Genomic DNA, 72,089 nt, shown 5'->3' on the forward strand with positions numbered 1-72,089 from the left:
AGCCCCATCATAGACCTTTCTTAGTTGATATGAGAAATTGTCTTTAAAAAGAAAAAACATAGAGCTGGAAAAAATCACATCCGTGTAGCTTTTTATAAGACATTTTTTCTTGTAAAAGGAATTGGTATAGGTTGTGCTGCTGGGAGTGGGGCAATACAGCAATATAGGTAGCACAATTCATTGCTGCGCCTCGGCCTACATGAATACAGAAAGTTAACTATTACAATATACTGCCTTGCTTTTTCAGTTGTACTCTGTCTTGAGTTATCTTGAAGTTTGGTTGCAGTTTATAAAAAGCGTCTCACTTTTCTTGTTTAAGAAATTGCACTGCGAGCTAACGGTCTTATCCTTTCTTGTGATTCAAGTGCGAAGCTCATTTCCCGGGCAAAGCCCCTGAACCTGATTTAGATTCAGCCATGCAGAGCCTGAATAGGGCCGCTGAGAAAATGCATTGTCGGGGTTTCTTCAGTTCCGCCCCGCAACATGCATAACGATGTGTCGGCCAGTGAGAGCGGAGCGCTGTGGTAGAGGTTGTTTATGTGGAGTGCTGGGTTAGGGTTCCGCCCACCGAGGTATCTCTGATCGCAGGGCAGACAGGCAGAGTGTAAAATGGCGCACAGCTGTCGGTGGCGGTTCCCCGCTCGGCCCGGAGGGAGCAGCAACTCCGGTACCGGGAGGAGAGCGGGCCGAATCAGGGTTACTGCCTCTCTGCGGAGTGTCTCGGGAGCCCACCCCAACGCAGCTGGGCTCGGACCCGGGTTTGATGCTGCACTACAGGTCTCCTCGGTTATCGGGAGCAACCTGCAGAAATTTCGGGATGTTTTGGGGGAATCGAGCGACTCGAGCAGCGGGGAGGTAAGCACAGGACAGGACAGGAGCAGTCTGACGGTAGCCCGGGAGCATCGTCTGGACCGCTGCAGGGCTCGGTTCTCTCAGAGAGCCGTTTCTCACGTTCCAAATTAAGAGCTAACGGTTACTCTCTGCCCAGCCGTTGACCATCTTTTCCTCTCCCTAACGCTCAGTGGGGCTGTGAGCAAACTTGTCATTGCCAGGATGCTCAGTTAACTTTGAGTTGGTTGTGTGGCCTTAAAGTCCACAGTGACGCGTTATAACGCTAACTTTAGTTAGAAACAACACAAACGCCTGATGGTTATCAGATTTATGGTCTCAATAGTTCTACTGGACAGAAAGTTTGCTCCTCAGTGGAGTGTGAGAGGACGGGCTACATCCACACAGTTTGGATGAACTGGTGCTAACGTTAGTCTGCTAGCCCGACCAAAACACTAGAGAAATCCTGGCGTTGTCTTGGTAATTATAACACACCGCACAGATAACACACAGCACATACAATGGCATATTTAGTGACTAACCGTAGCCTGTGTATCTAAGCCGTTACAACTGGTTTACTAGTTAGCTACTTGACACTAGCTTGATATGAAGCCTTCAAATTTACGTTACATCAACGCACAGCAAAAGTTATCGTCCCGTATTAGCGTTAATATGATTATTGTACAGTACAATAGTATGTAACCATCTGCGTGTATCATAACGATGTGTCCTCGCAGTGTAATAACCCGGGACATTCAAGATAGCGTGTAATGTGTTTGAAAACAAGACATGTCAACTTGAAGGAGCCGAGAGTACACAATTGTGGTATGTAACTAGCTAACGTGAACTTAGCGTCCGTCTGCATCGTCTCTGAGAAAAGGGCTGTTCATTATTTACGTCACTTGCTTCTAAAACTCTATTAGATGATCTTTGCAAGCTAAATAACTTACTATTTACAACATGAGCTCAGGGGCTGACTGTTAGCAGTGAGGTGTCAACCTTCCAGCCAGGCTCGGCTAACATAGCTGATTGGTTAGCTCGCAGGCTAGCTGTCTACACCTCACAGCTAAAACTACACCATTATCTCTCCCGTCGTAAGAGGTGTTAAAGTTGCAGGTTTACTCGGGAGGTTGTTATGTTCACCTCCGGCCAGCATATTGCCAGGCAGCGGGTTAAAGCATTGTAGCTAAAGTTGGCAGAGCTCACACACAAAACTAAATAATTTCAATTGCTGTTTTAGTGTTAAGCTAGGGCAGCTACCATGCTACGCACTACGCCACGCTAGCCACTGGGGCTATTGCTGATGCATAGGAAAATGGGAGGTGGACATGTTTTCCCCTTCTCTACACAGCCACTACGTAGCTAGTACCAAAATAATATCGGGTTTATAATGCTCGGAGATGAAGTCCAGGGCAGAACTAGACGTTCAAAATCTCTCTCTTCAGTTTTGAAGTGCTATGAAGAGTATATCGATGGGGTTTGTTGTCTAAATTCGTTTGGTTTTATCAGGGAAATGGGACTTGCTAGTGACAGTGCGCATGCAGGGCTGGCTACAATAACAACGAGCCCCTTCTTGACGGACCGTGTGATGTGGGGGTGTGTTCGCCTTAGCGAACTACCATCTTCCTTCTTCATGATGAGCAGCATGCGTTCATTGCAGTGGGAGTACACTGTGTGGGGATGTTTACCACTTGCTCTAGTGCTTCTAGTCTTATTTGGTTGAAGCACAGCGGCATTTGCATATATACTATTTAGGCTTTTAGCTATGGTTTTTTTTAGCGAACTCGTAATATGCTTGGATTTTTACACACAATATTGATGATGTTTGGGAGATTGTAAAAGCTATTATTATAGTATGGCAGTCAGAATTTGTAGAATATTGGAAAAATATTAACTGATTTACATGATATCCTGAAGATATGTGAATTTTATTTGAAATAACATCTTTGTGAGCAAATTGTTTCTAAAAGAACTTGGAGTCCTTCTTACCCCTTAGTCCTAAAGTCTGACAATAATTGAGGGTGTAGCAGGGTTTGGATTTGTAGAGACAGACTGGACCATGAAATACCTGTGGAAATTAAATTATAAGGAAGATTTGTTCAAAGCATGATGATTTAATTGATTTTTGCACTTTAAACCAATGCCAATGTGACTTCAAATATAATTTTCATGTTCAAATGGCTTTTTAAGCTTTTTGAGCTCCCCCACCCCTACTCTGATAGACTGACAATGGTGAGAGTATAATAGTGGGATGTGTAGAGGCAGACTGGACCATAAAATCCTAGTGCAACTTAAATTATATAAAAATTGCAGACACAGCATAGTGATTGTGACATTTGTGCTTTACATCACAGCTTATGATATTCTGGAGAAACATTTATTTTATGTGTAATGTCATCCTTATAAGCCAATGGTGTTAGAAGTAATAAGGAGCCCCTTCTTTCCTTATTCCAGTGAATGAGAGTATAGCAGTATTTGGGATGTGTGGAGACAGGCTGGACCATTAAATCCCCATGGAATCTGAAACCTATGGAAGATGCAGACACAGCATGGTGATTTCAATGAGAAACAGTATAGTGTCTGTCGGGTCAGACCTGGGCAGGATTGTTCAGGCTCACTGCAGCCTGCTGAGCTCACAAGGGCGACCCTGAACAGAGTGCCAGCCGGACACTTGGCCACCCCTCCTTCCTCCATCCAGGCAGAAAAAACCCAAATCCACTTCAGACACACACAACCCCGTCTGAGAGGCAGAGCAACTTTTCTTCTGACAGCTGCCACTTTGGAATGGATTATTGGGGTGGCTCAAAAGGGTGCTTGTCGGCTGTTGCTGTCCAAATGAAGGCATTTGTTAGCTTTTTGTGTGTAGGGAATTCATTTTCTTGATCCAGCCAAATTGCCGTTTCTTGTTTTGGTGCTGAGTGCAGTCAATGTTGACTTTTTTGTAATTGTGTGACCTTATCACCCTCACCCCCTCAACCTCAACCCCACTGTCCACCTAAGCGTGCATCATTTTCGCTTTTGTTCTTGGTCCATTATATCTTGCCTTCTGCTGCATCTATTCCACTCACATATTATTACCAATGTTTAATCATTCATACAAAAGTGCAGCTGAATAGATGTATCAACCCAAATGTCCCTTTGCCTCAGTGGTTTGAGAGAAATGGTGTGCTTGAGCGGAAGGGGTTGCAGTCCAGCAGGTGTTTGGCCTATTTAAATGGAAGATAACCCCCCCCACACCCTCCACCACCCCCCACCCGCTTACCCATCCCCGAGACAGCGTGTGGATTGGAGCAGGAAGCTTTGTGTCTGCTTTTATTCTAGCTCTCACAAAGTGCGCGCGGCTGAAAGAGCGCAGGCAGGGATATCAAAGAGTGTGGGGCGACCCCCCTCCTCTCAATGGGACAACGCTGGGAGGAGAATTAGTCACAGACCCTCCCATCCATGGCTTTATTCTGCTACAGCAGGCGGGCAAGGAGCTTTCACCTCTGCTTTAGGAGTTGCCTGACTGGGAGAAAGGCGGCAATTGTGTCGTCTTTCTTGCTCTTTGTGTGTGTGGTGGTAGGGGTAGGGGTGTCCCTCATACTTTATGTCCCTTATTGCACTCAGGAGTAGGCGTGTCTTCTTTGTCTTTATTTTGATTAGAACTTCAATTCACGCTGCCTGCTTTGGTGGGTAGGAGGGGGTGCGTGTCTGTCGGTGCCTGCCAGCCTGTTTGAGTGTTAATGTGTGTGTGTGTGTGTATGTGTTCGTTAGAGCAAGAGAGACACCATGCACACGTGCCAATCAGTCTGTTTGTCTTTGTCCATTGGCTGTCTTCATCTCCTTACGTGTGAGTTGTAGGAAGAGGAGGCATCTTGTCCTGGAAAGTGTTTGGTTTGAGTTGTTGTCGAGCAAATGTGAAACAGTTGCACTTAGTGTTTGGACACTTGAAAAAACAAATGTCCACCTTTTGCTTGGGGCTGACAGGGGTCACAAAACAGTACCACCACAGTGCAATTCACTTTGGTGAAGGAAATGCTGTAAGCAGTGACTAAGAGTATATCTTAAACTTAAATGTACTCTGATATTATTCATATTTGCTACTTTTTATAATTAATAATATCTGTCGGCACAATTATTTGAATTCCTCTGTGGCCTTGTAGAAGAGATGTGTCATCAGAAGGGCATATAGGAGTATAAGCCCATCACCAATTTACATTCCAGGAAGGGATGAGGCATAGTGACTGTACAGTAAATCCAAGAGCTTCCTGGAATGTGTCAAGAAAATGTTTTTTTTTTTCTTTTTTTCTCAGAATAGTAGGGAGAGATGACTTCTTAAGAGCATCAAAGTGACTGAGAGTCTTAACCTGTAAAATTAAACATCTATTTGACATCCTTCCCCTCAGTCTGAACCACATTCTTATCCTTCTCTTTACTCATTCTGCTGTTTTCCTATTTTAAAGTGGATAACTTCTGACTTTAAACTTGTGTTACTTGGGTGTCAAACAATGATTGCCTGGTCACTATGGCTCTAATACTTGTATTTGTAAGCAGGTGTGCTTTTAATGTTGATGATTAACAGATTTAAGCTTATTACCAGCCTTGACTGTGTGTGTGTGTGTGTGTGTGTGTGTGTGTGTCTGTGAGTGTCTGTGTGTGTCTGTGTGTGTGTGAGATCATGGCACAATGTGGTCCTGGAGACAACTACTATAGTGGGAACTACCACAGAGGCGGTTTTGAGTACTTCTGCAGGTGTTTACTAGTCTGTCTGACTGTGGATAGATTTCTGTCAGAGATAGCATCACAACAATGCAACGTGCAGTCACAAATCTTTATAGGTGTGTAGATGAGATCAAAATGAAGGCCAAATTCATAAGCACTGAGTACTTTTAATGACTACTGAGTAGTCATGTAGTAATGTAGTAAAAATGTAGTAATGACCACTGAGTACTCATGGTTCAGAACATCAACATGTTGATGGGCATTGGATCACATCAGGGCTTGTGTGATCCCTGATGGTCTCTAGTTTTAATGTTTCACTCATCTAAGTATGTAAGAGAGTAATGTGTAACGGTGTGAGACAATTAGGTAGCTGAGATGAGGATCTTGCCACATACCAGCAGTATCTGGGGTTTCAATCAAGCTTGGCACGTTACCACTTTGTGGTAATGTCCTTTGTATCTGTCTTAAGAAAAACTAAATGGTCATAAAAAATATATATATACTGCACTTTGTTATCCACTGTCTTCCCTAGTTAAATGCAAAATTCAACTGCATTTCTTTCAACTGTGTTCTTTGCTTTCCCCCAGCATAAACTTAGGGAGTATGAATGTTTATTTTAACACTGAATCATGAAAATGGTTGTCAAATCAACACATAAACATCGTTTTGTATGAAGTGGTAAGTGTCAAAGGGTTCAACTGTATTATATTACCACTTGCAACATGCGTTTGGTTAAATGGTTACAACTTCAGCTTAACATGTAGAGTGAAAAGTAATACCTTTCAGTGTCAGTGTCAGCTGTAGTGGTAATGCAGAAGTATGCAAAAGTTGGACCATTTTGAAAAAACATAATGTATTAGAACCTGAGTACCTATGTCTTCATATGTCTAAAATCACTTCTTATAGGTTAGGGAAAAGAATGTTTTACAACTGTTAGAACTAGCTTCTACTTTGAGCTTTTGTACACCCCTCCCAACATACACACCCTCACTTTTTGCAGTGCTATTAATGTGAATATAAATAGCTATTTCAAATAGCATATCAAGTAAAGATAATTTATAGGGGATCGGTCGACTGACCACAATAAGAATTTTGAAATGTTATGGGCTTCTTGTGATGCAATACAGCTTTTATAAGCACCTGCATGCTAAAGCTGCGTGCACAACTCTAAGTAATGAAGGCTAACCTAGGTAGCTAACATCAATCTATGTTTGACATAGTCTGGGATTTCATAGTCAAGGAAATACTTTTCTAGATTAAAGCCTGCTTTATACTATGCCCAGGAAACTGGTCCCTAATCTACATCTAAACCCATTGTCTGGAATCATTGTGATTTCTCCTAAATGCTGTCTTGAAAGACAGTAAAAGTCCCATTAGCTTTCTCAGTCTGAGAAGTATAACTCAAACCAAATTAACATCCGTCTCATAACTGTCAGGGACTGTCCCCTGCCCCTCCTGAAAATAATAATGTTGCTTCCGCAATGATACATATCAGTTTTCTTTTCTCTATCCAGTGATTTCATAACAAGTCATTTGTGTGTTGATCATTTACATGAGATGTGACAGACCAGCAGGAAGTCAAACTGCTCAGGATTTCATGGTGACAGCGATAGAAGAAGCCAGCAAAGATGAAAAACTTGAACAGTTGTGTTCAAAAACGTTCTTGTGCACTCTTCAGCTGAGGAGATAAAATGGAAAGAGAAAAAGGAAACTCTTTTTAGTAACCTTTTCATCCCTTGCATGTTGCAAGGCAAGGCAATACATGAACCTCACCTCGCTAGTCTACTACAGTGTTTGTTTACTTCTTGAAGTTACCTCCCTGTGCCTGCCCTACTATTGCGCTCATGGTGAGCCTTGTGTTTGACACGCTGCTGCTCGGTGCTCGGCAGCCAGTGGGCGGGAAGCGAGTGAGCGAGCAGTGAGTGAGTGACTGAATATGTGTTTGGGAGCATGGCAGAGAGCAGGAATAAGGGGGAGGAAAGGGGTGCCTTGTCGTGTGTGGGAGGCCTGTTTAGATTGGGATTTGGCAAGCTTCTGCATGAGCATGTTGAAACCCCAAACCTCTTTCATCCTCTGCTCCCAGGAGACGGCTGCGCTCCCTCTGTTGTTGATGGTGCATGTGGTCAAGATGCTGCTTCCTTGTCTCTTTTTTCTCTCCTCCTCTCCCTCCTCCCACAGCCCTCCTCCTTTCTTCACTCTGGTGTGCTTTCTTGCCTTGCCCGTGCTCCCCTCCCCCGCAACCTCACTTCTGTGTTCTGCTTGTTTACATCTTGCTGTGCAGTTCACGCGCAGGGGGTGTGTTTTTTTCTCTCTCTATAAATGTGTCCATGTGTGAGGTGTTTGTGTGGCTTTCAAAATCAGGAGGTACGTGTGCACATGAACGAGTGTGCATGTGCATCATGAACCTCTATGCACTTGCCTCTACAAAAGCGTGCTGTGATGTCATTGACTGCTACTTGCACTATCACAGCGAGTCAGAGCCATCCGTTGGTACTCCGCCCCCCTCAGCTCTGCAACAACACCAACCTAGAGCAGCAGCTTGCACAGAGAGGAGAGGATGCTGGTTTTACTGTGAGGAGACAGACTGAAAATGGAGAGAGAAGCGTACACAGAAAAAGATGCTCGAATACACTATGAGGAGTGAAGGATGCCCACATTAGTATTGCCTGCCAGGATAAACAGCAGTATTGACTGTCTGTTATTGTTGTTTGTTTATATGTGGAACAGATGAAAGAGAGTTTTGTAGTATATGTTCCTGGTTTTGAAATCTTTTAATTAGATTTCACAGTGGGTGTGTTTCAGACACATTTAGGTATCAGTTATTCACATTGTGATGTGTGTAACTCTTGGCTGGTGCAAATCAGTTTGCATGTAGTCGTGTGCACACACTTGGACTACACTTGGATAGCAGCTGCTCTACAAACTGGGCCAACAAGACCTCAACTGCATCCCTGCACGCTGCTATAAATAAACATGATGAAATGACATACTCACCTCCACTCTTAACCACACACACTGATTGCAAGAAGTAGTGGCACACACAGGATCCTGAAGATGTTAATCATCCTCTGATGATTTTGCCGTTGCACATCTCAAGGCTCTACTGAGGCATGAGAGGAAAGATTAATGTCTGTTCTTACAGTGTATTACATTTGCCTTTCTGAAACCACCACCATCAAAATTAAGTCATGGAGAAGATTAAAACACATTTAACTAAGTGATTCAGGAAGTGAAATATCAAATTCAACTTGCAATAAATTTGCTTGCATTTGTTCCTGGAATATAGTATGTTTTTGTTGGACAAGAACACAGCACTTCATCCATTATAGTCTGTTTGATCTATCAGATTATGTTTTCAAAAGCTTTTCAATACATCTTTAGACCAAGTGTCTTGCAAATAGGTAAGGAGTCTTTGTTGGTATCCCTTCAATATGTGTTATCACACTTGCTCTAAGGTAATAACACCTAAGTGGCCATTTACATAGAGACATATTCAGGAGGAAAACCTTGAACTCCATGTATTTCAATGGAAGAATAGGACTCAACAGGAAGGTACATTGTGAGATGTGGAAAAATTCAATACTTTAATTATTGGTCTAGCATATCCAGTCAAAAATGTCTTTTCTTAATACTTTGCCAACTATTTGATGAATGAATTAGATGAAATGTCTTTGATGCCTTTTAATGTAGAGCCGTGTCTGATAAGCTCTATCTGAGATGTTCTGAAATGGTCATCCTTTACATTTAGGTAACAGCATGGCCTTTTCTCTGGTGCGCCTATCAAGTCACACTACCCGACTCTCATGTGTAAAGAATGGAAGCTGTGTAATGTACATTACAGCCTCACAGGGCTGCTTGCATGGCTATAGCCCCTTTTTTTTTTAGTGTGTCTTTGTCCTGGCTGTCTCTCCAGCTGTATATGTATGACAAACCACCTTAGAATTTTAAAGTTGCTTCAAGGAGCAGGAACTTAGTGCAATGTGTTAGTTACCCTGTAGGATTTGGATGTTTGCAATGCAAACTGTCTGTGGTGGTTTGAGCCTTCTCCAACTGCAGGCATGTCCTCCCAAAACTCAGAGAAACATGAGAGGACCACAGCAAGCCAGCAGGCGAAAGTGAGATTGAGCACTTCATTATAGCCTTGAAGCCCTGGTCTTCATCTGAGTCAAACTTCAACACTGACTCAAGTGTTGCGCATCTAGGCCAGCTGACAATTATGTAGCATGATGGATGCTGTAAATTTGACCTGTTAACCAACCATTGCTTCTTTGCTGTATTTTAGCATTACATAAATTGTACGGTCACAAAAGATTTATTTGTTTTTTGTTTTTTTTTTTGTAGGAAGAAGCATTTGGAGGATTTGGAACCGTTGTTGAGCCGAAAAGAGTACAGAGCCCTTCAACAACCTCTTCAGGTAAAGTAACTCACTACTGGCCGGGCAGGGCCCTTACAGTTGTCTCGAGACTCCTATGCCTATACAGGTTATCCATATCTGATACTATACCATGCTAACTAAATGTCCTCTGTTTTGTTCGCTGGTTTTCAGTGGGCCCACCCATACAGGAGAAGAAGCCCAGAGGCCGACCCCCACGGGCCCTTACTGCCCAGAAAGCTGCTGCAAGTCTACCTTCCCCCTCCACAATTCCCTCTCCCACACAGGCGAAACCTGAGGGCCCGGAAAGGCCAGCTGAGAAGGTGAAAAGGCTGCCTGGGAGGCCACCTGGCACCGGGGAAAAGAGAAGAGGTCGACCCCCATCTTCAACTAGCAAGAAAGCCTGGAGTACAGGCAGCCATACAGCAGGAGATGACAGTAGGCAGGTCGGGTCTGAGTTGGGCATAGACACAGAAGAGGATAAGGATAGAAAGGGCGCCAAGAGGACGCCACTGGGCTCTGCTCAGCCTCATGAGAGTGAGGCTAAGCTTCCCAAAGGTGGGCGGGGTGAATCCAAAGTTGCCAACCTGAAGAGGCTGAGAGAGACTAAACTCACCCCTCTCAAGTCACGGCTCAAGACTTTGCCTGGTGTACCCCGACGCAGACGTGGGCGACCGCCCTCAGCTGAGCGGCTTAAAGCTGAGGCAGCAGCTGCTGCTGCACAGCTGTCTACCTCCATTGAATGTGGGGAAGGGAAACACAAGGCCTTTAGGAGCAGAGGGGGGGACCGAGGCACAGAACCACACATTCCCCAGCAGTCCATGCTGAGGAATGTGGATGGAGCTGAGGACCAGGACTCTTCCAATCCACCTGCCTCCCCATCTCCCTCCAAGCCAGGCAGGACAGTAGGCCTCAGAAAAAGCCCTCGCCATAGAAAGCCTGTTAGAATTGTCCCCCCTTCTAAACGCACTGATGCAACCATCGCTAAACAGCTGCTGCAGCGTGCTAAGAAAGGAGCGCAGAAGCGAATGGAGAAAGAAGCTGTAGCCATTGGGAGTAGTGGGGCAGGAACCATTGAAGCTGGCATCAGGAAGACCCAACTGAAGAACATCAGGCAGTTCATCATGCCTGTGGTCAGCACTGTCTCCCTTCGCATCATCAAAACCCCCAAGCGATTCATTGAAGATGAGGGAAGCTTTGGACCCCCGCCACCCCATATGAAGATGCCACGGTTAGAAACAACCCCCTCATCTGTCTCTACATCTGCCCAACTCACCTCTACCACCTCTTCCCCCTCTCCTGTGCTGGTTTCCTCTACTGCTGCAGTTACTAGCACTGGTACCACTGCTCCAATTGACTCCCTCCCCCCACCTCCACCTCCTGCCCCTATCCCAACTGTTCCATCAACAGCTGCCAGTCTGCTCAACAGCAACACCAACAATGCCACCAACGGGCGATTTAGCAGTAGCGCAGCCTCTTGCGGCTCAAGTGCTGTGTCGCAGCATTCCTCCTCTGCAGAGTCTTCCAGGTCGAGCAGCCCAAGCTTGGATGACTCATCATGTGACTCCCAGGCTTCTGAGGCCACACAGGCTTTGTCAGAGCCAGAGGATCACTCTCCGTCCTCGCAAGGAGAGAGGGAGGGCAACCTGTTGCACAGCTCGCGGCCTCCTTCCCCTCCTTCTGAGCCAGAGCCTGAGCATGTCTTGGCAGAGAGGAGTCGACGCGGCCGGAGAGGACAGGGGGTCGGCCGGGGAAGTCAGAGCCAGAGGGTGAGAGAGACTCTCAACACTGGGCCTAAAAAGCCTATCATCAGCCCACCAACAGGAGTGCTAATGTCCTCGTCTACACACGTAAATTCCCAGCAAGCTTCATCTACAGCTTCCTCCTCTTCTTCACCTCCCCCTCCCCCTCTCCTCACACCTCCACAGCCTCCCCAGTCAGCCTCCTCCAATACAGCTGCTATCAGTGAACACCACCCGCAGTCACCCTGGATGCCTCATCCCATCCCTCAATTTCTGTCTGGATCGTCAGTGCTGTCTAGCTTGTCAGACAAACGAAGCCGCTCAATTCTAAGAGAGCCCACCTTCCGCTGGACGTCTTTGTCCCACCCTGAGCAGCAGCAGTACTTTTCCTCTGCTAAATATGCCAAGGAGGGCCTCATCCGTAAGCCCATATTTGACAACTTCCGTCCTCCCCCCCTCACAGCTGAAGATGTGGGGCTGTTGCCCCAAAGTGTTAGCGGAGCAGGGGGAGCGGCTCCTGTGGCATTCCCTGCACCAGGTAGTGGAGCAGGAACAGGAACTCGTCTATTTGCCCCTCTTCATCCACATACCCACCACCAACATCCCTCTTCATCCCGTTTTGATGCACCACTCCAGAAGCGAAGCCCATTGCTTCGTGCTCCACGCTTTACACCCAGCGAGGCCCACTCTCGGATATTTGAGTCTGTTACCCTGCAGTCATCTTCTGGGAGCGCCCCCGGCTCTCTTTCCCCACACCAGACATCCTCTAGCTCCAGCAGAATATCGCGGCGCAGGAAACGACTGATCGCTGGAACACTACGTGGCCATCCACGGTCTCCTTCCCACTCAATGACCAGACGCAGCAGCCAAATTGGAGGCCAGATATCTGTGGGGAAAGGCTCCTCTGAGATGTCTGTGCTGACAGGCTCTGTCTCCAGTAGTAACCCCAGCTCTTTGCCAGGGGTCTCTGCAAGTCCACTAGCCACTAGTGCCTTAACTCCTGCTTCTTTCAGCACCTTCTCCATGGGTCTGGCCTCACAAGGGACACCTGAAAGCAGGAGAGGGGCTGCTGTAAACCCACCTCCTATGTCAACCACATCATCCACTTCTTCCCCACTTTTCCCTCTCTTTCCTTCCAGTGCCCAGGACACAGGGCGAGGAGCTGGGAAAGGAGGTAAAGAAAAAAGCTTACCAGCTCCCCAGGAACCTGCTGCAAAGGAAAAAGAAAGAGATTCAGAGAAAAACCGAGAGAAAGAGAAGGAGAATAAGAAGGAAGGGAGGAAGGACGGGAGGGACTCAGAAGATGCTCTTTCTCTTGCTCCTAAAAAGGCTCCAGGGAGAAAAAAATCAACCTCGGTTGACATGGTTTCTGACACTGCCTCCTCAGAGGTGCGTGGGCTCCATTCCACTATTCCCATGTCCATTGCTAAAGGACGTTTACCTAAGAAAGGCAGACCCTCTGAGAAAGGAGCAGAGATGGAGGATGGGGAAAAGGAGAAGGAGAAACAAAGTGCTCCAGGCCAGCAGACAGCAAGCCTTCAAGGACAGCCAGGCAGACAACAACTCCCTGTCTCTTCTCTTGGATCAATGTTGGCACAAGCAGAGAAACAGCCAGTAACTGACAAGCGGGTAGTGGGACTACTGAAAAAGGCCAAAGCCCAGCTCTTTGAGATAAAGAAGAGTAAGCTGAAGCCTGCGGACCAGACCAAGGTCCAGGTCAGTTTTTCTGTTCGTCGCCTTCATAGTTATTGTGTCTCTTGAACAAAAAGCTTCTCTGTTTTTCTCATTCTCATTATATAGCCACAAGCAAGTGAGTTTGACATGATGCAAGTAATATTTGCTATAAATAGAAAATCTGTGTTTGTACTCAAACTGAAACTTGATAATAGGAAAGTCCCACAGAGGATGTTACTTAAGGGGAATTCTGTTCGCTTCATACATTATGCAGAATGCTGCACTGACTTTGCTTTTGAAAGTATTACCCTCTGAACAGAATATACTCATCTGTTCTTCCACTGTTAATCTAAAGATTAGATGGTTATAGGCAGTCATTGCACATTTTCAACCGTTCCAGCTGAACTCAACCCAAACCCCCCTCCTCTACCACCTCATCATCACCATCTTCATCATTATTGTACATTGCTCATAGATAAGAGTTTTGTTTGGTTCACTGAAACATTCACAACAAATGAAATGTTACATCCTAAGGACATAGGTAACATATTAAAATGCCAGCATTTTTGCATTGTAGTGGTGGTGTATGATTGTCTGTGTATTTTTCATTACTATGAAGCTTTTCAAATATATGTTTCACTTTGTGTGGTGTGACCATGTGTGCTTGTGAGCAGGGTCAAGAGAGTGACTCATCAGAGACCTCAGTCCGGGGTCCACGCATCAAGCATGTGTGTCGTCGTGCAGCTGTGGCTCTTGGCCGTAATCGGGCAGTGTTCCCTGATGATATGCCCACACTTAGTGCCTTGCCCTGGGAGGAGAGAGAGAAGATCCTATCTTCCATGGGGAATGACGGTGAGGCACGCTCAACAAAACTGTCATTGACTCACTTGTGGATCACTTGCTGTTTTTTTGCTATTTATTATTATTCAGTTCAAAATTCTATGTAAAACACACTGACTGACTAATAGTCAGAGTTGAGCGTTTCTTATTTATAACACAACATCTGTGTGAGTCCTGGAAAAGTTCTGCAGCATGCAGTGATGACAGACTAATCACAAGCACAGACAAATCCACAGTGAAGTGGTGATGGAACAAGAGTTTGGCTGCCCTGTTCCTGTTATTTTGACTGGTTTCATGTCATGTTCCAACATGTGGATTTTTGTGAGGCTAGAGAACCTGATGTCAGTGATGTATCAAGAGTTTGCAGTATAATCTCAGTTATTTGTTTGCCTGGTCATTTAATCTGCACATCTGTCTAAGACAAGCTCCTGGACATCTGGCATTTTATGTGTGAGGATTTATTGGAATCTATTTGAAATGACTGTGTTTCTTTCTATTCAAACACAACCTGAGGACTATTGTTCACAGAGCTAAGAGATACCATAAAAAGACCTGGTTTAATTTGTTTAGTTTAGATTTAGCCAAATCCTGAGCAGTTAATTGTGCAATGGAAAGAGTGCATCCTAGAAGCACTTGTTAAATAATATGTTGTATAGACACTGAAGTGCTGTCATTTTAATGCAATAGATGTCATTCTTTTAAAAAGCTACTTAGTCAAATTTTTTATATTTCCTAAATTATTGGCTGAATCAGCTGAGTTTTTTGTGTCCTTAAGTGTGCTTAGCAACAGTATGCGTTTTTGCTGTGCTTTTTCTGACCATGGCTAAAAGATTTTCAATGTCTTAACCCCTTGTGAGTCAAATCAATGCTGTACTGCAGTGTGCCAGTAATCATGACAGCTATGATGTTACCTCCTCTTACAGACAAGTCATCAGTAGCAGGCTCCGAGGAGGCAGAGCCTCAATCCCCTCCCATAAAGCCACGGGAGACACGGCAAAAGGCCGTTCAAGAAGCTCCTCCGAAGAAGGGGCGTCGATCACGACGCTGTGGCCAATGCTCAGGCTGCCAGGTTCCGGAAGATTGTGGTGTCTGTACCAACTGTCTCGACAAGCCCAAGTTTGGAGGGCGAAACATTAAAAAGCAATGTTGCAAGTAAGTCTCAGCTGATGAGCTATTTGTTATGACAGATTATTATAAATCTCAAGAACGTCTCAAATAACATTTTATTAGAAATTGATTTTTATGGAATATTTAAGAAACTCAGTGTTGAACTTTGTATGTGTCGCTTTCTCCAGGATGAGGAAGTGTCAGAACTTGCAGTGGATGCCCTCAAAGATGTTTCTTCAAAAGCAAGGCAAAAGCAAGAAGGACAAGAAAAAGAACAAGTTGTCTGAGAAGAGGGAGGGTCTCAATCCGGTTAAAGGACCAAACTCAGAGTCTGGCCCTAAACCTTCTCCTGTACCACCAAAGGAGGAGCCTCCCCGCAAAAAGAGTGAAACTCCTCCTCTAAAGGTGGGAGAAGAGAAATCAAGACAGCAGCCATCATCAAAGCAATCATCTCCAGCCCTCACATCGTCCCCTGCCCCAGTCGAACCCCCTCAGGCCCCTGGCACAGTCACAGCCCAGGCTCAGTCTCCAGCCCTGACACCAGACCCTAAACAGCTCTCAGTCACGAGCGGTGTCACCAGCAAGAAAGGACACAAACTACAGCAGCCTGCTACAACATCCTCCTCCTCCTCATCCTCCTCCTCCACTTCATCGTCTTCTTCATCCTCATCCTCTTCCTCCTCGTCATCATCAGCCCAGAATTCCCCCTCTCAGTCTACGCAATCTCATCAAGCGTCTCAACAGCAGCAACGGCCTCTTATGAGTCAGGCACCTCCCAAAAAAGATTCCTCACCCAAGATTCCTCTGAGTGAGTCCAAGAAGAAGCCCCAGCAGCACTCATCCCAACAGCAGAGCTCAACAAATATTTCAGATACAGGTTTCATTTTTTCCTCTATGTTAAAGTTTTGATAAAAATATATAGTTTGTAATGAACTCCATTCTTATTTGAATGTCTTGTCTTTTTTTCAGTTGAATCAAAACAGTTGAAGAAGACAACTTCTCGTGCTGTTCCTCCATCTCCCAAACAGAGACCAAAAGACAAGGTAAGAGGAAGTCACTTTGAGCTTTTTAATTTTTTTCTATTTCTACATAATTCACATCAAAACTGTGAATGCTCGCTGTATCAGCCACATATAGTCCCCAATATTCACCCTTCCTCTGTCTCTCCTCTTGTATGATAATCACGTGAAGCCGCTGACCACTAAACCCCCAAGCAGTAGTACTTTAAACTGGCTGAGCACTCCCTCGACTAGGGGCCAGGTGAAGTCCAGAGCGCCCTGCGACGGAGTGCATCGTATCAGAGTGGATTTCAAGAGGGACCATGATGTGGAGAAGGTGTGGGAGGCTGGTGGCCTCAGCCTGCTCACCTCTGTGCCTGTCACACCCAGGGTGCTCTGCTTTTTATGTGCAAGCAGTGGAAATGTTGAGGTAAAAACAGGATGGTCATTGTCTTGAAAACTTGAAATCTAGTGTTTTTAAACTCCTTGTCTGTAATACATCAACTTATGTTCTATATTTCTTTTTCTGTTTCTCTCTGTGTTTAGTTTGTCTTCTGCCAGGTATGCTGTGAACCGTTTCATCTCTTTTGCCTGGGGGAGTCAGAGCGCCCTCTCCAGGAGCAGTTTGAGAACTGGTGTTGTCGACGATGCCGGTTCTGCCAGGTCTGTGGGCGCCAGCACCAGAAAACTAAAGTAAGCTATTCAGTTCAGTTCTGTTCATTTTAAAGCTGTTCACAAAAGAAGCTTAGTTTAGAGTGACAGAGTGTAAAGACTGAAGAATCTTCTCTAGAAAGAAGCTTGCTAGCCTTGCCAACAGACAGCACTTAATCAGCTTCTTGGATTCCTGCCATGATTTTATTATTTAACTCATGGTGTGAGCTTTATGGTTGTCATTTTAGAATTATGTATAAACATATTTGCTATTCACAACACAATCTAGCGCCTCTGGCCTGTGGGTACATGTCAGTGTAGTTATATGAACTTGTTGGTTATTGGTCATTTAGTGGTCTGCATCAGAAGATGTGAATGCTAAGGATTCATTGCAGCTAGTTCTTTGAAACAAATCTCCACCCAAAGAGCATTAAGCAATTTATTACTTTGATTGGCTTTTATCTCTAACCAACTTACCAGCAGCAGGTCTCTGGCACTCTCTGGCTCCACAACAGAGTGTAGCTTAAAAACCTGAAATCTTAGCTCATGGTGAGGCTACTGGTATGTCAAAGGCTGCAGATATATCATACAACAGATATTCTGTGCTGCATGATCATAACATTTTTACATATTGCACCTACCAGACAAATATTGACTGGAAGCCGCATGAAAGAGTTGTTAACTTGTCCATTACATTTTATTTTTTAGTATTTATGAATGGCAGAATTGCCCATAGTTTGGAATAGGAAAAAGATGCTGAGGCATACTAACTGTGTGTCGTAAAGTCTTTACTTGGACTAATTGTGTTGACCCAAAGCCACAGGAAAAACTTGACAGCAGTTTCCACTTAAGTGGCTGTCTACAAACCCTACCAAGCACTGCTCTATACAGCACACACTGCAGCTGAATCGTAATGCCTTTGATAATGATGTTCATCCATCCATGGAGGCCGCTACGGATATGACTCTCAGTAAACTCTACTGCACTGTTACATTTCTGCATAAAATCTTAAATACACTGATCTACTTTTGAAAAATCTGTAATGCTCCACCTACCTTGATGGTTCATTTATTTCCAAACAACACCAATTGGCTAAGGTGAATAATTTTATCACTGTTCAAAACCAGGTGACATATTTGTTACTAATTTGCTGTGAACAGAACTGTGTTTTTTGTTGGGCATTAAAATCAAATGTTGCTCCTTAAGTAATCCCATCTCACTTTTGGTTTTTGTCACTGTAGCAGCAGCTGCTAGAGTGTGATAAGTGCCGTAACAGCTATCACCCGGAGTGCCTGGGTCCCAACCATCCTACCAGACCCACCAAGAAGAAGAGAGTCTGGGTATGGACACACACTACTCTTCCCTCAGAAATCCTCTATCCTCTCACCGTTATGTAGATATCACAGTTGCACAACTGCCTGACTAAACTTTAGCATTATGCTCACACATTTTTCTCTTAACCTCTCCTTTTGTTCACACATTTTTCCAGCTTCTCACGATTGTGCTATTTACATTCATGGGACCCTCTCACAGGCAGTGTCTATGAAAACATTTTACTCCTCTCACAGTGTCACTTTCACACCATCTCTACTCTTCAAACAACTGCTCGCAAGTTTGTGCCATGTAGTCACCACCTCGCTTAGATGTTCTTTCTTTTCAGGTTTGCACCAAGTGTGTGCGCTGTAAAAGTTGTGGAGCCACTAAACCTGGGAAGTCCTGGGATGCCCAATGGTCACATGACTTCTCCATGTGTCATGACTGTGCCAAACTCTTTGCTAAAGGTGAGTGACAAGCAGGTAGTAAAATGCTGTTCACTGTTAAGGATGAGTATAAATACACCACTGGTATTCTTTCAAAGGTTTTCGTAAAAATCTGAATTTTATTTTGAGGTGACATTAAAAGGACATTTGAACCCAATCCATATTGGAGTAGTTTAATCTGACAGTACCTGTTGCCATCTTCCCTCTCAGGGAACTTCTGCCCACTGTGTGATAAGTGCTACGATGATGATGACTACGACAGCAAGATGATGGAGTGTGGTCGTTGCAACCATTGGGTTCATGCCAAGTGTGAGAATCTGACAGGTTAGTAGGCCCCATAAAAGCCAGGTAGAAAATCCTTTTAAAACACACATTTACTGTATGTTCCTCAGAAGTAGAGCTCTGTATTTAATATTTTGCAGCACTTGTTGCACTTAATTTGTCTTGTCAGCTGTCAGTGTCTGTGCAGCTGACTGACAGGCCGCCCTGGGAGTGCTGTCATGTTGATGAAATTCTGAAAGACGATAAACTTAATAATGGGCGCAATAATGACCTGCCGTCTCTTGCTGTCCCCCAGATGAAATGTACGAGCTGCTGTCAAAGCTGCCAGAGAGTGTTGCCTACACTTGTACCAAATGTACTGAACGCCACCCAGCTGAGTGGAGGACAGCGTTGGAGAGGGAGCTTCAGGGCTGCATTCGCCATGTCCTCACTGCACTGCTCAACTCACGCACATCCACACACCTGTTGCGCTACAGACAGGTTAGATGCATATACTCTCATGTGATTTCAGCACAAATTGCTATGTTGCTTTGTCAGTGTTAATTAAAATAATTTCATTGAAACATGATTATTTTTAAAAGTTTGAAATGATAGCATCATTTGATATTCAGTCATTCTTTTAGTAGTGGTGTACCTTACTGTATTATAGCGCTGCAGTCATGAATACCGAATAAATATTGATGACTACACAGACATATTGAGTTAGAAACAGCTGAAGCAGCAACTGCAGCTTAATGAACATAATGGTGGTATTTGTACTCAGTGTGTAACTCCCTGGTTTTGGGGCAGGCGGTGAAGCCTCCAGAGCTGAACCCAGAGACGGAGGAGAGTCTTCCATCCCGTCGTTCACCGGAGGGTCCCGATCCTCCAGTCCTGACAGAAGTCACCCCCACACCTCCCAGTGACTCCCCTCCAGACCTGGAGTCTGTTGAGAAAAAGATGGTTCAAGGCCGTTACAATTCAGTGGTAAGTATGTTATCTTCTCCTTGTGTTTTCTATTGTCTCTACATTTTAGTCAAAAGCAGGCATGTGTGTATGTTTGCTGTACATTTACTAGAACATGGGAAGGATTTACCCAGGCAAACCATGTGTCAACATTTTCTAAACATTTGAGAAAGTCTGTTTTCCTAATGATTTGATACAGGGTTGGAATATTGAGGTTTGGGTTAGGGACAGACACCATCTTGCAAAGCGGTTTGTATCTAAAACAGTCACAGCTTTAAAGCATTTTTTGTTGAAGATTTAAAAAATGTATGTGTCCTGGTCTCTTGATGGTCAGGAACATAGATAGCTATGTTAATTACTTTTCCACTAATGTTTATCAGCAATTCACTGTTTTAACAATTACTCTCTGCATGTGTGTCTGTTCACCATTTCTCTCCCAGCTGGACTTTAGTGACGACATAGTGCGGATCATTCAGACAGCCATCAACAGTGACGGTGGTCAGCCTGAGAGCAGGAAAGCCAACAGCATGGTCAAGTCTTTCTTTATTCGGGTAAGAACCTCAAATCAGCTCGTGATCATATGGATTATATTAGTCCCGTCAACAACCATGAAAACACAACATTGCAGAGCAGTTAACAGATTCTCACAAATTCCACATTCTCAGTAGGGCACATTATGGGGCAGTTTATCTGTTTTTATGAATTTATATAATACCATATTCTTTTTTGACACAGATTTATATACATGCTGACAAACTCATTTCATGTTTTTGAAAATTAAAAGATATATATATTTTCTTCATCCTCTGATTGGGGTGCCCCTGCAGCAAGTATAGGTTAAGTGTATTAGTCAAGTATGGCAACATCAAGCTATGGCCCTTCTGTTCAGCTACAGTATGACTAACCACCATCTTGCCCCAGATGGTGGTTAGTCTGTGCAAGTGCTTATGCGGTCTGTTATGCAAACTTCATCGCATGTTTTCTGTTTCAGCAAATGGACCGAATCTTCCCGTGGTTCAAAGCGAAAGAGTCCAGGTTCTGGGAAAGGCAAAAAGTCTCTGCCAAGTGAGTGTCTATCGCACCGTAGTCAATGCAGGAGGTTGTACCAATTACACAGTGTTCAGTGTGCAGTATCCAACTGTTCTGACTAACTCATTAGAGTTACGTAAGACATCTCTTATATTTACCAGTTGGTTCTAGATTACTTTCACAGAGATATGATGTAATTATTTGAAAATATGTTTGAAAATTAAGTGGATTTATGTATTTAGTGTAGCACTTTGCTTAACATTTACAAGTACACCTATAAAATCAGGTAACAGTACTAGATAAGAAAGTAAAAGGAAATCAAATCAAACTAAAATGATTTATCTGAAAGTCAGTATTGAAATAATGCCTCCTAGCAGGCAGTGCTCTCAATCTTAATAGTATTGTAAAGTGTGTGATGTGCTGTTATTTTATAAACTTGTAGTGCGAGTTATGTATGTAATTACAGAGGAGAAAATTTGTTTTTAATACTCCTGTAATGTGAACCCGTCCAAAAACCCTGGGAGAAGAACTGCAGTTTTCAAGAACTGTAGGTCTGTAATTATTGAAATGAGGAGTAAGATGTGGTTTCTCTGGGAGAAGCTATACCATCATCTGTGAATAGGAGGGAACCAGAAAACAGTGAACTAATATTTCTAGAATGTGAGGGCTGACTGTACCAACAACCCTGAGGAAATAAGAGCCAAGTGGCAAGATCAGGATTTCATATGATCGTCACATTATCTTTTCGAGTGGTTAAGGAAAGTTGTGTGATGTTCAGTTTTCTGAGTCACAACTAAAACACGGCCATGTCAACTCGGCCATAACATTAAAAACCAAAAGAGACTCTTTAAACAACTCAAGAAATGAGTGAAGTGGTTTTCTTTCCACATACCTTAACTCAGGACAATGGCATTACAGGTCCCAGTCAAGACTTAAAACTGTAGTAATGAAATTTATTCCACAGTTTCTCTGATTTAGTGTACCCACTTGGCAGCTGAGTGGGGAGTGTAAGTGGGTAATAGATGATTGGAGGTCCATACACTCAAAATAACATCAATTGATGTGATTATTTATGATCTACTGAAAAGATAAAGTCAGCATCTATGGTCAGAGTACAGGATCAATGAAGTCAACTTCCCAGAGCTGTAGTTATATATATTATACATTGATTAGTGCATATGCCTTTACATCAGTGATTAATAATGAAATGATCATATTGAATATTTGATGCTGTTTACAGAGATGACATGCTTATCATTTGGCATTATTAGACGAAATATCTCACAATTATAACCACTGAATCTTTCCCTTTGTAAAAGAACAGTATGGTTTTACAGTCCTGCATATTGGAATTTTACCTTACAGACTCATTCACACTCCCTCATTCATCAACTCACTCGCTTACTTGAATTTAGCTATCAGCTTTCCCCGACCATTTATTCTGCTTCGCCTCCAGGCATTGTGGGAGGCAAACCGTAACAGTGTCACATTTCACTCTAAGGCTCTTTGATACATATTTGTGGTCTAATTGTGGTTTACTTGTCAGTTTGGTCTACTGCGTTATGTATCGGTGCTTCAGTCCAGGATCCCGTGGATCCTGTGGCCATCATTGGATGGATGCCTGTTTAGATGCCTCTACTAGCTTATTAAGTATGAGACTTCGTATCACACCAGTTACCCAGCCTTGACTGAATTGGCAAAACCTGGCAAAGCTCCTTTCATGTGGTCATTTGTTACTGGTGTCACTGTTAACTTATTACTCAGAGAAATTTTTACATCTTCTTGGGGAAGAATAATCTGAGATCCTCATCGCAATCTGCATGATAGTATTGAGGGATTAAACACCCTGTCAGTGCTTTCCAGTATATCTCATGATTTTCTTTAATAAATAACACTTGTCATACAATTTAGAAAGGTTTGGAATGCATTATACTGTATAAAGGTAGCATCCTGTTTTATATAGATTTACATATTTGTTAGATTAGATTTTTCAGTATCACTTCTAGTCTGTCATGAAAATTTAAACATCACAGTAGTTCAGTGGAATTTTATTTTTATGCTTAGTTTAATAAGACTACAGAATAAATAATGTGATTTCATTCAGGCATGAGAATATAGATTTGCATCATCACAGTCCTTGCTGTTTGTTTGTACATGAGTTAAGCTGAGTAGATCTAACCAAGAGCAAGATCTACTTTTTTTAGGTGGGATGTATCAAGATTTAACTTACCTCACTCACCATGAAAAGGAAATCTCCTTTATCTAAAATGATGTTCTTAACTTGTTGCAATGTCACTGCAAACTTACTTGGAAAAAGCTAAGACAGAGTTTATTTGGGGAAAACTTCACCCTTGGAGCTGCATAATACCATTGATTAATCTCAGGCTTGACTAGTGATGATTGCTGTTTTGATGTAAAAACAATCCCTAACACTCACACATTCAACCCTGAATTATGCTCTTGGAGTCTTCTTCATGTCCTTAGGCGTCACTGAAGTTGCAAATGCACATAATGACTCATGTGGTTATTTTGGAGTTCTTTGGGATTGTTCTATTGCTTACAGCAGGGCTTTGGCAGTAAAATAATCACAACTTCAGGTTTGACCCAATCACTGTCAGTACTAATAGTCCTAAGGTCCTTGACTAATGACTAATGTTCTTGTCTCTGTATGCCATCGCTCTCCAGCAGTGGGCTCCTTCCGAATGCTGTGCTGCCTCCATCCCTGGATCACAACTACGCCCAGTGGCAGGAGAGACTGGAGCTTTCCCGCGCTGAGCACCCACACCTCATGAAAAAGATCATCCCAGCTCCCCGGCCCAAGACCCCCGGTGAACCAGATTCTCCAGCCTCTCCACCATCACTCCCTCCCTCTCTTCCCCCACCACCCCCACTCCTAGCTGGTAAGACAAACCACAAAAAGGTGTACAAATACTTACATGTACACTGTTTCTCACATCTTGTCATTTACAGCTTTTTTTTTTATAAATTCAGACTTTATAAAATTTACAAAATTTATAAAAAGAAACTCTCTCTTCAGATCGTGAAGACAGCCCAGAGCTCCCTCCGCCGCCAGGTGTTAGTGATAACAGGCAATGTGTTCTGTGTCTGAAGTATGGAGATGAGAACACTAACGTGAGTCAAAAATCAGCTTGAGCTCACTTTAGCGCACATAAGGGTGAATCTATGTCACTTGCAACATTTTCTGTATGTTTCAGGAGGGGGGCAGGCTGTTGTACATTGGTCAGAACGAGTGGACCCATGTAAACTGTGCCCTGTGGTCTGCCGAGGTGTTTGAGGACGACGACGGCTCACTGAAAAATGTTCATATGGCTGTTCTCAGGGGAAAACAGTTGGTAAGATGGGACAGAGATCTATCACACTACCATTTTCAGTGTATATTTACTGGACCAACAGTGACAACCTGTCATGCTTTCCATTCAGCGCTGTGAGAAGTGTCAAAAGCCAGGGGCCACAGTTGGCTGCTGCCTCACCTCTTGCACCAGTAACTACCACTTCATGTGTGCTCGTCAGTGCCACTGCGTCTTCCTGGAGGACAAAAAAGTCTACTGTCCAAAGCACAGGGACCTCATAAAGGGAGAAGTAAGGAAATGTCATTATTTACTATATAATCAAAAGCTGATTAATACATCTATATTGCAGCCACCTTAAAAGTAGGTTCAAGTGTTTGAAACTTAGTTACTCAGTAAATCTTGTATAGGTCTCTTTAAGTAGATGAATCATGTCAGGCTAGGAACTGTGACTTGACATTCTTAATTTTTCCTTCACCTATCCTATGTTTGTGTGTTTTTTCACAAGGTGGTGTCTGGGTTTGAGGTGACCCGCAGGATCCTGGTGGACCTGGAGGGCATTAGTCTCAGGAGGAAGTGGCTTGCAGGACTGGAGCCTGAAAATGTCCACATGATGATAGGTAGGTCGACTGCTTGTAAATCTGTTGTGCCATTTCCTCGACTTACTCCCAATGTCTCTTGATTGCTGATTTAAACATCATCATTGTAGGCTCCATGACCATTGATTGTTTGGGGATACTGACTGAACTCTCAGACTGCAAACGTAAACTCTTCCCTGTAGGATACCAGTAAGTGTTGTTTTTATTTATCTGAAAGTCTTCTCTTCCTATTTTAAGTGCCACCATTACTATTTTCTCTACAAGTAAATTAAGTCTGCTGGAGGAAATTGAAGTTGCCATGGTAATTGAGTGAAACTAAATAACTTCTAATTTCTCCAGATGTTCAAGGGTGTACTGGAGTACTTTGGATGCTCGAAAGCGCTGTGTGTACACCTGTAGGATCCTAGTTTGTCGACCTCCAGTGGTAGAGTCTGACCTGAAGAGCATGATTGCTTCTGAGGAGAATTGTACAATAGCACACAGCCCACCTCCCATAGCAGGTAACCTACAGACAATTTATATAGTTCAGGTTTCAGTGTGTACTATGTTTGAGACTACAATATGTTAAACTTAAATACATTTTGGGTCAATCTCTCTTTTTTTCATATTTAGACTTTCCTGATCCATTTGAATCCCCAAGACGCTCTGACACGCTTTCCCCCACCAACACCCCCAAGCTCAGGGTTTACACCAGGAACCGGCATCCCAGCTACCCCCCTTGTCAGCGCTCACTAGGTCCCAGGCCCATGCCCTCTCCAGGTATAAATAGGCATTGTTTTTTTATTTGTTTTTTTCATTTTGAACCTTTTTTAAAAAAAAATAATAATAATTTTGTCATAGAATCACAGAACATTTTGATATTCCTTGTAAAAATTAATTTCAAAGTAATTCCATGTGTGCATTAAATTGAAGTTTCAACAATGCCTATTACTCAATTTCCACTTTCTTTTATTTTGTAGGAGGTACCTCTCAGCCCCAAAGCCATGAGATTGTGACAGTAGGAGACTCCCTGGTGAACCCCGGCATGCGGAATATTGACTCGCGTCGCCACAGCTCCCCTTCTCTCTCTCCTCCTCCTCACCAGCTGAACAGACAGAGAGTGCACACCTCCCAAGCTCAGATTTTGTCACGACCCCTTACCTCACCCCCTCCCCTCATCCCCTCCCCTGCCAGAGATCCAGAAAAGTCCAAACACCTCAGCAAAGACTCAGCAAAGAGTCCCATCCAGAGAGATGATGAAAGAGGTAGACTGTTCTCCACAGACAGAAACAGACAGCAAGCATCCAGAGACCAAGGGATGAGAGATCCTGACAAGGGGAGACTGTCAAGTCGAGACCAAGCTGCTAAGGATTCTGAGAGGAACAGATCATCCCGAGAGCTTGGGCAAAAAGACTCTGACAAGGGTGAACAACCAGCCAAAGAGCCAGAAAAGAGGAGACCGTTGAGTAAAGACTCAGGTCTGAAAGAATCGGAGAGGGGAAGACCTCTCAGTAGAGATCCCTTAAGAGATTCTGAAAAGGGGAGACAAGTAAACAGAGACTCTGACAAGGGAAGACAAGCAAACAGGGAGTCAAGCAATAGAGAAATAGAAAAGAGCAAATCATCCTCTAGAGATCCCAGCTATAAGGATATGGAAAAAGCTAAGTCACTCAGTAGAGATACAGGGTTTAGGGACCCTGAGAAGCATAGACAATATAGCAGGGAAACGGGAAAAGACTCAGGACAAGGTAAAGACAGACCTTCTAGCAGAGACTCTGACAAGGGTAGACCTCCCTCTAGAGATTCCAGTTATAGAAGCACAGAGAGAAACAAAGAATCTGGCTCAGGGAAAGATAGTAACCCTGGCAGTCAGTCCAAACAGGCTGGAGGTGAGAGTAAGAGTCCTAGACTGGCACCTGCAAGTTCAGGCCAGTCCTCCCCTCCTGTGGGCACTGCTGTTCTCACAGGTCAGCAGAGAGGTGGCAGCACCAAGCAGACAGAAAAGCAAGGGAAACACACAGGCAAAGACCAGGATCTTTCTGCAAGCCTCAGTTTGTTGCCTCGTCACCGGTCCACCCCCACCTCTAACATAATCCAGTCTAAGGACAAGCCCAGCTCAGGGAAGGAGAGTAGTAGTGGCACTGGAAATTTAATGCCAGCTTCACACCATAAGGACTCTGTTGTTGGGAAATCCAGCTCCCCACAACCTTCATTTCAAAAGTCCAATGCACGGAAGTCAAATGATTACTCATCAGGTTCAGCCACAGCAGCAGCTATGAAGCCTCTGTGGCCATCAAGGACATCAGCGGAAGATGACGTTGTCAAGCGAGGCTCTATGCACCTGGCCTCATCAGCTGCAGCCTCAGCTGCCAAAGACAAACACCCCAAAGTTAAGACAACAGGCAGCAGAGAAGTGTCCAAAGACCGTGAAAAAGAGAAGACACTCCAAAACAGCAACAGCAGCAACAAAATTCCCCTTCTCAACAATAATACTAAAGCCACTGGCAGCTCCAACACACATGCTACAAACCCCAGCTCTCACAACAGCAGCAACAGCAAAGTCCCAGTGCTTGGAAACAGCACCAAAGCCCATGGGAAGGCTCAGGGGGAGAAGCATGAGAACCAGGGAGGAGACAGATCATCCTCAAAGAGCAGGGAAAATTACTCCTGTCCTGAGAAGAAGAATATCTCCAGTCTGGACAACTTACAGCAGCTGCAGCAGGCTGGTTTAGCTCCTGACAAAGGAGTGAAGAGCTCTTCCCAGTCGCACTCCAAACAAACAACTAACCAGCTGTCATTGTCCTCTCGAGAGAAAAAGCGATCAGTTAAACCCCCATCTGTAACTCTACTAAAGAGTGATATCAAGACAGACCCAAATGGGACCAGCACTGTCAGTGGTATTTCTTCTTCCTCCTGTCCAACGACCACTACCTCCACTGTTTCCCCTGCAGGCCAGGGGACCCGTCGCTCTGCCCGCTCCGCTCTCTTCTCCTCACCCTCTGCCAGCAGCAGTGACAGCTCTGAATCTGACACCCAGACTCAGACAGAGGACGATGATCTGCATAAGGAGCATTCACGCAGTGATCTCCGAGACCACCGCAGCCTCCTTACTCAAGGCCCTGAGGATGAGGGTGATGGCCCAGAAGATGACCATGACAGGGGTATGGATGATAAACATCACGAGGATGACAGTGACGGATCAGGGTCAGCCAAGCGGCGTTACCCTCGACGCAGTGCCCGGGCACGCTCCAACATGTTTTTTGGCCTCACACCCTTCTATGGCGTTCGCTCATATGGTGAAGAGGACCTTGCCTTCTACGGCAGTGGAGATGGAGCCGGGGCCGTGGTAAAGAGGAGGACTGGTAGCCGCAAGAAGTCAGCTGAGGGGCAGGTGGATGGAGCAGATGATATGAGCACCTCCTCTTCGTCAGGGGACAGTGGAGAGGATGAAGACAGTGGAATGAAACAGAGGGGTAAAGATCCTTACTACTACAACTTCACCCGAACAATAATAAACCCTGGTGAGGGCCTTCCCTCTATAGAAGGGATAGACCAGTGTCTTGGAAGAGGCTCCCAGCTTCAGCGCTTTCTAAAAGATGAGGAGCAGCAACAGCAGAGGGCTCAAGGAAAAGCTGAGGAGGACATGCTGAGTGCTTTGTAAGTACACACAATTGTTCTGTTATGCCTCCACGCCGCCAACAACCAGGGCCAGAGGCATTATGTTTTCAGGTTACTGTATACTATATTGTGATTGGTTGATTTGTACCCATATTCTGATTTGTTGATTTCTAGCTGTAATCTGATTGGTTAGTTGATTTGTAGCCATATGCTGAGTGTTTGATTTGTAGCCATATTCTAATTGGTTTGTGGCCCGTTTCTGATTGGTTGGTTTGTTTGAAGCCGCATCTTAATTGGTTTATTTGTAGCTGTATTCTGATTAATTCACAGATTAATTCCTGCAGGGTCATGTCCTGCTTGTTGCCACTGTTAAGCTGCACTAAAGGGAGGAAGTGCTTTGTGTGTATTAGAAACACAATTACAGGCATGTCCCAATTCTTATTGTGTACAGTGAGATATAATGAACCAGAACAATTTAATTGTGAAGTGATGTTTTTATGCATCCTTGCTGGCGATAGCCAGGGCCAGAAGAATTATGTTTTCGCGGTCAGTCCATACGTCTGACTAACTGTCCATCTGTCCCATTCATGCGATATCTCAGTAACGCCTTGATGGAATTTCTTCAAATTTGGCACAAATATTTACTTGGACTCAAGGATGAACTGATTACATTTGATAGTCAAAGGTTAAAGGTCAAGGTTACAGTGACGTCACAAAACATGGTTTTGGCCTTGTGAATGCAATATCTCAGTAATGCCTTGAGGGAGGAAGCGGTAATTCTAGTTAAAAGTGTTTGTGATTATGTTCTATGATCTGCGATAATAATCTGATATATTGTCTTTGCTGTATTTAACAGGACCTTAGGCAAGCAGCGTATTGGGCAGCTCGATGGCGTTGATGATGGCTCAGAGAGCGATACCAGCATCTGCACCACCAGCACCACAACCACTACGGCCACATCCTCTTCCACCCCTCATAAGAGCACTCCTAAGAGAAGGGGCAGAGAAAGGCATACTGAGAAACCTGACTCTCATGACTCGAGCAAGGAGGCTGACAGCAGTGGAGGAGCAGTAAGCAACACGAGAGAAGGAAGAAAGAACCAGAAAGAGAATTGTCTTCCTCTAGGAGTCGGGGTCAAGTCCCAGCCACAGAGTCAGGGTCAGGATCCTCTTGAGGCCCAGCTGTCCCTCAGCACAGACCTGCTTAAGTCAGACTCTGACAACAACAACAGTGATGACTGTGGGAACATTTTGCCATCAGATATCATGGAGTTTGTTCTGAACACTCCTTCCATGTCAATGCAGGCTCTGGGTCAGCAGTCTGAGCCGTCCTCCTCTGAGCTGCTGCTGGATGAAGGTTATGTTGGGGTGGATGTCAACCGGCGCAAAGACATTTTGTTTGATGATTTTTCCCAGCCACTGCCCAGTGCTGAGAGTGGAGGAGTTGTGGAGAGTAGTGTTAACAGTTCCATATCTGTTGAGGAGCCGTATCTTCCTCTGGAGCTGCCCTCTGACCTCTCTGTCCTGACCACACGCAGCCCGACTGTCAGCTCCAGTCAGAACCACACGGCTGGAAGTCTCATCTCGGATACCTCAGACCGCACCATGCTCGGCTTGACCTCTGACCCGGAGAACATCAGTGGAGAAAAGAGTGGGGACAAGAAAAGAGCAGGGCCAGGTGTGTCACCATCAGAGAATCAGCACGATGCTACAACTTTGGGAAACAGGGATACACAGGTCACCGAAGGTCACATGACTCCTGAGCAGTTCATTCCCAGCCCTGCTATTGGCCAGGTGGTTGACCCTCCAGGTAACCAGGATGTTCCAAGGAGTTCTGGTACTCCTGGCTTGCCAAGTTCTCCTTCCCTGCCTCTTCAGGGTCAGAAGTACCTCCCAGCATCAGCTGCAGCTGCAGGCAGCCCTAGCCCAGTCCCAGGACCAGGACCATCCCAGGCTCAGGTTTCCAGCCCAGCAGTCATCAAACCAGGCCCCGATAAGCTCATTGTGGTCAATCAGCAGTTCCAGCCCCTGTATGTCCTTCAGACTGTCCCTAATGGTGTCACCCAAAAAATTAGTGCCACAGGAGTGATGGACACTAGCTCTCCTACAGTGCTGAGCTCTATGACACTTACCACAGGGTTGAATACTGGTTTGTCCTCAGCCCAGCCAATTTTTCCCGCTGGTGGCAAAGTCCTGGGCACCATGCCTCACCCCTCTCACATTCACACCTTCGCAGGAGCCACACAGACAGGCTTCCAGACAGGAATCCCCAGCACCACCTCAGGCCTTCTCATTGGGTTGCCCTCTCAGCCCCATGACCAGCCCCAGATTCTGGTCTCAGAGGCTGGTCGACCACACGAGTTGGGTCCCAGTGTTGCCATAGTTTCCAGTCCCTCCTCCCTTACTTCTTCCCCAACTGTACTGGCCTCTGCTCACGGCAGGAAGAGGCCTATCTCTAGACTTCAGCCAAGAAAAAGCAAAAAGTTGGCCCGCTCCCGCAGCCAACCTACTCTGGCCCCTTCTGAAGTGGGACCTCCTAACATGACCCTCATCAACCTGTCTTCTCCTCAGATTACTGCTAGCATCCCTGGCCAACCTGGTGGCCTGGTTGAGTTAAGCACCCTCTCCACTTCTCAGCGCAAGGTCCCAAATATTATCAAGAGACCAAAGTCGGGTGGGGTTATGTACTTGGATCCCACTACTATCCTTCAGCAGAGGATTCCTGGTTCTGCTCAGCCTGGTATCCTTGGTCACGATTCCTCTACTCATCTCCTGCCTTGCACAGTCTCTGGTCTCAACCCCAGTCAGTCAGTGTTGAATGTTGTGTCTGTGCCCCCTAGTGGTGCTACTAGTCTTCTTGCACCAGGATCAGTCTCCCTCTCCACCCCTGTACTCAGCTCTACTGAGATCACAGGGCCAATTAGCAACCTCCTGTTTAAGGCAAGTCCACATGGCTTGGGGCTGTCAGATCAGCCAATGGTCCTTCAATCGGCAGGAGGAGCTCCTCTGATGTCACAGCTTAGCTCTCCTGTGCAGACATCTATAGCCAGCAGCATCTGTGTCCTGCCCTCCCAACAGACCATCAGCATGGCTGTCAACCAGCAAGGAGAGACAGAAGGCAGCAATATCCACTTACAGCATCAGTCTCAGCCTGTTAACAGAGCCCACACTGTGGACTCTTGTCATAACACCACTGTTACTTTAGCCCACGGCCCAGCCACCTCTCTAAGTCCTGCCAATGGTCGTGTTGTTGGAGTGTTCACGCAAACGCAAACTTCTGCACACTCCCAGAGCAGCAGAAAAACTCCTATTTCCAGATCATCAGAACAAAGGCCTCCTAACTCCACCACAGTAGTGTCAGCAGCAGCCGCAGGTTCAGGAGCAGAAAAGGGCAAACAGAAAGCCAAGAGGAGCAGGCAGAGTCCAGACATGAACAGCGGGAAAAAGCTCAAGGCCTCTCAGGCAGAGGAGCATCACAGCAACGCTGCGGGACGACTCCCATCAAACCTAAGGTGAAACAGAGTTGGATCACCATTATGTGCTGTGTTTATTCGTGTTTACATGAATACTGGGAAGAAATATGACTTTGTCAAGGTTGTTCTGCATAATGAATGTGACATTTAGAACATTTTTAAAAAAATCACCAACAAAGTTAAAGTTTTTTTAATGACTTCTGCTGTCATTATAACTTAATCTCAAATTGATTCTTCAAAGTCCCATTGCATATCCATGGTGATAAGATACAGTATAATTTTTTCTGTATGTTTTATTCATCAGATACTTTGCCAAAAAAAACATTTTTTTATAATAAATTATGTTTTTAATTGCTTTACACCACGATTGGTGATGTGAGGTTCAGGCAGAGAGAAGTGAAAGATGTCATGTTAACTTAATATTTTGATTGCACTGTAGTTTAAATAGTTTTTTAGGAGTAACCATCAACAGCCCAGTGTCACATTGTGTAGGACTACTAACTACCGATTGTTCTTTACCCAGAATATATTTCCCATTTTGAACCTTTCCTGTCTTTTTTTGCAAACAGTGCCAAAGAGCGGATCTCCCCTGAACCCATGGACACCGGCAAGCCCCTAGATAAGGCAACCAACAAGAGGTGTGAGGTCTCAATATTAGACATGCATTTTCAAACTAATCATAAAGTATAGTTCTAATGCTTGCCTCATATATTTTCCAGTGTGCTTGGTAAAAAGAAGACATCTGAAGGTCTTGTTTTATCGGGGAAAGTATTGGGAAAAGACAAACCACCTGCAGCTGGAAGAGCAGGCTCTCTTCCTGTGGCTTCACCACCTGACCAGGACGGCAACAGCAGGGATACAGGATTGGATAGCAAACCCAAGAAGGGCATCATCTTTGAAATCTGCAGCGAGGACGGATTCCACATCCGCTGTGAGAGTATTGAAGGTGAGAGAAAACAACTCACCTCCATGATGACCTACACCCTGAAATTTAACACTAAATACCGTAAATACAAAATAGATCAGATCTTTCTGTATTAAATATGAAACTAATTATTCAGTGTTATTAACACAAACATAAAATGTTACATGCATGAACAATAGTTCACATGTAATATTAAAACCAAACCATACACTGGGCAAAAATACTGACTGTCATTGGTCCCACTACAGAGGCTTGGAAATCCCTGACTGATAAGGTGCAGGAAGCTCGCTCCAATGCACGACTCAAAGAGCTCTCTTTTGAAGGTAAGGTGTCACTCTGATTTTGTCCCGGTATTTCAAAAATGCTTTTTAAGTACAAAAAATATTCTTGCATACCTGAGTCGAGGACTCTGTTGATTCATTGTGGAGGTGTGCCACTCCCAGGTGTGAATGGACTGAGGATGCTAGGAGTCGTCCATGAGGCAGTGGTGTTCCTGCTGGAGCAGCTGTACGGTTCCAGACACTGTCGGAGCTACCGTTTCCGCTTCCACAAACCAGAGGAAACCGATGAACCTCCCATCAACCCCCATGGCTCGGCTCGTGCAGAAATCCACCACAGGTTAGGAAGGAACCTACACACATACAGTGTACACACATCTATAAGGGAGAGGGAGGTTGTTTCTCCAGAGTCTATTGTAGGAAACAGACAGAATAAATATATTCTGTACCTCAAGCAGAAACACACTGTACTGCTGTTTATAATGTGTGTGCTGCACACATTGCAGGAAATAAGAAAATAACTTGTGTGTATACTGCTTCACTCAATGGGAACCTTCTTTCAAACTTCAATAATCCTGCCTTGTGTGTGTTTCTGACCACTATCTGTTCCACCTGTCTACCATCCAGGAGGTCTGTATTTGACATGTTCAATTTCTTGGCCTCAAAACACCGGCAGCCTCCTGAGTACAGGCCGCAGGAAGACGACGAAGAGGAAGGGCAACTCAGGACTGCCAGGTTAGTTACAGCACACACAAAATTAGTAAATAGAGTAACGTAACGTAACGTAACCGAGAGAGTTAACAGTTCAAAAATATCACTGTATCAAGATGGTTTCATATAACTTTGCAGAAAAACTATCACCATAGCATATCTTTGTCATGCTGTTGCAGGCGTGCCTCCATGGAACTACCAATCGCTGTGAGATTCAAACAGCTCAAGGCCACCTCCAAGGAAACTGTCGGAGTCTACAGGTTAGATCAGTGGTGTTTAAACATTTATAAATCATTTAGGCTGATGAATAGTTTCACAAGAAGTAGATCATATTTCCTTTGTGTGGAATTAGCCCATGAACTCTTCTGTTCAGACCAATAGCAAATAACTGGTTGTTATAGTGTTGAGATCTGTCAACTGTTGTGTTTGTCCATGATTTAGTTTAGTTTAGTCTTTCCAGATTGAGTCTCTTTTATGTCTATTCTGTTTTTCATAACAGTTTCTTTTCTTTTAGCAGAGTCTTGTTTGAAAGTATAAAATGGCCAAAACAAAAAGATTAAAAACTACACATGCATTTACATACTATGAATCACTGTATCACTCTTCAGGTCTCCCATTCATGGCCGAGGTCTGTTCTGCAAGAAAACCATCGATGCTGGGGAAATGGTCATTGAATACTCTGGAAATGTCATTCGGTCTGTGCTCACTGACAAACGGGAGAAATATTATGATGGAAAGGTAAAATCTTGGGAATGAACTTTTAGTTCAAGATTTATTTGTCGTTCAATTAACTTGACTAAAAAAATCTTGGGAGCATCAAAAGTACAACCCCTGTGTTCTCTCTTCTCAAAGGGCATTGGCTGTTACATGTTTCGCATCGATGACTATGAGGTGGTGGATGCCACAGTGCATGGCAACGCAGCCCGCTTCATCAACCACTCCTGTGAGCCTAACTGCTACTCTCGTGTCATCACTGTGGACGGCCTGAAGCACATCGTCATCTTTGCCTCTCGCCGCATCTACTGTGGAGAGGAGCTCACCTACGACTACAAGTTCCCTATAGAGGATGCCAGCAACAAGCTGCCCTGCAACTGCGGTGCAAAGAAGTGTCGCAAGTTCCTCAACTGATTTCCATATCGAAACAATTTAGAGAGGACTGCAGGTCTCTTGAGCAGAAGTGCCACGATGTTCTGAGGACGCCCCTGCTGGGGGTTTACCGTGGCACTGGCTTTATGCCGATCCTGAGTCAGGTCCACGTAGGACCACAGCTGCCAACAGGGCACGAGCTCTGACTGTGTTTCTGCAGCTGATGTTGGCAGAACAAAGCAGAGACAGCGGTTGTGGGTCGTACTGTATATGCAGGAAGGGCCATTTTGGCGGAGGGGCCATTTGTAGAAATTCCAACATATTGTGCCTCCGTTTGTCTCATTTATATTTTGGAATGGGAAGTTTCACCTTCAGAGGTGAGTTATGAAACGGTTTGAGCCTTCACAACATTACAATATTAACTTTTATTTACATTTGGATGATAAAGTTACCCCTTCATATTCTTTTTACATTGGCCCATCCTCCTTAATTTTCTAGAAATACGTTATCGTCCACTAATGCTGAGATTTGAACATAGAAGAAAAAAAAAATCAAAGAACTTGGTTCCATTTTACACCAAAGTGCAATTTGTTGAAGGGACTTGGAACAGTAATTTTACTAGAAAGAAAATTTAAAACTTGTTAGAACTTGTTTTTTTTTTTTTTTGTTGTTTTTTTTTTATCTCGGTGTCAGCTGTTATTAATGCGCATCTCCCTGTCTGAATGTGCCCTGATGCCTTCAGAGCCGTTGCGATTTACTGGAACCTTCCCCTAACTGGGCTTTTTTAAAAGCTTGTAGGTGTGTATATTCGACACTGTAAATAGGAGCTGCATGTGTGTAGCAGCCTGATAAGAGCTGTACAGGCGGAAACACTAGAGGGAGCAGTGGCCACAGGGAGGAAGAGAGAAAAAAGGAAACAAGGGGGCTAGAAATGTAGATTTGTTTTAAAAAAACAAGAGGTTATTTTTGGTCATTGGTGTAAAGGATGATAGCTGAGGTTGATATCATCCTTTGTACTTGAGCTAATGTTTAGTCTGACAGCTTGGTAGCTATGTAGACATGTTGTTGATGGGATTAAGCCTCTGGCCTGAGAGAGCGAGGCAGCTAGAGATTCTGGTGGACTGACAGCCAAGGGACTGGTAAACCCTACTGATGTGCTTTAGTAGACATATTTATAATTGATTTTTGGAGCTGTGATCTAGAAACAGCCATGGATTTTACAGAAACATACAGACAGACGTGTTACAAGTTTGTGCATGCTGTTGTTGATATCAGTTTTTTGGTAATTATATAAGCTTGGATTTTTGAACCACGTTCCAAATTACAGCAGCAAAGAGAACCAAACATCACACCCTAGAATTGAATTTTCACACCACTTGTTTTCTTCTTGGCCTGTTGTGATAACCATTACTATGGAAAATGTTTTTTATTTGTATTAAGTCTTTTAAAGTCTTGTCTGTTATCTGTCTTTTTATTATGGACAGGGAAGTATCATGCTTGCTTTTAAAAAACAAATGTAAATAATGTATATTTTTCTACAAAAAGACTTAAAAAGCACTCACTAGTGAATAGCACTTAATGATGGTATTTATATTTTTAAAAAATCGTATTTATTTTATTGCCATTTTTGTAGGAAATAGAGGTTTACAAACACTAATGCTTGGTCTCTATGTTTTGTATTCCGCTGCCTTTTCAAAGTTGTTTTGTCGTAATTTTCTTTTCCTTTTTTAATTTGTAGCCTGAATGTTTTCTTTGATTCCAAAGACTGACGCTGGTCTGTGGCTTGGTCCCCTTTTAGTTCAGTCCACCAGTAACTCTTTATTTATCCCGGGCCGTTTGGTCAGATATGACATATTTTTATTTTCATTGTTCCAGTTCTAGCTGGCAGTGTGGCAGTCATGTGAACTATTATTATGCACTTGAGAGAGTTCAGATTGTTGATCCATAGCAGATATCTCCTCTCTCCAGCCTTATTGTCTCCACACCACATCACACCAAGAATCAAGTCCACTTACAGGCTGCTGCCAGGCAGCCATATCAAAATGATTTGAGTTTTCTTCTCGTTAATAAACCATGGGTCAGCAGACTTGGAGTCAATTGGCTATATACAAAATATTCACATGTAAAATCCAACCAGAGACCTGTCAGTTTAAAGTGTTTTGTCCCTGTGCAGTCTATAAAAAAGAGGTGCCTTTATTTAAAGCTACCAACAGCATTCGACATATCTCCGTTTAGCCAATCCATTTATTTTAAAAAACCACTTTGTTTTGGTGACTACTCATTAGTGATCACCAGCATTTGGAAATCACTTTTTATTCTTTTGTTCAGTCTCCTCGTGGTTTGCCTTAGTTGTAAATGAGCATGCCTCTTATATCTTACAAGCCTTCATGTCCTGGACTGAATATTTAATTGGACTGTTTTGACCGGTTCTGACGTCACTTGCTTTGGTTTTGTCCCTTTTTTAAATTAATTTATTGTTGTCCGCCGTTCATGCTGACTTCCTTATCACCTAAACGCCGTTAGCAGTTATTCCCACACTGCCCTTTGTTGTTGTGAACTGAAACAAAAAAGTGACCCACACATGGTTTGCACTTTAGCTGTGACACAGGCACTGAATAGACATAGGAAAACTCAGCTCTTTCTCCAGACAGACAATGCAACTCCAATGCTGAAACCACAAGCACAGATAGTCACTGAGAATACTTTGAGTTTGTGCATTAGGCCCTGAGTTCAGTCAACCTAGAACTGCTCTTGATGACTCCTGAAAGTGAGGCTCTAGCAAAGTGCACTTGACTCATTTTCTGCAACAAAGTGAAGGCAGGGACCACACCAGCAGCCCTTTCCTTCCTGAAAGTGCATTCTGCACAAACCTTGGCTGTGCTTTTCCATTTAGGGCCCAAGATCGGGTCTTTTCGGGTCTTGAGGCCCATTCCACCCTGACTGACATGCCAGCCTTGTGGTTGTACAGCTGTACTTACACTGGGCTCGCTGGGTTCAGCTGCTAAGGTCAACAATGAATGTATATTCCTCCTCCACATCACCAAACTTGTGATGATGTCGATATGTTGTCAGCCACATTTGTTTTCAGTTCTTGCGTCAACAACCCTGGTAGATATGGACGATGTGTAGATATGACCTCAAGCTGGGCAGCAGCAGTTTCATTTTCAGCACTGAGAATAAATGCTGACGTGTGAACAGCAGTGGCATTTCTGTCTGTAGGACAAAAGGTTCTTACTGGGTTAGCTCAACAGTTCACGTTAGCGTCGGTGACAACAGGTTCACCGATGCCAAGGGCTCTGTCTACAAACGCTCACTTCTGGAGATCCACATCTGCATTTTCAGGGTCAGAGGGTTCATTGAACAATAAGTCATTTATTTCACTGTTTTAAACAACATATACAGTATACAATAAGGAAATGGTCTCTGTTGTTTCTTTGGACTTCATTTTACCACGCCACACCAGTGGCCCTTCTCCGTCATTATCTGTAATTATAGTATAAATACATAACAATATTATACGGAAACATGCATAGTAATTTCTTGTACTTTAGTATCTATACAATATATGGAATGGACAGACAAACTTAGTTACAGTAGCAAAACAGCAGATTTATAATGGTTAATAGCAATGTTTCAATGTACTCTATAATGGTTTTGTGTTACAGTACTATCAGATGAAACTAACGTGCATCATTCTTTTGTATATTGATATCCAGTACCAATTTTGCTGTGCCTGTGAGTGTTCCTTCGCCAGCAAGGAACATTGCAGTTTTTCTTTTTCTTTTCTTTCTGGAAACGAACGGTTTTTATGTGATGAGAAATGTAACTGTATTAATGTGGTTGTGAACTTCTTGAGGTCAGCCATTTCCCCCCCCCCCTCCTGGTTGTTGTAGTGAATGTTTTTCTGTTTTTTCTTTGTACGTTTTAACAGGGACTTTTTAGACGGCTTACTTGATGTGTGGTATAAATCAAGAGTTTGGTTTGTGGAGACTGATCAGGAGTTTTAAAGATCGCACCAAAATGGCGTTTCACATTTTGGAAACCTCTCATGTCTCCCCGACCATCTCTCTCTCCTCCGAAGCTTTGGTTGTACTTATCATGTACTGTTTTTATAGAAAGTCATAATGCTGAGATAATGCTGATGTTGAAAACATTTAATTTATTTATTTTGTGCAACATCCACCCTGAATTGTTGTTTTACAAGTCAAGGTTTGGGAGAGGTCAGGCAAGTACTTAACATGTATTTGTAATTTTCTACTTGTTTCTTGTGTATAGAAGTTGTCAGCCTAGGATGGGATGTGGTGTCACAGAGGGAGCGGACGTAGGATGTGCTAACAGAGGGGGTCATGGGTCAGGAACAGGCTTGTTTTCTTATGCCTTGAATATACCTTTGTCTTATCAATATTCCTCCTGCTCTCTGTAATAACGGTATTCACGAGTTCAAGTCATATTTTCTCCCATTTTAACAGTGTTCTTTCAATACACATCAATGAAATGAAGGAAAACCACCACAGTGAAAATAAACCACAAACTACTTGGTTGAATGTATAATTAGGAAACAAAGTTGTATATAAATGTAAAAAGAAAAGTTTCTAATCATGTTTATTTTCTATGCACTTTTTTATTTAAGTGATAGTTTAAATAATAAACATGTCTCCTTTACTCGTTTTTGTTTGACTGGTTCCTTGTTTGATCAGACAGCTGCTGAGTGTAGAGAGCCACACCAGTGGTTGAGAAAAGGTCCATTTAGTAGCTGTTGTTGAGCTTTCAATCACATCACATGATCCTCATCAGTAGGTGCAGTTTGCTCTGAAGCCAGTTTTTGACAAATTGGGTCGGATTGGTTTTTTCAACCGCTGTTTGCAGGTCAAGTTGAAATTTTAAAACTTACCATACTTACCACTGATTTTCCATGTTTAGTGTTTCTACAACACATCACCATTTATGTTACCATAGGGATGTTCGTATATATTTCCCATCGTTCGGTTTGCTTCTGTTTGTTTCAATTCATTTTCATAAACAATGGAAATGTACTAGCACATTGAGTGTGTCGTCCATCACAGTGAACATCAAGTCTGCAGTTATGGTGCAGACTTTTCCAATCTTAAACTGGATCACATCATCAGCATCACACAATATTAATTTACCTTTTTTGCTTTTTTTTTTGCCAGACCTTTGACCAAAATTAATTGAGACTTGATGTTCACTATGATGGATTACAATACACATGAAGTTTCAAGTGTGTGTCTGTTTGTCCTGGAGCTTCAGCTATTTATTTATTTATTGAGTTTTCATAGCTAACAGATAAAACACTGGCTGCCTGTAACAGCAGGAAAAAGAAACATTAAAAAAGCCATTGTGTGCATTTGAAAACAGGCAAATAAGAAAAAGTAAACATGCTCTTTGTGCTGCAATGGATCTTTATTTTCTTTCACTATTGATTTATCTGATAATTTCTGGTTTAACCAGTTAATTGTTTGGTCTATAAAATGCCCCTCACATGCTCCCAAAGCCCAAGGTGACATCTTCAGACTAATTGTTTTGTCCAACCAGCAGTGAAAACAAAGATATTACAGTTTCTATAAGTTAAGACATGCAAAAGCAGAAAATCTTCAAATCTGAGAAGCTATAAAATGACATGATAAATCGATTATCAAAATAGTTACCAATTCATCAAATAAATGATGAAACTTGAAAACACTCTGCAACAGTCCTGTAAGAGGAAACATCAGCGAATGTCAAAAATGATCTTATTCATCCTATGGCCTTTTGTACAAGTGCTTTATTATTATTATTATTATTATTATTATTATTATTATTATTATTATGATACTAGTTTTTGGATCAGATCAGAGGAACCTGACCTGCTTAGTCACATCTCATTCATTGTTTATCTGGATCTTTTGTGGTATTTTGTATGGAATGCCATTAAACTCATTTGGTGAATGTCGTATATAGAAATAGTAGTACAGTCTCTGTGCAGAGTAACAAGTTGTTTTAAAGTTCAAAACTGAGCTTTTTTCCCACCAAGAGCAGATGTTCTGGGAAATAAGTGCATCATCACACTGGTTTTTTTTTTTTTAAGAAGCAAAACATCTGCTCACAGCTTTGTGAGCAAAGACATGCAGGACACTTGCACTGCATGTCTTTGTTTTTACTGTGAAAAGTGGGACCGTTTCTGAAACACAGAGTTCAGCCCTAAACTAAAACTGCATTGTTTTTTTAGCTGACTGAATCTTTTTTTTTTTTTTTTTTTATAGCTAACTTCACAACCAACTGCTCACACAACTGCTCATTTGCCAAGTGGTCCAAATTAACGGTAAATCCTCCAAGCAGCAGTTTATGGATTCTTACAGGAAATTAGTGTAGCAGAGGCAGAATGTGCTGATTCTGGTGCTGCTAATTAAAAACATGTCTTACCTCTGCTGCGTCTCACTTCAGTCACAGCTCACTGCCTCCTCACAACAGCCTGATAACTCAAATTCAAAGGAAAGTCGGCAGTGGTTTCAAAGAGTAACCCCCCCACCCCCATTCATTACATTGCCGTAAAACCAGTGTTTTAGTGTTAAAGCACTAAGCAGTCCCATGTGTAGAGACAGAGCAGTTTCACTCTTTGCTCTCACTTTTCATGGTTTGCCCTAAGAAGACTCTTTTGGATTCCGTTGGACTCCTCTTTGTTTGGACTTTGGTAATATGTTTGGTCTCTTTTGGAAACTTTATGTTTGATGGTTTTGGATTTAATTTATTTCCTTTTTTTATTTTGGAACCTCTTCCCTTGTGTGTCTCTTTGTCTGGTTTCCCTCCTAGTTAATTGTCTGCCCCGCCCTAATGTGTTCCACCTGTGTTCTCGTACCCTTGCCTCCCTTGTGAACTTAAGTCTCTGTTTTCCCCTTTGTCTTTGTCAGTCTGTCTGTCGACCGTCATCTACCTGTGTTACTCCATTACACTCACTTTGTATTTTTTTGCAGTTTCCAGTCTCGCTCCAGTGTTCCCTGTGTTCTCTGATTTTCTGTTTTGTTGTTCCCTACCTGGTTCTTTGGATCCCATTTTGTAAGTTTCCCTTTTTGTTATTTAATAAACACCTATTTCCACTTTCACTTGGTTTGTCTGTGTTTTGGGTTCAGTTCTTCCTGCAGACCTAACATCGCTGAGCTCATACATGGCACACAAAGATACCTTTACATTCATAAACTGAAGGGGTACCTGCCCATTTCCTCAAGAAACTCTGTCATTTTAATTACCTCAGTATGCAACTCTAAAACATGACTGAATTCATTTTGATAAAATAATTTGCCCTGTAGCTTTTAAACTATTATAATTGTGGTTGGCAAATTGTGACATGTGAGTCATCAATATGTTTACATGACTTTTCACAAGTGTACTATACCTGGTGATGTAAATACAAGGCTTGGGTAAATCTTAAAATGATGGCCTAATGATATGTAATGACTGCTCTCACATGAACAGACACATGTGAGATGACATTTTGTGGATAACAGGGTTTTGTAGTAGGTTACTGCAAATGCAAACTGTATATTAACCCTATGTTTTTCTGGGTGCATAGTCTAGCTGGCTTCAGCACATAGACCCATTCAGCCTGCATTCAACCTAATCTAATTCTGCACTGGCTTGTCAAGACCCTCACAATTTACCTATAGACCTCATTCTCAATGCAGGCTGTTAAATAAATGAATATATTCTCATATATATTTACACATGTGATACAAATTGAGTATTTTAAGTATTTTGAAAATATATCCCCCAATGTATTTAAATGTATTCACCAGTTTTTTTTACATATGTCTATGTATGTTAGGTTTCGTCTGGTTAATGTTCCTTGTTCTGCATCAACACATGGCCCTGAGATGAGGACCAAATAAATAAATTTACCCAATGAGTAACACAAATAATGTAATCCACTTTGTTTAAATGAAACCAAGTATCAATTGAATTAAAAAAGTTTTAATTTCACAGCTTTAGCCGCCAATAGCAACAACATCAGCACTTTCCATTCAACCATATGAGCTGTGCAACTGATGCAGACCACTGTTTTTCATGTGTGGATAACCTGTCAATCACATCTCCATTCTTGTAGTGCAACATTAGCATAACAGACATCTGCATACATGAGTGATTGTCTTTGCCTAACGAGTGAGAATACCTGCAAATGTGCTTCGAGCTAAAAGCTAACGCCATCCTGCTAACACACTCACCGTGACAGTGATTATATGCTGATATTTAGCAGGGATAATGTTTATCGTGTTCACTACCTGAATTTAGCATATTAGCATGCTAACATTTGCTAATTTGCATTAAACCTTATGGTGGTGCTAAAATAAGAGTCAGGGGCTCACCACATCCTCTGGGGATTATGACTGTAAAAAATGCAATCAAGGTTTAAAGGCAATCCGTGAAATAGCTGTTGATTTATTCCAATCTGGACCAAAGTGATGGACTAACAGACTAACAGACCGACATAACCATCCCTCGAGCCATTAACATAGCTAAAAAATGATTGTTGGATACAACCTTGAAACAAATTTTTAGAGAGAAGAAAATAATCATGCAAATTTATTGAAAACATATTCAGTATGTTTGTGTGTTTCAACTGTGCCAGTAAAATGCTGCCCCACAGTGAACTATGATTAGAAAAACAAAAACAAAACTGACCCATGGTGAACCTAATTGCAGACCCTTGTATTGCACTCCTCACATTCTGTTAAGGCTTAACTCTTAACTTCTCTTCTCCCACACAGATTAACTTGATGGACCGTGATCTATCCAGTTTTGGCCCGGTGGTGGTTCTTTTGGAGTCACTGCTGCATGGTAAATGTGAAAAGATGTTGTCATTGGCCTGAACTAAAAAAGAGCTGCAAAATTTTACCAGCTCAAGTTTAGCTCCCTTGGCAAAAAGATAATACGACCTTTTGCTTTATCGACTTAGCGCTGCCACCGAAGGATTACAATGAAAAGAGGATTACTGTCAGAGAGTCCTGCTTGAGCGGAAGACTGATACGAGTAGGAAGATGGTATCTGGATCGAACAAATTGCTTCATCTTGGAGGCAGATAGTGAAAGTCACAGGGTGGAGAAAACGAGTACATGTGTAGCGTGTGGGTATGAGTTTGCCTCATAGGTCAGCTGATGTCTGTATTTGCCTCTCTTCACCCTTCATCTTGAAGCAGTGGTGTTTCTGAGTAATAAAGCTCATTTTCAGCTGCAGATCATTGTGGTGACATTAGCATTTCTCTGACCACAGCCTTCTGAACTCTCTGTGGTTCTGTCTTGGAGAGTTTCCCCAAACACTGTTATGCAATCTCCCAAACATTCCTCCATTTATCACTCCTACCCTAAACTTTTCTTTCAGAATCCCTCCCTTCACACTGATTTTGTCTCTTGTTTTGTTTTAGTTATATTCCTCTGTTATTTGTGCTGGATTACCATCAAATATTTTCCTCTGTATCCTCCTTGCTCCCGCAGTTCCTCCTCTCCCACCCACCCCAGTTTCTAATTGGATTTCATTACCATTTCCTTTCAGTTTTTCCCAGCCAGACACTCTGGTTGGGAGGAACAGCTTTAGCTGGATTCTCCTCGGCACTCACGAACATCAGCAGCAGGAGCAGCAGCTCTCAGAGACTTCACTACATCAGCCAGTAAGTCAGCTTTTGTTTTTTTGTTTTTTTTTTCTGAATTGTGAATCAAAGCTGCTCTTCAGTGTTTCAATGTCAGAGCACACAGGCGAAGTCTGCACATGTCAGGGTGCAGGGCTGAGGTGTGTTTCATAAGTGTAGTGTTGAGAACAGACAAACTGACACTTTCTTTTCTTCCAAAACATCAAGTAAGAAATAAATGAGCATAAAGAACATCATTTTGTAGCGTGTGGATATGATTGTCTGGATTGTATGAAAAAACTTAGGCAGTGGAGGAAGAAGTAGTCAGACTCTTAAGTCATGCTTCAAAATCTTAAGTATTATCAGCAAAAAAGTATCAAAAGTAAAAATACTTAATACACAGCAGCGTTAAGCTCTGAGCTCTATATAGAAAATCTGTAAAGTAATCAGTAACTAAGGTTGTCATAAATTCGGTAGTAAAAAGTACAATAATTCCATCTGAAATGTTGTAGAATTGAAATACAAAGTTAAAGTTTAAATGTTAGATTGTTTCCCACTCCTGTGTTAAGGCCATTATTCAGCAATACAGGGTTAAAATAAATAAACAACTTTGCCGTCAACAGCCTGATAATGAGTTACAGTAAATGTAGATAATGTCAATGCACTCCAGCTGGTCTTAAGGCAATATGCCAAACCTTTCCAAATGGCTGCTGCATGGGTTTGTTAATTTCTTATTTTCCAGAAAAATCTGATAAAAACTAAAACTGAATCCAAGTCACTGGACTGGAATTTGAAAGAAACAAAAACTTTCAGCCAAAAACTCCAGTCCCGTGATTTAGATTGGATTTTCCTCATGTTCTGTTTATTAAACTGAGAACAACTGGATTTCACCTGATAACAAGCACAGTGTCATAAAAAAAAAGAAAAGAAAAGTCCAACGTGTTTTAAAAAATGACTTGACTACATGTCCTCAAAGTGTTGCTTGTTTGCTTTATGTAGACGACAAGCTGTTCTGACCGTATAAACTCACTCAGAAGTATGTGAAGTTGCTCCGTCAGCACTGTAGTTCACATGTCAGAGGTCTATACACAGTGGGTTCTTCTGTTGCGCAGTGTTTGAGAACTTTCATGTTTCTAATCATCTGAGGGCTACTGAGGCAGACAGCTGTTCAGACTCTCCAGTATTTGTCTGTCCTCCTCTTCTGCCAGGAATTCTGACATGCAAGTCTCCCTCCCTCCTCCTTTTCTCTGACTGGTTCTCTCTTTTCTTTCTGTTTTTTAGTCTCCTCTTTCTCTCTCCCTCTCTCTCTCTCTCTGTGTGGCTCTCTCCCTGTTTCTGCAGCTGTTGTGGATATACAGTAAGCTCTCGTAACAATTAGGAGACCTTCAGATAGCTGACAGACAGCTTCCATTACTAAACCATAAATCTGGAGTCTACAAAGCACCCGCTACCACGAGCCAGTAAGCTTGTAGGTCCTCCTGTTCAGTTCATCAGCTCAGATTATGGTCTTGCGACGCCTGTCCTGCTCTCAGACTGACTGCCCAACAGGGGAGACATTAAAGAGACGAGCTGGTGTCTCTTCGACCAAAAAGTCCTGCAGGAAAAGACATGGGCGCTGCAATACAAACACACTAGGGATTTAGTGATTTTACACGGGGCAGGCAGCCGATATGTACAGTCTGATAACTCTCTGGCTGTCCATGCAGGGTCAACTGAGGACTGAGGCTCTTGATGCATGTTCACACACACAGACAGGAAACACAGGGAGACAGAGACAGAGGAGAATTTTAGGACGAACCTTTTAACTTTTAGGTGTGACTGCGTGCAGCTTCTGAGTCGGCTGTCTGGAATTCAGCATCGCATCACACTTTTATAAAAAACATCTGGTAATATTGTATTATGTAGATATGAGTAATCCTAATCAGTAGCTAGGGGAATTTTATTATTATTCTTATCCTCCTGAACTGGCTATGTCCTCACGGAAACTTGTATCCATCATAAAAATACATGTTTGTATTTTGTAAACGTATATTAGTCTGTGATGTAAACATGAAACACGATGGTCACATGTAAAGAGCAAACCTCCTCACATCTCTTCTGCTTGCCGTTTGGTTGTTATTGAGTCTTCTCTTATTTGCGGTCTCTTTTTTTCCTCTCCTTTTTTTCCCATCACTTCCTTCCACGTGCCTTCCCCGACACAGAGCATGCTGTTCTCAGTGTCATGACTCTCAGCCGCTTACAGTTGAAACCAGAAACTGCACCTGTGTTAATAAACACAATCTCTCTCTCTCCCTCTCTCTCTCTCTCTCTCTCTCTCTCTTTCTCTCTCTCTCTCTCTGTCATTTACAGTGAAACCTCCACTTAGGGATATTTATGTATATTCAGACCTATCAAATTTCATGAAAGTGTCTACCTGAGCGGAGAGGGACACATTTAAATTGTCATCTGTTCTAAATCACCGGTTACTTCTGTAGAATTTGTGGAATCTAATGACTGATGTCCTCTCAGTAATGTTATATGGTTATTTCAGTTTTGTTTAAAAAAACAACAACAAAGCATACACGTTATGTGTATGATCAAATATGTTAAAAATACAAGTCCAATTTGGTTTAAGTATTTAAAAAGATAAATATTGTGTTCAAACTCCGCCCATATTATCAGGCAGTTTTGGGACTAAATGTTAGTGTGAGTGATTGCAGCAGTTGCTACTGGAAATCATCCTGCAGCTTTCAACTTATTTTAATGTGTTTTAAATAGCAGTATTAAGCCCGTTAGGGTTTAATATTGTAACAGGTCAGCTGGAAAGCAGTAGCCTAGTGCTTAAATTAATTTGATACAGTAGATTCCCTTTAACTGCCTCAAATTGCAACAAGAAAATGAACACTGAATATTATACTGTAAACCCTTGGATTATGTTGTAAAACACACATTTCAGTGTGTTTATATACACTGCAGTTTCAAAATTGATGTGCTCCTCCTGTGTTTGTAATCTGATCAAGTTTGATTTGACTTGATGTTTATAGAGGCTTTTGTGGTGCACTTTTGTTTAATCAGATCTCTATTATCCCACTGTGTTGTCCAGTTCAAACTCTGGTGTTACTCCCCCACAGACTTGTTTGTAAACTATAATGTTTACTTGTAATTTTTCTCTTTTCTCTCACAGCCCTGACACTGCAATGACCTCACTCAGGCTCTTACCCTTGTTGCACTCCCTCCTCATCCTACAAGTCCACCTTTCCGACCAGTTAGAAGACAACAAGATCCCACCCAGTCTGTGTACTGGTCACCCCGGTATCCCCGGCTCTCCCGGAGTTCATGGCGGTCCTGGTCAGCCGGGGAGAGACGGGAGGGATGGGAGAGATGCTGCTCCGGCGGAGAAGGGAGAGAAGGGGAACAGGGGAGAACCAGGTGCTCTATTCAGTGTGTGTGTGTGTGTGTGTGTGTGTGTGTGTGTGTGTGTAATGAGTGTCAGTGCTGGATGTTCATGTCTGTGGTGCTCTTCCTCTCCAGGTGAGACAGGTGTGCGAGGCCTGACTGGAGACAGAGGTGAAGCAGGACCAAAGGGGGACAGAGGGCAGGCAGGAGAGTGCGCTGTGGCCCCAAAATCAGCCTTCAGTGCCAAACTATCTGATGGCCTCACTTTGCCCCTCAATGTGGGCGACGCAGTGCGCTTTGACAAGATCATACTGAATGAACAGGGCGACTACAACACAGAGACGGGACGCTTCACCTGCAAAGTCCCCGGAGTCTACTACTTTGCCGTCCATGCCACAGTCTACCGTGCCAGCCTACAGTTTGACCTGATGAAGAACGGACACACAGTGGCATCTTATTTTCAGTTTTATGGAAACTGGCCCAAACCGGCGTCTCTGTCAGGGGGCTCCCTGCTCCACCTCATCCCTGGTGACCAGGTGTGGGTCCAGATGGCTCTGTCAGAGTACAATGGATTTTACTCGAGCACCAAGACAGACAGCACCTTCACTGGCTTCCTTGTGTACTCGTACTGGAAACACTCTGCTGTGTTTGAATGACATGTGCTAATGTACAAAACAAAGTCATATTCCCCTGTGGGAAATGAACCACAACCTATTTTTTTCCTATTTTATTTTCCTAATTGAGATGTTCTGGATGATGACAAGTGAATCGGCTGTGACGTGGTACAGCTGTATTTGTGTAATAAGTAAAAAAACACACCAGACAATGTTACTTGAATGGCACATACCGTACTGGTGAAGTGTGAGGTACATACACTGACCAGCAATGTTTATTCAGTGTCTGTTCTTCAGTTGCAGCTTTTAAACTGTTGTGGCAGTTAATTCTTGTACCAGATGTTGTGACAGCGGCCTCCAGCCAACTCCAGGCCACAAATTCAAACAGCTTTCATGCTATTATTGCACTTTTTTTCTCATCAGTTTCTGCACAGCGAACATGAAACATGAATAAACCATTTCAGTTTTTAAAACACACACGACTGACATTTTTGGCCATAAATACACCCTTTATTCCAGAGAGTGACAAATGTGAAGAGATCAGTTTTGCCAGGTGTTGCAATAACTTCAAACAGGACTGTTGAGCCACTTTTTCAAAATATATCTGCCTGTGCACACCTGTATTATTCTACAGATGTTTATCTGATTTCAGTGGTGGAAGAAGAACCAATGAAACAACTGTAAAAATACTCAAACTCCTATTTAAGTAGAAGTACAGAAGAATCATAATCAAAATATACTCATTAAATATACTAGAAGAACTCATTCTGCAGAAAAATGGCCCTGTGACTGCTATGTTATTATGCATGACATATTGTTAATACTGTTGCATCCAAGTGCCATTTTGCTGTTGTTGCTGGTTGATGTGGAGATATACTTCACATGTACAGCTAGGTGTTTTAGTCCAGTGGTACTCAGCCCAGGGGTCGGGCTCCTCCGAAGGGTCTTAAAGGCCTCATAGAACCCTATTATCACAACAGAACAGTCAGAAGAGCAGACACCCTGTCCACATTTAAGATTAAAACTTTCCTCTTTGATAAAGTTTATAGTTTGGGCTGGCTCAGGTGAGCTCTGAACCATCCCTTAGTTATGCTGCTATAGTCTGAGGCTGCGGGGGAAAATCCCATGATGTACTGAGCACTTCTTCTTCTTATCTCTTATCTCTCTCCATGCATTATAGTTTTCTGTAGTTTGTGCTTCTCCACTCTGTCCTCATTCTGCAGGTATCTCTGACTCCAGAGCTGCAGGATCCGGATCTGCCACTACTACTCAACATCGTCATTACTGACACATCTGATGTGGGTTTCAAAATTCAAGTCAGGGTCTGGAAGCACACATAGATTTTTTCAAGACAGTTTCAAGTTAGTGCACAGGATCTCTCTGTGGGCCGATATTTGTGCCGATGATTGAACATTTTGTCTTGTCTTTTTTCAATTGCAGGAAATTATGAGACATCCACAGGCTGATTTGATCAATGCACTGAGCCAGTTTATCAATGGGGCTGGTGTCATTTGTGTATCATTAGCATAGCTATGAAAACTGACCCCATGTTCTCTGATGATGTTTCCCAGTGGCACTATAAAGGCTGAACAGCATAAGTCCCAGAATGGATCCTTGAGGAACTCCATGTGTTTTGCAAGTGTTAGCTGGGGAGTGATCACCAAGGGAGACAAAGGAATCTGTAGCTGACATATCAGATGTAATCCAATTTAAGACTGAGAGAAAGAGGCCGCTTATACGTCTAAAAGTGTTGAGAGTTTATCACAGTGTATAACAACCAGTTTCCCAGTGCTTGAATACAACAGTGATTACAGTTGTTCTTGGTCTAACTTTTCTCTTTCTCCTCTCTTCCCCAATCCTCTGCTCTAAACCTAACCAGTTGAGGCAGAGGGCCACCCACCCTGAGTCCAATTCTGTCGGAGGTCTCTCCCAGTTAAAAGTTTTTCCTTTCCATTGTTGCCAAGTGCTTGCTCATGGCGGGAACTTGACCTTAATTGAACTTACTCCGTAAAGTGCCTTGAGAATTTGAATTTGTTTGAATTTGTTTGAATTTGGCAATATATAAATACTTATAAAATCTTCAGGGTTTTGGGATGACTAATCTGGTAAAAAAAAAAAAAAAAAAAAATTACTTTGGATTTCTCTCTAATGTGGTTTGCTTTTTTTTTTTTCTTAATTTTACCTAATTGAGCCTCAAATTGTTATTTAAATGAAACCATCTCTGACATTTAGAGGGGAAATCGCTGTTGCAGCTGCCACCAAGACTTTTTTGTAAGGAATCACAAGGCAAAAACATCAGGAACCACTAGTTTAATCTTTAACAATACATTGTATCTTAAGAGCTTATATGTTTTTTTTATGTTAAATTTTCCTCTTAAAAATAACTAGTATCTCTTGCTGTTAAATGACTGTAGTGGAGTAAAACTGCATATTTCCCTATGAAATGCAGTGATGTAAAAGTTTAAAGGAAAAGTACACAGATCTCAAAAGTACAGCACTAGAGTAAATTAACTTAGTAATTTTCCACCTCTGCCTGATTGATTTACTTCCATGTGGAACTTTTATTAATCAAATCCAACACCCAGTCCTCTGGTTTTTACCTTAATGAAATAAGGCTGGAAAATATTCATTTTCCACTGGATTCACTCTGTTTACCTCTGCCTAATGATTTCACCAAACGCTGTAAGTACCTTGACAGACTTGTACATTTCAACACTGTGAGCTTGTTAATGTAAGACATCTCTTCCTTTCCATCACTGCTGATAGCTTATGACAAAAGTAACGTATTATTTTCCCAGTTTACTGAGCTGAGTCTCTCCCATTGTGTGTGTCATTTTTTCTTGAGGCCCGATTGTTTATTTAGGAGGGTAAACAGTGACAAGACCACACCATGGACGGCTTTCTGTGCCTGTCAAATACACCACCACAGACATGAGGAAATGTTATTTTCCCTTCACTCCCCAAGTCTCCTACATATAATTAAGGTCTAAATATATCCTCATAACTTTTCCCTCTAGGGTAGAATGAGAGCAGCAGGGACTTAATCAATCCTCCTCTGGCATTAATCAGTTATTTCCATTAGTTCACAGCCTGTAAATTGAAGCCGATGTGCCAAGCAGACAATGACATCACTCTCTGACACAGCTGGGCGGGGGGGGGGGGGACTTGTTTGGGTGAAGGAAAGTTAGGCAAGAGTTTGACATCTGGATTAAAATGTAGATGCAGATAGGGTTTAGTTATAGTGAGATGATATGATGGACAAGAGTGTGTACATTCACTGTAGAAGAGGCAGGGCCAGATTGATGATTTTAGAAAATACTTAGATCAAAATTCCCCCAGCAGAACCCCGCCACTGTATATTTGACTAACTACCGAAAATATCTGTGAAACTCTGATCTTTTCTCTCACATTATCAATTTATTTAAGTTAGTTTATATTCTCAACATTTAATGTCCCTACATGATGTTTTGAAGAAATATTTTGACACTTCTACCCAAAACACCCATTTGTACTGGAAATATTTAGACATTCCTGCAATCGTGTTATCACTGTGAGACAATCAGAAGATCACACAAATTGTGGATTTGACACTTCAGTTTTGTATGGATCAAAACAAACCAGATGAAACATGTTAATCGGTGAGCATTAGAGATGCTGGTAGGCAGATTTTTTTTTGCCTTTGGAAGAGCCAGACTAGCTGTTTCCCCCAGTTTCCTGTATTTATACTAAGCTTAGATAGAGTGGTAACAATCTTCTCAGCTAACTCTCTTCAAGAGAGCACACAAAAACTATTCCTTTAAAGCTTTTTCCATACTGCCAAGGAATTATTGTGGTAAAATAATAGAACCCTGGACTATAATTTAAGTTTATTTGGAAACAAATTTAAAGATATTTAGTTAAAAAAACAACAGAATCACAACGTCTAAAACCTACCCATGTTTAATTTGTGTATAATTAGAATATAATAGAATATAAACTTCTCATGCCGACAAAACCCCCCAAATTACTAGAAACAGGGAAACAAGGACATGACCTCATTGTCCTCAGTGAGAGGGTTTCTCCAAATTAAAATTAAGATCTGTTTATAAATGATGGGAGTCATGCAGCTAGAATCTAGAGGAAATATACTGTTTCCAGTGATGTTTTCCTCAGTGATTTGGCATCACTTTCATCAGAGGTGGCTCAGCTAAAGTTGATGTTGTTACTCAATCCAGCAGGGGGCAGTGTTGCATCAGTGTTCAGCAGCTAAAACACTGTCTGAAGGAACATCTGCAAAGGAGAGAGTCGAGCATCATCAGTTTGCGCTTCAGATTATTTGGACAGGAGTTATCGTTTCTACCAGCTGTGTCAACAGACCCAAGGTGCCTTTATGATGAGTGCAACAGTGGCTGTGCATCTGAGAAATCAGACAGGAATGTATGGTACATTGGCATTTTTATTAACTGCTCCAAAGGGACTCCAACATTGATTGATCATAATCTTCCTTTAACAGAATTTACAAAGTAAAAAAAGAAATGAAGCTGGTTTCTTTCAAAACCAGATATCAACCACTTGAAAAATGACACCTGCTCTCAAGAGATTAACAACACAAAATTAAAGCCAATTATGCATATTTAAATAATGAATACACCACTGATAAATTAAGGTCTTAACTGTCAAATATTGGAACTTTTATGGACATAATCCTCAAATGGAGAAAATATTTGCACAAAATTAAGCACCTCAGACATACAGTGGACAGATCAATAAGCAGACCTCTTAGACTTAAATGTATTCTCATTAATTTGTTCCTTTATAGGTCTACCCATAACCTAGTTTTCCAAAGGATGCACTGAGGAGTAAAACAGTAAGTAATCACAAGTAATCTAGAGAGCTTTTGTTGTTTTTGGACTTTCAAGATCAACATTTGAACTTAAAATAGAAGTTTAATTAAATATTGTACTGTACAAATATTAATCAGCAGACTACACTTATGCTGCTGTGGCACAATCTGGAAGAAATTCCACAGAAGTTTTCTTTGAACCTCAGTTTCCCTTGTAAGGTAATCACTGGGAATATTTCTTTGAAGAAAAAAATGCTCAGTTCAGTCTTTTGGAGGGAATTATTGAAACCGGATATTCACTGCGTGTTTGGCCTTTTTTTTTTACTGCACGTAGTGACTAAGCAAACTCTTACTTGAACCAGTTATCAAAAGAACTAGGTTTGTAAGAGCAGCTTACTTTTGTGCTCTTCTTGGTTGATCCAATGCCCATTAAACGTTTTCATTTCATGGTGTAGATTCTGCCTGGACACTGACTACATCTATGTTATACATCAACTGAAACCCCTCGACTTGACACAGGTGACTTCTAATGGCTGCACCAGCGTTGATTCGAGTTAAAGGGGGTGAACCCTGATGAAAACATATATTTTGTATGTTATATTTGTAGCTCAATTAGATGACTTTGTAGAGATGTGTTTTCGGTTTGACATTAAAGGATTTTTTTTCTGTTAATCAGCGTCAGAAAATCAACATCAAATCACCTTTGATTCAATCTAGGAAGAACAAAGGGTGAATGTTTTCCATGGGCTCTGTATTTAAATCACTAGCAGATCATCTATTTGATTCATTTTGTGAGTACTCTGTCTTTTTGTGTGAAAACAGTGATACATTTCCCTGCATCTCATTTCTCTCTCAGTCTGAAGGTGAAAGTTCAAGTACTATGGGGTGAGGAGTGGGGGCTCCTAACCGGCCCTGTGACCTCATGGCCATCACCCAGCTTCCTACTTCAGGAGTCCCCAGCTTTAATCTGTATGCCACCCATAAATCACACACTGCATTTATTCAAGGCTATCAGGATGGTCTGGAACAAACATCTTAATTACAGTGGAGTCAGGGTTGGGTTGAGGCCAAGGCTAATGAGCTGCCTGTGTCTTCTCTTTTATCTCATCACATTACTGCCAACCGGTTGTTTTCCTTTTTATTTCACTGACACTGTTTCCTCACTATTTCGTCTCCTCTCACTTTTTCTAAATCTCCATATTTTATCTACTATCTGTCTATGAAATGTTGGTCTCTTTTAAACTGTTGCTCTTTGCATCATGATGTACGGCTCATGTCACATGAGGCTTGCCAAAATCAGAGATAGAAAGGAAATTATCTCATTGTTCATGACCCCCCACAGGGAGGTCAGCAGTCGAGGTCAAATCCACAGGAGTGCTGTTTGTAGCTAAAAGACATTCACCTTCTTGATGTTTTAGCAGGGCAGACACTGACTGTTCTGATCACTTGAACCTTTCTGGTTTTGAAGAAGTTTTCCCACTTGTTAAGATGCTGAGATTAAAGCACACGATGTAGAGATGATGGAGAAATCATGAGTCAAAGCAAGCAATGGAGGCAGTGATCATGAACAGAAAAAGTAGAGCCTGAGTGATGCAGGGAAAAGTGCACTAGAGTTTGACATGTTCCCACACTGCTCCCGGTCAGGACCAGCAGGGTCAGAAGGAAGAGGTCGAATCCCTGGGGTATAAAGCTCTCCTCGGTTTACTCCTCCCTGCTGTTCCCCTGATATTAAACTTCCTCTCCTCTGTTAACACCATCCTCATTTACAACTAACACATAAACACTGCAGAGGCTGGACTCGTGGGTCAGGAGACAATAAACAGCCCCTGGATTTGTTTTCTGATCCCAGTTAACAGCATTTAGTTTACTTTGTGGTCATCAAGTAGAAACCTCCGTTATAAAGATGAGAGGATCAAATCAACAGTAAAAGATGATAATTAATATACAATTAATCATTAATAACATCAAACTCTTATTGAAAAAACCCCACTAAAATTCAAATATATTCTACATTGATGTCATTAAGTCCATTCTTTTATCTTTATGTCTAATGTGGAACTGGGGATATTTTTAGAGAGAACATTGGGAACAAGAATGAAGCCTCTGAAGCTGTGAACCGCAAAGCTCTGGTGAATTGTGGTCCCTTATGACCATTACCCCCCTTCTATCCCTGCGACCCTTCTACAGCCCCAAGACATGAACTAGCCTATCTCTGAAATCAGCTGTTGCATTATCTTTGGTTTCAGATGCAGTAAAATAATTTGTAATCTCATGTGTCCAGCCCCCCCCCCCCCCCCCCCGGATGTAATTATTGCATTCCAGTTGTACAAATCTGCATCACAGTCTGCATAAGAGGGACCCCCGCGGACATACAGCAGGCTGTGCGGGCACCATGAAAATATGGCAAAATCAGTAAAACCAAATTTGGTAAAAGACGGAGAGGCCAGCGCTTGAAATATGTGCCTTTTTTTTCATGTGTTTTGCCGATGCAGAAGCACACGCTGCTGTAAACTAATCTGTGGCTGGGAGGATATTAGAGTTGCCCTGCTTATTTGTTCGAACTATTTTCTGTTACTTAAATGTAAATACATTTTAGATCTGAAATAATTATTCTATTGATTGATTAGTTGATCGACTCATTTTGATAATTGATTCATTGTTTAAGTCATTTTGTGAGTAAAAACTCACTGGTTCCAGTTTCTCAAATGTTAATATAATCTGTTTTTCTTACTTTTCAATCATCCTACGATGAATATGTTCAGGTTGTTGGCAGGACAAAAGACACTTTAAGACATCAGACTCTTGGAACTTCTGTGGGCATTTCTGGCTGACACTCTATACATTAATTGATTAATCAACAAATGAAAACATGCATTAGTTGCAGCCCTAATAAATTAACTCAAGTGTTTGATATACATGTGTCTCCTGTTGTGCATATATATATATAAAATATATACATATATATGTATATATTTTATACATGTATAATGTGTTTGTTGAGTTGGTGAAGAAGATCCTGAAACTGTTTTGTCTCTTTTTATTTATTATCAACAGAGGACTTGCCATTATGTGGCAGCCACAGCAATAAAAAACCCATGTTACATTCATGTCTTCAAATCACATTGTCCCACACTGTGTCATACATGCTGCCGGTAGCAACAGATGATGGTCATGTGAGCCGGTTTTCAGTCCACTGCAATCTCTAGTTAGGAATGCTATACACTGACATTTTAGGAATACCTGAGAGAAGTAGTAGTCCATAATGACTACAGTCTGGTCTCCAGAAATCTTTGACAACTGACATTCAGATCACATTCATAAATTATATCTGTGTAATGTAGCAAGGAAAACAGTAATGTTTTAGCTCCAGTCACAAATATAATGCAGAAATCAAATGTCTTCTAATCATACAAATTATTTAAAGAAAAAAAAAAAACTTTTCAAAAAGCAAATGAGGGCACATTACAGACAGCATCCCCCCACCATCAACATCAATACACTAAGTGGTGTCACAAAATTGCCCTGTAAACCTTAAACACTGATCAATATCAACACTTCAGCTTCAACAGCAACAAATGAAAAACAAATGCAAATGAAATTATGAAGCCTTATTAGTTTATGGTCCTTTTATAAAACAGAAATCTATGTGTTATTACAAAGGCAATGGAAAGGGAAAGCCTTTTATGGATTATGTGTTGGTGGTGACTGTAATACGCCACTGATGGAAGACTGGAATACGCCCTATCAATAGAACAAATAAATGGAATAAAGTTGTATTTTATCATCACTGACTGGAAAATTATAAATCACTTTCCTAAAATACAGGAAACGTTTTTGTTAACTCTTTACATGGCTCTATGAAGCACAGACATTTACTGACATATATTTAAATGGTAAAGGCTTCTACTGCAACCCTGTTAAATATACAGCATGTGTGGAATCACCTGTATGCTCATGCAATAAAGCACACAGTTTGTTTTTAAGATATGAGCAGTGGTAAGCATTTCAGCATCAGAAAGGGGGGGCAACTATGGGTTACCATGGCTACGAGACCTGAGACTCAACATCGCAACACTGAATCATTTAAACAGGCGCATTACAGTGCCAAAACAGAGACTCTAGCTGTGACCCAAATCCACCTTACAGACTTAGTTTAAGCAGGATATTTAGTATGTTGTGTGTTCACACTTGAAAAGCAACAAAATGAAGTAAACAGTTAGTGTGCATACAAAAAAAAAAACCCTTCTATTCTCCCACAGTTCAATGCGCAAAGGACACACATGAAAAAATTTAATTGTGGACAGTGGTGAAACAGTCCAGCTACATTTTTGGAAAAATGATTTTGCAGTCTCTTTTAGAACTGCAATGATTTGTTGATTAATCAGTCGATAGGTAGAAAATTAATCTGCAGGTATTTGGTTTCAGCCATGCCAAACCTTTGCTGGTTCTAGCTTCACAAAAATGTTTTGCTTGTTTTTTCTTTTATTATATATTTTTTTAGACAGAACAATCAATTGAGAAAATAATCTGCAGATTAATGGATAATGGAAATAATCGTTATATAATCGTTGCAACCCTGGTCTCTTTATTTGGTGGTGGCACTTCAGCGCCGTAGTTTGCTCAGCATCCTTAGGCACAAGTATTATATAATTTCCTGTGCATGTGTTTAGTATTTCTCTTCTGAACTGCTGGCAGAGAACACAGATCAGAAACCAATTTTTTAAAGATAAGTCTGGTGATATTCTCTATTTTACTATCAATAAATCCAGAACAAATGATAAAACCAGTCACAGCCCATTTACACCTGTTTACTCCTGTGAAATTTGTTAAAAACTGCAGAGGCCAGTTGTTTTAGTTTGTTTAAAAAAAAAAATAAAACAATACATTTATGAGCTGTTTTATTTAAGATTTATTGCGTTCAGTTGGAACGAATAGGTTTGGGTCTGAGTGCCACAGTCAGGGAAGAGAAGCAGAAAGTACTGGGAGATTGAGTTATCAATGCTTTGTTACTTTTGCTGTTATCATGGGATTTGTTGACAGCACGATAAATATAGAATGTCACCAGACGTATCCTTTAACAAAACCTAGTAAAACATAAGTCATACAGCATCAATTCAATGGTGGTAAAATGTTAAGCATAGATACTGATTATTAGGCTCCTTAGTGTCAAAAACCCATAGATATACTTCCACTGGTCCCTCATAGATACACGTCCATAGTGTTGAGGATCATGTGTCGACAGAGCGGGCAGTTGTGTTGGTAGATAGGCTGCCTCAACAGGATGTCTGTACAGTCTCTACACAAGCAGAGGTGCCTGCACGGCAGCAGCACCACCGTCTTGGTACAGTCCTGACAGATTACACACTTCTTCCTGTCCTCCTGCTCCTTCAGTAGAGTCAGCAGATTCTCAGCAGGCAGAGGTTTACAGTCTTTGCCTGAAGATGACTGCTTCTTTAGTGGTCTGTCTGTACTGGAGGAGGGGAAAACTAAATCCAGCATCTCCATCTGGTGGGCTCCATCTCCTGCTCTTCCATCTGGTGGGCCCCGCCGCTCCTCGCCGGGGTCACCGTGGCCTCGCACTCTGTTGTTGTTGTACCTGTGGAGGTGTGTCCTAAGCACCAGGCCTAGTTGGCTGCTGTGTCGCGTCAGCTGCTGCCAAAGTCCTCTCTCCAGTAGGTAGAGGTGATGGAGTATCCTTTGCAGGCGTTGCACGTTACCATGTACCACATGTGGGGCGCTCCGCAAAGTTGAGGCAAGGTGGTGTAGAGCCAGAAGCAGTCTGCGCAGAGCAGGAAAAGAACTGATGTAATCCATAATTCGCACGGTAGCCTGCCGGGTCTGCGCTGGGTTCAGGTAAGCCATGGTAGTCACAGCGATAGTGACTGTGAGCAGGAGGCCGTAGATGTTCAGTAGGAAGATGCTGATGAACATGTGCACCAGTGAAACCAGAAAATCCAAAACCAGCTTACAGGGCGACCACAGGAAAGCTGATGTCCCAACCAGGCTGCTGTACAGAAAAGTGAGGGAGGTCAGCGTGAGCTCCAGCACCTTCTGCAGCGGGCTGGAGACTGTCTGCCACACACTGACCACCGCCAGGTACACATTCTGAGTGGCAATGAGTGCAAAGTTTACCACCGTGTTAGTGAAATAGACCACCAGGCTGACAGCGATGCCACAGCCCTCCAGCACCAACAGCAGACCTCGACACAACTGCTCCTTCCCCCGGAAGAGGACGTGAATGGACAGGTAACCCACCATCTTGAGGCTCTCTAGCAGCCCCTCCAGAGCCAACACCAAGCTCCCTAACATGGTGACAGTGCTGTGGGCGACGTTGGAAGTCGCCTCTGCCATGGACACCAGGCAAAAGACGATGAGGTTTCCCAGCTCCAGCACTGAGGCGAGGAGGAGGTTGGGCAGGCTGTTTATGAAGGCGACAACCCCCAGCAGAGTCCGCACCACGGTGTGGACGATGAGAAAATTCAGGTCCAGGAGTAAACAAACGGCGTCCAGGCATTTTCCTATGGTGGAGATGACAACGTTCACCAAACCCATGGTAATGTATCTTCAGCTTATCGATCTTTGTTCACAGGTGGTCTCCGTGGCAAAATCCATGTCTTGATTATTTGCTCAGAGTGAGACACTCGGACGTTACATCTTGTTCAGGCAGTTAGCTCGTCCCGTGTGTTAGCCGAACCCGCACGCCATTCCTCGTTTTGTTAAACGATAAACTGAATTCATTTTCATTTTTGCTTCATCTTTGCTCGGCTAAAATGACGAGCTAACACCGTAAACACACGCGTTAGAGAGAAGCGGATGTTTGGTTTCAAAAGAGAGCCAGGAACTTCCGTTGATTTTCGGGGTTTCGCTTCTGCTCTCCGTTCAGAAAATGTTCCAGAAACTATTTATTATTCAGGCAGTCATTTTACAAAAGATTTAATGTGCAAAAACAAACAGGCAAAATCAAGAAAGACGAGGAAAAACACACAAAAAGCGTCAATATGTTTGCCGTTTTTCCCTTCGTCGCCATGTTTGTTTTGGTCGTGTCAGCTGACCTTACTATTCTCTTTCCGGTGAGTTTTACAAAATAAAATAATTTATTTATTATTATTATTTATCCATATATTCATTTAGTTCATTCACAGTATCGTGCACTACAGTAAAGAACACTGTTACTGAATGAAATGCATATTAAACTGCAAGTGGTTCGATTAAAAAAAAAAGTTTAGTTTATAGTTATGACTATGGACTGATTCTCTCTCTCTCTCTCTCTCTCTCTCTCTCTCTCTCTCTCTCTCTCTCTGTCTCTCTCTCTCTCTCTCCTGTAGATGAGTTTAGTTATGTTCAGTTAATTTCAAGGTAAGGTGCAGCATATAAACTACACACAACAATGAGTAGAATTACTGTTATTACTGCTGCTGCTGGTACTGCCTAATAATAATATTGAAAATGATAATAACGTGATGAGATACAGCAATAGTCCCAATAGTATAATAAAATATATCAGTAGTATAATAATGACATTATAGTATTGAACTGATATAGTGATCCTTTAATAATGAATAACATAACAGTTATATTGACACTGGCAACAGCTGTACCAATAAAACTACAATAGCGTGGAAGCTGATTCATCATCAGCTGATGGCATTCTGTGTCTAATTTGGAATTAGAGTAGCTTTTTTGTTTGTTTTTAGGGAATTCAAGTGTTTTGATTAAAAAAATAGATTTGATAAATAAAAATTTTTAAAAATATAAATCCCTGTGTGTGTGTGTGTGTGTGTGTGTGTGTGTGTGTGTGTGTGTGTGTGAGTATTTTCCAATGTCCCCAACCCGTTCATGATCTCACTTGTTGAGCTATTGTCTCCCATTACCTCAGTGCCACTTCAATGACAATGAAACACAAAGTTTGCAGTCCTGAACAATATTTCCTTCCTTGCCTTGTGCTTCATCCTCCCCATCTGAGCTGCTGAGCATTGAGCTTTTTTTTCTTGCAAAGATGAACTGCATAGAGTCAGGCAGGCTGTTTCCCCCCTTCAAATCTTTGTTCTACACTAAGCCAACTGGTTACTAGCTATAGGTACATATTTACAATACAGACGTTACTGATCTTCTCATCTAACTCTCAACAAGAAGAGTCAATTGTATAAAAATGTCAAAGTATTCCTTTAAAACCTCTTCCAGACTTCCAAGGTACAAATGATTAATTTTGAATTTAGTTTAAAATTTAGTTTAATATCAAATTTAAAGCCATTTTGTCTGAAAATCAACACAGACAGTGTGTCATTTGTGTGTGATTTTAGAAGATAAACTTCTCATAAAGTCGTCACAACTCCCTAACTCCCCACTGAAAACTAAGAAGCATATTTCCCAAAATGTTTATATATTCCCTCCAGGTTAAGGCGGAATTGTGCTTATGGTTAATACAACCACAAAATAAAAACATTACTTGCAGGTTCGACTTCCACCTTACTTTCTGCCTCACTGCTTTGAGGGCACAGTTGCAGAATTGTTGATACTGGAAATATCGCCTTGTGTATTGCATTCAAATTTCTGTATTTAATCAGCTTTGAGCTATAGGGTGAATTCAATAATGTTTTATAGAATATAATGTCTACAAACAGTCCGAGGCAAACACACACACACACACACACACACACACACACACTAGAACATAGTTTGTCAACTTTCTACAGTAACCATTGATGCACAGACCACTCTGCCCACAATCTTGGACAATCTGTCATCATGGCAAAGCTGAGGGGGACTTTTTACGTTATGTTCCCAGATTTTGTGGTTTATTTTGGGATTTAGAGTTCAGATCCTCAGATTCAGTGATTACTTTGGCTGCCAGCCAGTACACTGGACTCACATAAATTTACATTCAGAATACATGTGTGTGTGTTTTAGAAAGAGGACAGGGGGTAGGCGGCAGACCAGAATCTTCTCTGGGAAAACACAAACTCTAAACAGTAGAAATCAGTGGAGTGCAGACTGGTCGAGACCCAGAGCAGGACCCTGCATTCCACAGCAGCCCTCCGCCTCAACCTCGCTGCCTCTGCAGCACGCTGAGAGGGCGACAGAGGGAGTGATGGCAAACTGAGAGGGACAAAAGACTCACTGCAGAAATCGAGGCAGTGGTGATTTTACTGATGTACTTCAGAGAGATAAGAATGGGATGACTAAGACTGTGGAGGCCTCTGACATGACATTCCTCTTCTTTGAGTCGTCTTCTCAGGACCTTGTCTCCGCATCTGCAGGATGTCCATGAGTTTGCAGGATGTAGTAGCAGTAGCTTCCTGCTTCATGACTCATTATTCTGCCCCTGCGACAAAAAATTACCTCAGTAAGAACAATTGTTTAGTCAGTATTAGGGCTGCAATTGATTAATGTTTTCATTACTTGAATCATATTTTTTGATTAATAATTTATTCTCTCTACACTACAAATAGTTCTGCAAACAACAATTATCTATTATTTATTAGTTATTTTCTAACTTAATTGATTAACCATTTTGTTTATCAAGCTTCAGGCACTAATTTCAATAAAAGTCCTGCACACTGTGAAGTCAGGTGCACGGCTTCAAAAAATCATGACTTGAGAAGAACACCAAGGAATCCCTCACCATCCATCAGTTGAGCTCACTTTATTAAGACAATGTTTCCCTCCTCAGAAATTGATACAGATAAAAATGAATATACAATAAACCAAAAACAACATAACAAAAAAGCCAAAAGAAAATAAACTACAACTAAGACATGAAGGAATCATAACCCAGCCCTCTAATACCACACGCTGTAACAATCACAGGATCACACAGAATATCAGGTAAGAGGTAAAAAATACAAATCTTTATTGGAAAGCCAGAGTTCATACACAGGATGTCAGTCAGCGTGGCAAACAAAGAAGACAGGGAGCAGGCAAAAAGTCATATACAAGGAATACACAACTGGACACTGGAACAGCTGAAAGCGTGACTAACTACAATGCAAAGACAAGGCTGTACAGTCGGCTGATGAAACGAGGGTAATGCGGAAAACAGGCGGGAAAAAACACAAAGGTTGGAAGTAAAACAACAATGAACACATAAGTGATGTCCCTCAATTGTAAGTCACTTTGGGTAAAAACGTCATCTAAATTAGTAAATGTAAATAAGGTAAGTGGATTTCAAAATGAAACAGGAAACGACCACAAATAACCCAGGCCGGACATCACACAAATAGTCCAGCTAAGGTGGAATGAACATCAAACAACTTGACTCCTGGGATTGGTCATCAAAAATTAGAGCTAAAATTTTAGTTCTAATCTTTCAAGATGTAAGGGTGCTGCTTCACTCACTGTTTGACGGCGGTAACATCCACCTTCTTCTAATATATTAGACTAAGTTTTTGGGCTGTAATTAAGTGTCAAAGTTCTAAGCTTAGTTCTGAAATAATTCTGAAATGTTGAAAGCAAATCAATAATTTACTCTCTACTACCAAGCACAGAAAAGCATGTCACTCTATGAAGCTGTAACTTGCCACTGAATCCATATGATGACAGACAACATGGCATCACGAAACTAGATGGAAGAGCTCAAAGGGCTGTATACAGTCTTTATTTGAAAGAATGAAAGCTATGCGAGCTGCACTGCAAAACTCCATTATTCTTCTACTTGTTTCTAATGTAAATCACAATTTTACAGCAAAGTTCAGTTTCAGTTTTCTTGATTTTAAAGCAGTGACTTTCCTTATTCTTTCAAGTTTAAAGATCCAGACACTAATTTCTGGAAGATTCTTGAAGCAAGTCTTTTGGGAAAAGGTTGAAATTATCTTTCTAATTCATCTTTCCTACAGAAAAGACTTGATTAACTGGGGATTTATGTGCAGTGTAAGTGTCTGTTCAGTGTCTATAATCCTCATTTTCCCTTATTTACAATTGCCCCAAGCAGAGATAACAAATTGCATTACTAAACTGCAGTCATTAGCCTTTATAGGCCTTTTTTTTTTTACATATTCATCTTCCCTTTCTCTTCTTTTTAACAACAAAGTCATCCGAGGCCTAAACAATGAAGAAACATGTCAGTGGGTGGATTTACTATGATTAATGCCCCCTATTACATATAATCACCATGGAGAAGAAATGTTCAAGTCTTGGCCCATGAAGTTATCAAAGTGTCTCTTTGTCACAATCCCTGTTGTTGTGATGGAGTTTAGCAGAAATTCAAATTTCTCTCCCACTCTTCCCCCCCTCACCATACCAGTGTACGCTCAAAAGCCCCCCGTCCTCTGGAGCAACTCGGACAATAGCCGCCTCTCATGCCGGACAGACTACCCCCCAAAACAACTTGCTCTCGGGTCTGGCTTCAGTGGCTCGGAAAGAATGACTTCTTTTCCTCTGTTTCCTTCCTTCAGGCGTTCTTCAGTCGATGAGCACAGCGCTGTGAGCCCCGGTGAGATAAACAGAAGTCGTGTGTGATTATCAATCACTGAGGAATGACATACATAGGGGTGCATGGTAAGGACATTCATGTCAGTGCACCAGGAGTGGAAATATTAAAGGAGCCAGGTAGAGACCAAAACGGTGTGTGACTACACCCAATAGAGATGCAATACTTGATTATAAATTAAACATTATTTTATGTAAATAATTAGTCTGACATTTTGGGATTTAATATAACCATCAATGGGAAAATAGGTTAAAGATTTATTTAGAAGTAATATGAATAGTCCAGTGGTTGAAAGCTGGAGGTTTTCCCCAGTCAGCAGGTTGTGAAACATGGTCCTGTCAGATGTTTCAGGGCTTTGCAGTCCCTGGGAACTTTGTGGGCGAGGGTATGGGCCTTTTCCTGTTCATTGAGTCTCATTCCCAAACCCATTGCCCCCTGGTATTCCCAAACGCCCTGTTCAGGATGTATCATATTAAATAAAAGGCGAAAGAGGGACATTCTTGCAATTTGTCCACCAGGAATTTTAAGAGGACTGCTGAAAAAAGTTCTCAGATTCTATATGTTTACTTACATACTGTACCCATTCTCCTTGTGCCACACCCAAGTCTCATGGCAGCCCTTAAGATTCAGTCATGATTTAATGACCTTGAGTGGCAGAACAATGTAGTTGTTTTGAGAACAGCCAGTTCTTTGCTATCAATGCACACCATAAGGACGGTGCTTCACCCTAAAGGAAATGAAAGAATCGACGCAGTGGTTTACACCCATCTGTACATCCATTTGTAATCAGTTTTTTAAAAAAAAAAGCAGTAACGTCAGTATGTATCGGCTGGCCTGTCGTTTGCTGTAGGATACTTGGTCGTTTTCAGATAAATACTGTAATCTACTGTAGGAAGAAAGCACAATGTAAAGCACATTGTGAGGGATCAGACAATGTCAATTGTTTCCCTCTCTATGGCAGCGAAACATAAATCCAGAGAGGATGTTGTGTTGAGTTTCCCCACAACACAAGACCAAATAAACACAACATCACAGCAGGCTCAGAGAGAGAGAGACGGGCAGATATGTTATCAGTATTGACCTCATATTTCCATCTAAACAGAGCAATAGAGCTCATATCTCCACCAACAGATCCCCTCTGAGAGCTTCAGGAGGGAAAGAAAAACAGAACACCAGTGATATCTGGTGAAGACTACAGGACCTGTCGACTAAAAGCAGACACACTTTCTTTTTTCCTTTCTGTGATATTTTCTGCTGTCCACCTGCTCTGAACATTTAGAAATAACAGACCCTCAAAATAAAGAACAGCACAGAGACCATGGGTGTGATTCTTTCAGATTTTCAGATTTTTAGCCTTCATAAGAATTAAATGAATGTATGATTTTGGTTTCTAAATGCAATTGTCTTTCATTTGAAAAAGTCTAACTACTGGATAAGCTATTTCCTATTTTCCTGAAATTACATTAAATGTACATACAGTATACTGGAAGCTTCAAGTTTCCACATCACACTTGTGTAAGCTGCCTGTTGTTTGACCAGGATTGGCTTTCAGACTAGTTGTGCATCACAAATCTCTGCAACAAAACTCAGATTTTAGGTGAGCGCAGAGAAACTTTCCACTTTCAGCAGATGAATTTGAAAACAGCCTTTTAGTATCACAATCTGAACATACATCATTCTGCACAGTGAAGGTCAAACAGCCAAGAGAAGTAACAAAGACCAAAACAATGTGTTGGTGAGCTTTAGAGGTTCCCATAATTGAGCTGTCTGTTCCTTTAATGCTGAATTAACAAGACAATTGGACCCTCTTCTTGATCATGACCAAGTTTTATTTTATGATGTTTGTTTTCCCCAAAACAGAGTCAGAAAAAGGGCATCACTAGTGGATATAAAAAAAACATAAAAGAATCACTTAATGGCTTGAATTTTATTTAAAGCTACTGGACAGACACATCTGCTGATGCAGCCACTATTCGGCAGGTAAACAACTGACTGCTTGCTCGGCCCGTGCCTCCTCAGCTACATCTGTTAAATTTTATGGCTTTTTATGGCTCATATGCGGTTCACAATAATGACTGCAGATTTAACCACTTGGAATTGGTACTCATTTTTTAAACAAGTCTATGATTTCACACAGAGGTAGACGAAAGCAGCAATAAGCAATAAGCTGAAAAAGATCCCTGAAGCTCTCTCACGGCCTTTTTATTCGGTTGCCACCAAACAAAAACAAATAAAAAAAACATATTTAAAGACCACAGCTTGAAATAGATCAATGAAAATAAATGAGAAAACAGAAAAACAAATCCCAGATTTTTGACAAACCTAAAGATAATATTCTTGAAACATGATCGTTTCAGTAACCAAATGTCCTGATCAAACACGAATTAATGAAAGCACATAAGGTAAGGTATCCATTCTTTGTTGGACAGCGTGCTCTCTTTTTCTTTTCCAGACGTATCAAACCGCAACAACGTGGAAAAGGCTCAAACAAAACAAAACACGACTTTGCCATACTTCTGGAAAACAGCTTCTTCCTCTGAGGACTTTGACTTTGCAGCTGAAGCAGACCTTGTCTCCTCTGTGGACTCCATCACATCAGTGACTTCAGTAGCATTGCGTGCTCCTTCCTATGTGGCCCCTTTCACTCAGAAGCAGTCCACTTGGCAGACACAGCGGTGATTTCCAGCATTGAAGGTTACAAAGTGTGCCTCACACATCCTATCCATCTTTGATGTGCGTCCAACTGCACAGACTGTGACAGTTCACATGGGATCCAATAATACTAAGATGAAATTAGTGCTCTGACTGCACTGACAGTTTGATCTTTTATCCCTGTCTGTTCGGAGTGTGAGGAAGTGTTGTATGTTTGTAACACGCATTGGTAACTCAGGTCTTCTGATGAAACGCTCCGGGCTGTGCCGAACACCAGGTTTAAAATGAAGAGTATTGTTGCAGCTTCAGACGGTGGAACAACCCTCCAGTCAGCACAATTTACTGCCACTTCAAAAACATCCGAGATCAGTTAGCACATTTATGGGATCCTCATCGAAAATGTTTGAGTCACAGTATGTGTTTACGTTAAATATCAAATGGTAAATATCATCATGAGACTTTTACTGTTACTCTCAAATATTTATTTTGTATCAGGCTCAAAGGTCTGATAGCTCTAAGCTGGGCTTTATCTGTAATTAATCCATCAGGTTGCAATCATTTTAATCATTTAAACTGTAGTCTAATTTATTAACTGCATGCCTAATTTTCCTGTGTAAATGTACTGTGCTCAATTTGTGGCACTTTGGACGGACTAAATTTTTTAAATAACGTTGATTTAGATCAAGCAAGCCAGAACCTCCTGGTATCTGGCCAGATGGTCAACTGCACAGTATTTTGTGTCATTTTCTCCTCTTTGAGAAAATGTCTGCACTGCACTTATCCAAACCCTGACAGTTAAAACTATGTATATGCTCTTACAAACTGTTTTACCTATCACAGAGCGGACTCCGCAGCCAAAGCGCACAAGGTCAGCATCATGTAAATGAGATTTTGTCCTCTGGCAAGCACTGTGTTTTTCCATGGTTTGTTTAGGGAGTCAGTCTGATTCAGCACCCTTATTATGTTCATATTAAGCTTGGCATCTATTACACAGAGGGAGTCATATTCACAGTTTTATGAGTTCCTAGATGTAGATAAAGATTATCTGTGCAACAGTTATTGATAGAGGGCAAATTCAGCTGAATGGCGTATGCTGACATGCTATAAGAGAAATGTATGTGACATGATATCTGCATTAAAACTTATAACTTGCTAATGCGATGCCCTGCTTCAGGCCGTCCTGACAGTCCGATGACTATCACCAAAACAAGACATGGTTTCAGCTTTTTGAATGACAGTGAGTTGGAGACTAAAGATACTCTGCAGCTGCATCCGTTCACTATGGAGCATGCAGGATGGAGTTATGTTTAGTCCTCATCCCTCCCTGTGCTTCTGCCTATTCTATCTTCCTCTCCTATCTTACCAACATCAACTCCATCCTCAAAGAAGCCCAGCTACTGAGGAAGTATAGTGCATCATGTCCATCACAGTCTGATTCAGAGCAGCCACAAAACTGGACAGGAACAGAGTGCAACAAACAATAAGGGCAGCTGAAAAAAGTCACTGTCGGTGCTCTGTCCACCCTCCAGGATTTGTACTCTTCAAGAACCAGGAAATGGGCAGAGAAAAATCATCCTTGCACCCTGGACACGACCTTTTCCAACTCCTCCCCTCCGACAGGCGCTAAAGAACCCTGTACACTTATACTAGTGGGCTAGCTGGGCCATTCACATCTATAAATACTGTACCGCACAAATACTGAAACATCAAAATTTCATTCCCATAGATGATGCACATTGTTTGCACAACAACACACACTTGCACTTCATGTACGTATTAGTTGTCTTTTATAGAGCTGTATTGTGTATAAATGATATGTATATTGTCTGTGTTGCTTGAACAAATTTTTTGTGTGTTTTAATGTACTTGGCCAATAAATCTGATTGTGATTATTATGATCCTGCCTGCATCTGCTACCAGCAACACACCACTGCAAAAAACAGCCCTGATATCATCATTAAATTAGTTCGAGGTCACCAAGCACACACAGATGATACATACCATGGGCCCTACCTTACACCAGGCGCAAAGAAGCACAAAGTACAAGGCAAGTGTGTGTGCTAGTTTCAGATCGACACAGTTGTCATTATTCCATCCAGCAGCCATGTTGTTTAATATACCAAATACACACATCTGAGCACCCCATTTAAAATGAGGTGTGGTTGGGCACATTGTTATATCGAGGCAGCAGAAAGCGACTGACCAACAAAAACCGACAAAGAATTTCACTGTTATTTTATGGGCTCATTATCAAGGTACTAATATGCAGCAACAGAGGTGAGTGTAAAACATGTGTAAGCTCTGTTTGTTACTTACAAGCAGAGTTTGCTGAAGATGCATTTCAGATGTTTGGATAAGTCAGGTGAAGCATTACAATATAGCCCACAACAGGTCGGAGCATTCTTTGTGGAAGATTGTATGATGCATAGCATTGCTCTGCGTCATGGAGGTCTCTTGGACATAAATGAGGCTCTGCAGAGAAGAGTTTTTGGCTGGACTGTGAATGACTGATTGAGTGAGTGATCACAGTAGAGTGATCATATTTTCACCATTGGTCAAGCCGAATGCCACGGGACTGAGTTGGAGTTTCTCCATTGGTCGTACAGATAGCATTTTCCACACAGAAGTTTATGTAGTCCATTATGCAGTGTGTGAGACTGTCAACGTCCTCCCCATCATCATCACAAAGTACTTCTCACACAGTTGAGTCAAAACAATCGTTAAAGCCACCACAGCCTCATCGGACCACCTTTCTACTGTGTTAGTGACTGCTGGCTCCCTGCGTACAAGAGGTCCGTGCACAGGATTGAAGTGCACCAGGTGCTAAGTTGAATGCCTCTTTTGTGTTGGCATAAAGACTGAGGGTGCTGTGTCTGAAGCCGGTTTGTAACAGGGTGGATGACATCGCAGGCCGCATCATTATTAGCAGAGGAGGGAAAAATATGCTGCTATTGCGATAACATGCAAGAAATCAGTGGCTGAAACTTTTGTGGATCCCAGATGGAGGCTGTGCCCTGCATGAGACAAAAGCAGAAAGATATTCTGTTGTTTCTAACTCATTTTACAAATACATACAGGTACTGGTCAATAAATTAGAATATCATCAAAAAGTTGATTTATTTCAGTAATTCCATTCAAAAAGTGAAACTTGTATACTGTATACATTCATTCCACACAGACTGATATATTTAAAGTGTTTATTTCTTTTAATTTTGATGATTATAACTGACAACTAATGAAAACCCCAAATTCAGTATCTCAGAAAATTAGAATATTGTGAAAAGGTTCAATATTGAAGACACCTGGTGCCACACTCTAATCAGCTAATTAACTCAAAACACCTGCAAAGGTCTTTAAATGGTCTCTCAGTCTAGTTCTGTAGGCTACACAATCATGGGGAAGACTGCTGACCTGACAGCTGTCCAAAAGATGACCATTGACACCTTGCACAAGGAGGGCAAGACACAAAAGGTCATTGCTAAAGAGGCTGGCTGTTCACAGAGCTCTGTGTCCAAGCACATTAATAGAGAGGCGAAGGGAAGGAAAAGATGTGGTAGAAAAAAGTGTACAAGCAATAGCGATAACCGCATCCTGGAGAGGATTGTGAAACAAAACCCATTCAAAAATGTGGGGGCGATTCACAAAGAGTGGACTGCAGCTGGAGTCAGTGCTTCAAGAACCACCACGCACAGACGTATGCAAGACATGGGTTTCAGCTGTCGCATTCCTTGTGTCAAGCCACTCTTGAACAAGAGACAGAAGCGTCTCGCCTGGGCTAAAGACAAAAAGGACTGGACTGCTGCTGAGTGGTCCAAAGTTATGTTCTCTGAAAGTAAATTTTGCATTTCCTTTGGAAATCAAGGTCCCAGAGTCTGGAGGAAGAGAGAAGAGGCACAGAATCCACGCTGCTTGAGGTCCAGTGTAAAGTTTCCACAGTCAGTGATGGTTTGGGGAGCCATGTCATCTGCTGGTGTTGGTCCACTGTGTTTTCTGAGGTCCAAGGTCAACGCAGCCGTCTACCAGGAAGTTTTAGAGCACTTCATGCTTCCTGCTGCTGACCAACTTTATGGAGATGCAGATTTTATTTTCCAACAGGACTTGGCACCTGCACATAGTGCCAAAGCTACCAGTACCTGGTTTAAGGACCATGGTATCCCTGTTCTTAATTGGCCAGCAAACTCGCCTGACCTTAACCCCATAGAAAATCTATGGAGTATTGTGAAGAGGAAGATGAGAGACACCAGACCCAACAATGCAGAAGAGCTGAAGGCCACTATCAGAGCAACCTGGGCTCTCATAACACCTGAGCAGTGCCACAGACTGATCGACTCCATGCCACGCCGCATTGCTGCAGTAATTCAGGCAAAAGGAGCCCCGACTAAGTATTGAGTGCTGTACATGCTCATACTTTTCATGTTCATACTTTTCAGTTGGCCAACATTTCTAAAAATCCTTTTTTTTTATTGGTGTTAAGTAATATTCTAATTTTCTGAGGTACTGAATTTTCATTAGTTGTCAGTTATAATCATCAAAATTAAAAGAAATAAACATTTGAAATATATCAGTCTGTGTAATGAATTAATATAATATACAAGTTTCACTTTTTGAATGGAATTACCGAAATAAATCAACTTTTTGATGATATTCAATTTAATGACCAGCACCTGTATATGTGCTGTCTCTAAC

General features: G+C 42.1%; 3 protein-coding genes across 3 annotated transcripts; 2 read left to right on the plus strand and 1 right to left on the minus strand.

The window, feature by feature from the left end:
* Positions 1–582: 582 nt before the first annotated feature.
* On the plus strand, positions 583–39,567 carry kmt2a (lysine (K)-specific methyltransferase 2A). Its single transcript, XM_056373223.1, has 34 exons — positions 583–855; positions 9,871–9,943; positions 10,076–13,359; positions 13,992–14,169; positions 15,081–15,309; positions 15,453–16,141; positions 16,234–16,307; positions 16,456–16,692; positions 16,809–16,955; positions 18,155–18,253; positions 18,574–18,694; positions 18,884–18,997; positions 19,251–19,435; positions 19,745–19,921; positions 20,341–20,451; positions 20,892–20,965; positions 23,618–23,829; positions 23,967–24,061; positions 24,145–24,282; positions 24,371–24,529; positions 24,746–24,857; positions 24,947–25,025; positions 25,176–25,336; positions 25,449–25,595; positions 25,796–28,472; positions 29,290–31,944; positions 32,475–32,543; positions 32,625–32,851; positions 33,079–33,153; positions 33,274–33,448; positions 33,736–33,843; positions 33,999–34,079; positions 34,428–34,557; positions 34,672–39,567. Exons 1-34 carry the CDS (start codon positions 610–612, stop codon positions 34,945–34,947), a joined length of 13,614 nt encoding a protein of 4,537 aa, XP_056229198.1. The 5' UTR covers positions 583–609; the 3' UTR covers positions 34,948–39,567.
* A 4,713-nt stretch (positions 39,568–44,280) lies between these two features.
* Positions 44,281–48,979, plus strand: c1qtnf5 (C1q and TNF related 5). The gene is made up of 3 exons (XM_056374237.1): positions 44,281–44,557; positions 47,679–47,923; positions 48,026–48,979. The coding sequence occupies exons 2-3, from the start codon at positions 47,692–47,694 to the stop codon at positions 48,544–48,546; spliced, it is 753 nt and encodes a 250-aa protein (XP_056230212.1). The 5' UTR covers positions 44,281–44,557; positions 47,679–47,691; the 3' UTR covers positions 48,547–48,979.
* Positions 48,980–56,349: 7,370 nt separating this feature from the next.
* On the minus strand, positions 56,350–60,367 carry rnf26 (ring finger protein 26). Its single transcript, XM_056375078.1, has one exon. The coding sequence runs from the start codon at positions 59,876–59,878 to the stop codon at positions 58,526–58,528; it is 1,353 nt and encodes a 450-aa protein (XP_056231053.1). The 5' UTR covers positions 59,879–60,367; the 3' UTR covers positions 56,350–58,525.
* Positions 60,368–72,089: the final 11,722 nt, after the last annotated feature.

This window comes from Seriola aureovittata, chromosome 4 (genome assembly GCF_021018895.1).
Source record: "Seriola aureovittata isolate HTS-2021-v1 ecotype China chromosome 4, ASM2101889v1, whole genome shotgun sequence".
In the NCBI taxonomy this organism is placed as follows: domain Eukaryota; kingdom Metazoa; phylum Chordata; class Actinopteri; order Carangiformes; family Carangidae; genus Seriola; species Seriola aureovittata.

Bases quoted from the DNA above. Each gene is read 5' to 3' on its own strand.
- rnf26 (XM_056375078.1), bottom strand. From the start codon at position 59,878: ATGGGTTTGGTGAACGTTGTCATCTCCACCATAGGAAAATGCCTGGAC.
- kmt2a (XM_056373223.1), top strand. From the start codon at position 610: ATGGCGCACAGCTGTCGGTGGCGGTTCCCCGCTCGGCCCGGAGGGAGC. The intron at 24,858-24,946 runs GTAGGTCGACTG...TCATCATTGTAG, and splicing joins AAATGTCCACATGATGATAG to GCTCCATGACCATTGATTGT. The intron at 25,596-25,795 runs GTATAAATAGGC...TTTATTTTGTAG, and splicing joins CAGGCCCATGCCCTCTCCAG to GAGGTACCTCTCAGCCCCAA.
- c1qtnf5 (XM_056374237.1), top strand. From the start codon at position 47,692: ATGACCTCACTCAGGCTCTTACCCTTGTTGCACTCCCTCCTCATCCTA. The intron at 47,924-48,025 runs GTGCTCTATTCA...CTTCCTCTCCAG, and splicing joins GGGGAACAGGGGAGAACCAG to GTGAGACAGGTGTGCGAGGC.